Genomic DNA, 72,089 nt, shown 5'->3' with positions numbered 1-72,089 from the left:
ACTGTGGCGTGCGTTTCTGCGTTGCGTACCCTGCCTTTGTTTGAGACCACACCGGGGACAGAGGAGCCGGTAGACTGATGCTGTGCTGTTCATCTCAACAGGTCATCTGAACGTCCAGGCTGCAGGCAAGCAACAGCAAGTTTACCAGTCTGGAATCTAATAGTGTCCTTTTCTGCAGAGTCTTCCTATTTCTATTAGTTATAGATACATATTTAAAAAAATCTTATGTAGACTTGTAGTGATTTTATGTGAGTATTTTGAAACTATGTGGGTCGTGTAAAGATTTTTAACTAAAAATGTTCAAATGTGTGAATTCCTAAGGGACCAAACTGCTGAGGTCATCGGTCCCTAGACTTACACACTACTTGAACTAACTTATACTAAGAACAACACACACACACACACACACACACACACACACACACACACCCATGCCCGAGGCATGACTCGAACCTCCGGCGGGAGTGGCCACGCTATTAGAGACGTGGATCCTCTAACCACACGACCATTCCTTGCGACAATCTTAAGCTGTCCCAGGAGAAAGTTCCTGAAGAAATCTCTAAAATCCAAACCGAAGTAAAAGATGTTACCGTAATCATAAATTCTCTTGTGTCCAAATAGGAACTTGTTAAATCAGATTTTGTAGCAGTTATAGAAGAGAACACAATGTGTTAATGAACAAGTGCAACAAGCTGTGCAAAACGGTTAACTGGCTAATGTATCAGATTCCACAAGGATCCATGTTGATAGTGATGCAATAAGATAACAATTTGGTGAAGAGTGGAAAGAGAATATAACAAAATCGACTGAAGATTGTTCCAATTCAATAAAGGAAATAAGAGCGAGTGGTTCTGACACACATGTCATATTTTCCGACGAACAGAAGCAAAATATGATGAATTCGGCGTCAGTGATGAGTAGCCACACGCCTATGACAAAAAACGTACATGTGCTGACTGACCCTATTTATGGCAATATACCACCCAACAATGTATACGCCCAAATGTTAGTGTAGGAGAAGCTCCTAAAGCACCGGCAGTTCCGAGCCTTCTGTCCGGAGAACAAAACTGTTAACCCAGTCGTTTTCATTCGTGTGTTCAGAGGTGTTTCACCCCGTGCATGGGCTGACGCCCAAAAGATTTCTTTCGTCGCTGGCTACGTACAAGGGGAAGGTAGTATATGGTACATGGATATTATGGAAACGTGAGGCACCTAAGAGGATTCTGAGTGAGCTTTCTTGAGTAGGTATTGGTCTAAGGTAATTCAACAACGATTTAAAAAAGAGGTTTATAATCCAGAACCATTTTCAGTCAAGAGTGGGAACTTGGTTCGGTTCTTTGAGAAGTACTTGAGTAAAAGTAGGTATTGGGATACCCCAGTCACACAGATAGATATTTTGAAAATTATTAAGGCAAAGTTACCTGCCGAAATATGTGAAAAACTAATGCGTGTTCCCAACACAATGACGAAGACTTTCTCTCTGTCGTCGACACCATCGACCTATTAAACGAAGACATAAGAGCTACAGATCACGGGAATAGGTCGTCGACTAGTGTAAACGAGAACTTTGCATGTAACCCAGGACCGAGCAGCAATAATAATAGTAGAGCGCAGCAGAGCTCAGGCTTCCAAGCTCAGCATAAGAAACAACAGCTGAACGGCGGCCAACGATCGAATGCCAATGCGGTGCAGTTCCAACCTCGCTGGGCGAAAAATAAACCTAACGACCGAAGATTCAACACGATGCAAACCACGAATCGAAGTAACCACATACAACATAGGCAGAATAATCAGAAATTCCACGGGAATAATCCGAACTGGCAACCACAAAATATTAACCAGCAATCTCCGAATATAAATGACTGGAGAGAGCAAGAGAGTTGTTATGTTCCAATGCGATGACGGACAGAGACCAAAAAATGAACTTACGCATGACGTCCAGCATTGTACAGCCAAGCGTATGACCGTTCGTATACGGTGATATATGCAGACGTATGTGGCCATACCATTAAAGTAATTCTTGATACAGGTGCAAATGTGAATGCAATCTCTGCAGCACTGTTTGAGAGGTTGACACGACACCTGAAACTACCAGTCTTTCCTGGGAGTAACTGTGAAGTTATAGGTGCAATCGGTATCAGGGCACAGAAGGTAAAGATGCAGACTTTCGCTGAATTAAGAATAGAAAATGTAGCGACTTTATGCACGTTCCTAGTAATAAATAAATTAAAAGAGGCCTGTATTTTGGGTATTGAGAGTATCCGGGAGAAGGACGTAAAATTCGACTTCTCTGTGAGTTATGCCTCTTAAGATTGTGATGAGAATTGTGTGTGGACCTGATCAGAGAAGACTGTAGCCACGGAAGATATTGTCGGGGTTCAACAATTAAGCTTGTAAAGTGTTTCAAGAAGAGTTGGAGATCAGATGCAGAACAGGTTTATCAAGTATGCAGAACAGGTTTATCAAGTATGCACATTAACTGATGTTATATCTCAAAAGACGTCTGAATCTAACTGATTGGACGATCGGCAGCGTAAACAATTGGCAGAATTATTGCAGCAGAATATCAATGTCTTTAGTGAAAAACCGGGTATAGTGAAAGGCTATGTGTGTAATTTAGAAGTGTACCCACATAGTAAATATTGCCAAAGTTTTTATCCACTACCTTGTCGACTTCGACGATCTGTCGATGAATAATTGCAACGAATGCTGGTTAGGAAGTTGATTGAGCCATCGACAAGCCCATATTGCAGTCCTTTATTGATTGTACCTAAACCAGAGGGCAAAGTTTGACTAGTTTTGGACGCAAGACAGATAAATAAAGATTATAGTTCCTGTCCACAACTCATACAGAGAATACGGACGAGCTTATACAGGAGTTTCATAGCAAGAAATTCTTTACAACTTGTGACCTTAAAAGTTCTTACTGGCAGATAATGCTAAGTCCTGAATACACAGCATTTGTTTATGCAGGGAGAAACTATCATTTTAAGGTTCTAAATGTTAGCTCTGGTGTGTTTCTCCAGGCATTGGATGCTGTTTTAGGACCTGAATTGCATAGTCAACTTACGCTTTTTGTCGATGATATTCTCATTGCTATATCCTCTTGGGAAGGACACATTAACATTTGACCAGAGTCATAAATGCAATTAGTAAAGCAAGTGTGATAGTTAACCTGCAAAAATCTCATTTTTCACTCTAACGGATCAGTTTACTCGGGCGTACAATAGGCAATAAGGGAATAATGACGATTTCAGCAAAGGTGGGCGCCATCAAGAATTTTCCCACACCATCAAACAAGAAGTAGTTAAAATCTTTCACTGGAATGACGACCCTATATACGCGACTTTTAAACAAACAGGTGATGCATTCAGGGCCCTTACACCAGCTTGTACGAAAAAACGTACCGTGAAGGTGGACAAATGACTATGGTTGCATTCAAGCTTATAAAAAAACACTCTTGCGGATGCAAAATTGTTACTCCACCTGGATATGACTTTGGAGTTTGGTTTGGTGACAGATTCATCGAGCGTTGGTTTAAGTTGCTATTTGTTTCAAATCAAGGACATCAATAATCAGCCAACATTCTGAAACTTCCTGGCAGATTAAAACTGTGTGCCAGACCGACACTCAAACTCGGGGCCTTTGCCTTTCACGGGCAAGTGCTCTACCAACTGGCGGAAGTAAGGCTGTGAGGAGGGATCGTGAGTCGTGCTTGGGTAGCTCAGTTGGTAGAGCACTTCCCAGCGAAAGGCAAGGGTCTGAAGTTCGAGTCTCAGTCCGGCACACAGTTTTAATCTACCAGGAAGCTTAATATCAGTGCACACTCCGCTGCAGAGTGAAAATCTCATTCTGGAGCCAACGTTCTGTCCCATAGCTTACGCAGGTCGCGTGTTGTCGTGTTGTGAGAGCTCCGACACAACCACAGAATTCAAAGCTTTGGCGGTTGTGTGGACGTTTCGAAAATTCCACTTCACTTGTTTGGAGCACGCACTACCTTGTACTGCGATCATCAAGCTCTCACATTCTTGCAACAATGCAAACTACTTCACGCTCGTCTGTCGCGTGAAGACTTGGCTTTACAAGAATAGAATTTGGGAGTTGTGCACATAATGCCGGCCACTGTGACCGAGCGGTTCTAGGCGCTTAAGTCTGGAACCGCGCTGCTGCTGCTACTGTCGCATGTTAGAATCCTGCCTCGGGCATGGATGTATGTGATGTCCTTAGGTTAGTTACGAGGGCGGTTCAGAAAGTAACCTCCGATTGGTCACAGTGCGGGTTGTGGGGGGAGTAGCGACGCCATCTGTGCGTTCACGCACTCAACAGGTCAGTCGGCATCAAGCCGTGGTCGAGTGAACGTCGTACCTGCGCTAGTTTAGTTTTTGTGGCAGTTTGGAATGTGTGCTGCAATAGAAAACCCCGCCAAATGTGAAGTGCGTGCTGTCATAAGGTTTTTTACAGCCAAAGGATATTCTGCAGCAGCTATTCATCGTGAGCTTTGTGCCGTGTACGGACCAAGAGTTATGAGTGAAGGAGTTGTCTGTGAATGGGTACGTTTATTTAAAAGTGGACGAGAAAACGTTCATGATGAAGAGAGGAGTGGTAGACCATCATTGGTGACTGACGAACTCGTTCAGACAGTTGATGCAAAAGTTCGTGAAAATCGACGTTTCTCAATGTCGGAGTTGTCTACTGGTTTTCCACAGATTTCTAAGACTCTCTTGTACGAGATAGTGACAGCAAGATTGGGTTACCGTAAGTTCTGTGCACGATGGGTGCCCAAAATTCTTACCGACCACCACAAAACTCAAAGAATGGCCTCTGCATTAGACTTTCTGTCACGTTATGAGGACGAAGGAGAACCATTGTTAAACAGAATCGTGACCGGTGACGAAACCTGGATTAAGTACGTGAACCCTGAGACAAAAGAACAATCAAAGATGTGGGCACATTCAAATTCGCCTACCAAACCAAGAAAAGCCTCGCAAGATTTTTCTGCCAGAAAACTGATGCCAACTGTGTTTTGGGATGCCAAAGGGGTGTTGTTGGTTGAATTCATGGAACGTGGTACGACCATTAATCAAGACGTGTACTGTGAAACAATAAAAAAGTTACGACGGGCTATACAGAACAAACGCCGTGGTATGCTGACTTCCGGTATCGTATTTTTGCACGATGACGCCCGTCCTCACTCTGCTCGCAGAACAACGGCCCTTCTTGAGTCCTTCAAGTGGGACGTTATCAACCATCCACCTTATTGCCCAGACCTGGCGCCAAGTGATTATCACCTCTTCATGCATTTGAAGAAATGGCTCGGGTCACAGCGGTTTGATGACGACGAAGAGCTCAAAGATGCGGTCACAGGCTGGCTCCAGGCACAAGCGGGTGATTTTTATGCAGAAGGAATTTCAAAGCTTGTGAAGAGATACGATAAGTGCCTCAATCGCTATGGAGACTATGTAGAAAATAGTGCAAAGATGTAGTTGTAAGATGTATATATCAAAATATTTTTATTTACCTTTGTGTATTTTTTTAAATCAACCGGAGGTTACTTTCTGAACGGCCCTCGTAGGTTTAAGCAGTTGTAAGTCTAGGGGACTGATGACCTCAGATGTTAAGTCCCATAGTGCTTAAAGCCATTTGAACCATTTTTGGATACATAAAGGGATAAGATAACCAGATTCCAGATGCTTTATCTAGACTACCTGAAGGTCTGGAGAACACCACCACTGTGGAGGATGAGGAGAAGCAACATAGGATCCTGCTGATGGAAGATTTGGAATCCAGGAGATATTATTTACACATGTGTAGTAAACTGTCTGTCATGCAGCAACGAGATGATCATTCGTCTATAATTTTGAATAAACTGAGTCAGCCAGACCAGGGGCAGCTCCGAAGATTTTTCACAGCAGTTGGTAATGTTTTGTTCTACAGAAGGTCCGATACTTCAGATAAATGGTGTATATATATATATATATATATATATATATATATATATATATATATATATATATATATATATATATATATATATATACCAGAAGATTACGTGGGAAAGCTCATACTGCACACTCACTATGTTAGGGGACATTTTGGCGTACTTAAATATGCAAGCAAGACAGATAGCTACTGTTACTTTCAGAATATCAGGAGAAGCATTCAGCAGGTTTTGAAGAAACGCAAAGTTTGTCAGCTGACTAAGCCTTGTAACAAACGTACACAAGATGAGATGCACTCCATCATTCCACATAAGCTCTTACATCTAAACTCTGTGGACATCTGTGGGCCAGTTTCGAGGGAAAGAACAGGTAGTAAATACATAGTTCGATTTTTAGATACGTTTTCTAAGTATGTAATGTACCCAATTCGATCAGACACCAGCAAATCCGTTATCAAGAAATTGGTTTCTGATTTTGTTCCACCTGTTGGGAAGCAAAGAACAATTCTAACAGCAAACGGGTTAAATCGTTTCATGGGAACCCACAGCTCAACGAAGCAAACCAAGTGGATTGATCTGTTGCAAGGCTTTACTACAATCGTAAATAACCTGCTGCATACAACTACTGGTTATGCTCCGCTTCGGTGTTTAGGAGTAACTAAATACCGAAGAAAGTAATGAGCGGGTGCAAGCATTACCGAAGATACCCGAAATAGGATCTCATGGGAAGAAAAAGATTCGTGATGCTTACCTCAACATGAATGAGAAAGCTCTTATCAGAAAGGAGAGACACGAGGAGGGATTAAAGAGAAGACAATATTATAATGTTGGGGATTTGGTACTATTGACATCTCATTCACGATCTTCACTTCTGGAGAAGAGAACCAATAAGTGGCAAAGAATGTATCATGGACTGCCACATCCCGGTGCATACCTGTTGGCGTAACCACAGACATTGAAAATAAAGGGTGTGTACAATCATAAGGATTTAAAAATGTTCTATAAATAATTCTGTGCACTTTTTATGTATGTCATGATTTGTGTAACTATATGATCTGTAAATATTAGTTATTTAAGTTACGTAATTTGTTTCCTGTGATATGTGTTGATAATACGTCACCACTGTGTGTCATGTACTGGTGCCCTAAAATGAGTGAACTTTCAATTCAGATGTAGAGATATATCTATGTGATTTATTTTTGGATACTTACACCATGCTTGATTTTTTTGTCGGTTGTTAGTACTTGCAGGATAATCTGCATACTGTTTTTTTTCTGATTCTGTAGATTATTCCATTTTCTGCAAGTCTCTTATTTTGTACCTTAGCATTAAGTGGGTTTCGTGGATTCTTTCGTCTGAATAGGGTATCCTATCCCTTTTCCTGTTCTTTTGTCCTTTTTTAGTCTAATGCTCTAGTTTTTTTGAACCTTCAGACCGTTGGACAATTTTTTTCCGTGCTGCTCAGGTTATGAGCATATATACATGAAATAATTAGATCACAGACAGGAACATTGTTGCTGTTTGACTGCAAAGGTAAAACTTGAAAATATTGTTTTCTACATGTAATTGTGCTGTAACATTATGTGTTGTGTTTTGTTGCGATCACTGCGTATCATGCTAACTAGTGACTGTTCTAGACAGTATTCTTCGGAATTGTGTGAAATCGCCTTCAGCGATATACAGACAGTGAACTTTGTCCCTGTGAGTTGTTTTCGGCCTGTGTCCTATCTGACAATGAAACTTAAATGGAAGTGTTGTCGATTGACAGTGATAATGTTTTTGTGGGGTTAGGCAGAGTGCTGTTACTATGCAAAGACAGTGATCCATCGTGCTCAGTCGCTAGTACACATGTGAGTGTTTGCACCAATCTTCTCTGAACAGTTCTAGTGTCATTATTCAATGGAACTGTGGATACTTTGGACAGCGTATCTGGTGTTGCGAAGATATCTCAGTGTAGATTGTTTTCACTGTGCTGTGACTGACTTTATTGCTTGCTGGACACTCCGGAATGCATGCACAAACACGAACTGTTTACACACAGGAGCGAGTTGGGTTCAGTTGAACGCTAATCCGTTTTATTTCACATAGGCACTGTAGTTAGCCGTTTTATCCTTGCTCATTCTTTTATACCTTGTATGTCGCGAGAACGATCTTGGCGCTGTGAGGCTTAAGTAGTTCCCAGCCTCGAGTCCTTCACTGCTTCGCATCTGACCACCTGACCAACCATCACCCCGACCGCCATTCCAACCCGATGTCTTGCAGCTTCTCACCATCCTGCTGTACCATCGTCCTCACACCGTCGACATAGTAACATTATCACCGCGTCGTCGACATAATATCCAGAAGATGATTACAATGAAATGAATACCCCTGGCGCATACAGGTGTTAATATAAGTCAACGGGGACAGTTGAAAATGTGTGCTCCGACCGGGACTCGAACCCGGGATCTTCTGCTTACATGGAAGGCGCTCTATCCTTTTTTTAAATCTCATTTGTTCTATATTGTTCGTTGGATTTGTTCGTGGCCGATGTCCGATGACGCTCGTTCAGGTTGTTCGTTGATCCGTTCACTCAATGTTTTTATTACAGAGGGTAGCTAAACCCTCTGACTGAACACGCTGAGCTACCATGCCGGCAATCCATCTGAGCCACCGAGGACACACAGGAATAGTGCGACTGCAGGGACTCTTATCTGGAACGCCTCCCGTGAGACCCACATTCGCAACTTATTGTCCCGCACTATATTCGTAGTGCCCCTGCCCATTATACTCGTTACTCTCGGCTTTACTGCCGATTCCCGTAAGAGTTCTGGAACTGTTTGTGCATTCGCACAGAGGAAGATGGTCAAATGGTCGGTAATTATATTTATCAAAAACACCGGAACTTTGAATCAAACACGATGCTTTTCAGCAGGAATATTGAAAGAAAATGTTGCACAGTTTGTAAGGATCCAAAAAATTCAGAAAATCGTTTAAATGTTCACAGAACTGTTTAGATTCTTTGAAGACGAAGTTATTCACGCAATATAAGATTCTTTGTAACAGACAATCATGTTAATATATATATATATATATATATATAAATTTATTTATTTATTTATTACATGAAGATCGTACCTGTTGTTCGCCGCGATAACCCGGTGGGCCGACAAGGTTCAAATGCCAATCATTTCTCCAGTGCATACTGATGTACATTACCTGTGAATATAAACGGCCTATCTTGTCATTCTGGGTGTCGTTTTTTTTTTTTCTGAACATGAGCGCTTAGTCGACTGTAACGCCGACCCAAAAGTTCAAAGCAATCGGTGAAGAACTTTCGGAGAATTTCGATTTTAAATAAACATTTACGTTGGAAGCAGTAAGAGGAATTGCTTTCGCTCGAATTAAGAACAGCTAATTGGGAGTAGAATCTCAAAAGTATCTTCAGGATAAAGGGCTTATGATTTATTCTTGAGCAAGTCTGTGAGTTGCCGGCCACTGTGGCCGAGCGGTTCTAGGCGCTTTAGTGTGGACCCGCGCGATCGCTATGGTCGCAGGTTCGAATTCTGCCTCGGGCATGGATGTGTGTGATGTCCTTGGGCTAGTTATGTGTAAGTAGTTGTAAGTTCTAGGGGACTGATGGCCTCAGATGTTAAGTCCTATAGTGCTCAGAGCCATTTGAACCAGTTTTTCAAATCTGAGTTGACTATGTTCTGTATGTTACAAATTGTCTAGACGCATCGTATTTGCGTCGATTCAGATGAATGCCTTTTTCTTTCATGTAACGGATTCACGTAGGAATTAATACTTCTATAGATGTTAGCACGAATAAAATTGTTTATTTTGAGGAAGGAATAATACCACGCCCATACGCGTTAGATCGTAAATACGTAGTAGTAGTAACCAACCTTTTCTACCTGTTGCCTCCTTTGCATTCCACAATTTCCCATGCCCCTATGCTGTTTGTATTTATTAATTTTTTGTTTCTTTCGAAAAACTGATAATCTGTAATCCACAATTTTAGTAAAAATAAGGTTATCAAATGCAGAGTAAATCAAAACTCTAATATTTCAAAGGATTTGGTAGGCGGAGTAGGAATGTCTTTATTTCTTACTTTAATACCTAATGATGTTTACCCGTGAACAACATTTCGCATCTAACATTTCTTTATGCGATGATAGTCACAAGAACAATTCAGACTACCATCGAGACAGTTCAAATTGTATTTCTTCAACAGCCTCTGAATGTTTGATTTCAAATTAGTTAGAGTATATCTACGGTCACTCTTTCAGGCGACTGCAGTGTTTTGTTGTGAATTAGAACTGTACGAAGACTTCTTAAGGCTTCCGTTTACACTCCTGCATAAAGTGGAAGGGCACTGGCCCAAAATTCTTCCAACCCCATTTGTTGATACGGTTCTTTACACTCATATTTCAGTTCAAAAGTATCCTCTTGTTTTTCATCGGGAATGCCTGCACATCAATTGTGAAGGGTGATCTGGCGAATTTACACTGACAGTCTCCCGAAAACAAATTATGAAAATAGAATCTGATCTCTTCTTTCAGCCATTTCACTGGTCCACTGATAACTGTCCATTCATTGGCATCGCGTTGTTTTCTATACAGAAGTTCACTGAATCGAGGAAATGACGTTTCTAACGCAAACAGCCAACCGATGATTCCGTAGTTTCTTTTCCAAGAAGACCTCAGGGACATCACTGGCGTGCATTATCGTGGTGTTTCTACTTTGTTGTTTCAAACAGATTATTGAGGGTTTCAAACAAGTCTGATAGGTATTCTTCGAAAACTTTAAAGCTTAATTTTATCAACTACAATCATAGCCACTTCCAGTGCAGTATTCAGATTCTCAGGAAAAGTTCTAGAAGCTAGGGTATGTATGTGATCATTTTGTGAGTCAATAAGATGAGGATATCGTTTTCTCGGCAATACTTATGAAATCAGAACGTGAACGTAACATGGCTGGTGTTCCATCGGAACACATTCCTATAACTGTGCTCCAAAACAAACCATTATCAACCAAAATTTCATTAATAGCAGAAAATACATCAGAACTTTTTGATGTTTCCAAGTTTTTAGGAAGCAATTGTTCTTGCACTATTTTTATCTCGTCCACAAGTCGGTGGTACACTATTTGGTGACACTCATCAGCTGTTCAGTAGAATCTTCACATTGTAAAGCAAAGAAAAATGGATATTTTTCAATCTTAACTAGCTGTTCTTTCACATTCAGGGCTCTTTTTTCTATCATACATTTCACACTTGTTTGAAACATGTATCTTGTACATTTGTCTATGATTATCTTCTCCAAAAACAAATATGTTAGCCTTAAGAGTGGAAGGTTTGATTAACGCCTCACCAGTAATATGAGGTTTCTTTGGTTTTTGCTCTTAAGACAGATTTCATATGATGCTTCATTAACTTTCTCATTTTCCATGAAAGATTGCAGTAGAGTCCTGTTTCAGACGTTTTAATGAATTTCTTTTTACAACAAAAAAAGTCTGTTGGTTTATTTTTCGGCGCGGGGCTAGGTGCTGCTGGATGACGTTCCAGACACACAAACCGCAATGAGTCTTTAGTGAGAACATTGTGACACACAATGTACTGTGGCTGTTGGAAATTGGATGGATTCACATTTATTGAAAAAGAGTCACCTTGTAGCAGACAGTCTCACTTGACATACAAAACCAATAAAACTTATTTACTTCTACACAACTCACCAGGCGTAATACTGCGTTAAGTATGCAGAGCGCAGGCTGAAGAATGTGTTGTGTCGGTACAACTAAGACTCCTATAACATGAGCTGAACAGTCCGCCATGTTTTGCCGCAAAGTATAGGATATTCTTATTTGTTTACATACGAGTCACTATGCGAGTGGAGATTTCTAATTAAATGTATTGAATTCTTCGTAAATATGGCTGCTCAGCTGTGAACTGCACTAACTATTGCCAAAATGGTTCTTGCATGCTTAGATTTCCATAGGCTGCCGGAGAGACAATTAGAAACCACCCGGCGCCTACTTGTGTATTGTAAATTTGCGTTGATGAAAGTAGCTATAAACAGGAAACCAGTTGTATGAAACTGCGTTTCTTTCCAGTCGAAAGCTATACTGAAGCAGTTCGTCTCAAAATTTTTCGAGTCCTAAGATATTTCCGCAATTGGAAAAGTGGAGAGAATATTTTTGATGTATTTGTTCGTCTTATCATAAACATACATAAACAAATTGAATAATACTAAACCACATTTCTTATATAGGCACGGCAGAACGAGTAATGATTCAGACATTTTTATAGCCGATTGGTGATTGTGAGGAAACCTGCTTAAGTAACTTTACCTTTAAAGAATAAAATTTTTACCACAACTCAACAAGCAACAAACCTATCGTGAAGTACATAAAATGAATACTGTTAAATGATATGTGAAACTTATAATAAATATTCGTTTCACTGTAAGATGGAACTACACTTTCCCTTCACCTCTGTACAATAAAAATTCGGTATTTCTTGAAGTACCTCCTTTTGAATAAAAAATAAACACATTTACCTGTGGCTATATACAGGCGAAACTAACAAATAGCTATAGGCAGATTTGAAGACATGGGTAACGAGTTCTTAACTCACTACATTTACGATTTACAAATTATCACGCAAGTTTCGAGCCGTTTAATGTTACACTTCAATTTTTCTATTATACGAAATGGACATTCTAAATATCTCTATAAAATTAATTACTGTTTGGTTCACTTCATACAGGCAATATTAAATATGTTAAAAGCAATATTGTAAAATATTGAGCCACCCACGAGGAAAACACTACTGAATCCTCAGAGGTGAGGGAAACATGGTGGACTATCAGCGTGTTATATAGGAGCTCTAGAGATAAAGGTAACGCGCGAGGCGAAGGTGAGGCTACAACGCTACAAAAAATGCACCCACTAAGCAAGGATAAAATTTGTTGACTTGTCTGGCAGTGTATGTTGTCGTTTGAGCTGTCTGCGCTCTCCTGTAAATCTCTTACGCTCCCCCAGGGGGCACGCCCTGCCGGTTGGAAGCCACTAGACTATAGAAACAAAAGCAGTTTACGGTTTTCGTTGAATAAAGTTGTGTTTATAAACGTAAATACTTAAATTTTTAATTATAATTTACGCTACAAACCCAGTTCTCAATAATAAGCATATGAATAAATTAAGCATTTTGTGTGATATGAAGCATAAAATGAATTCGCTACAATTCTGTAGTACAGTGACTGGAATATACTCAAAGACCTTTGATTTTTCGTTGTATTTTGGGAACTCCGGCGCGTAATAGTGTCGGGTGCTAAAGAACGTCAGAGGTACCGAGTTCGAAAACGTTTTTACTGAGCACAACATGATATATTCATACATATTATAAAAACGTACGCGCGCGCGCGTGTGTGTGTGTGTGTGTGTGTGTGTGTGTGTGTGTGTGTGTGTGTGTGTGTCTCATCTCCTCTTAAATTACTGAACCGATTTCAATCTAACTTTGTACATACATCCCTACTGTCGGGCAACAATGTCTGTGGGTAGGTGCAGAAGCACCTACCCATTATAGTTCGAGATATGACGTCGAAATGAGATATATATGAATAACTGCTGCACTGTGCGGGATGTTTAAATTTATTACTTCTTTGCTACTATCTCTGTTCGCAATACATTTTGCAGACAGTATCCAGATATGCCGTTGGATGTACCTACATAAATACATTATTGTAAGACATGTATTTTAAGAGATATGAAGTCATAAACACTGAGATACGTGGAGAAGTACTACATCATGCATGAACCATTAATACATTTATTCTTCACTAATAAGGCACTCCTCCACTGATTCAGCTAATGTAATAGCTGACACATGGCGGCGGGTTTGGCAGCTTTCAGTTGTGAAGCGTAATCTATTACAGAAAAAAAAACCTGTGTATAGAGCTATGAAGAGCAGTTTAGAAAATAGCTTTATAGACGCGCGAAACAGCTGTGCCCAACGTACATAAACTGTCCGGGATATTCCCAAAAGAATACGGCTCTTTTTGTTTTCGTTTATAATAGAAAAGTGGTAAAGTGAATAGCCGAACAATGCCTGGTTTGTCAGCTAGTATTTCAATATACTTAAGATACGCTACGAAGTTTCAGACCGAACTGCTGAGTCAGAGTGTCCCACTCGTAGCTCTCGCTGGTCAGCGATATTATTGTTCCTACATATTCATCTCCATTAACAGGCACCATACGTTCGGTAGTAGTATTACTTTAGTTCTTGGATGGTGAATATTAGGAATGTCATGTCCTTGTTTCAAAGTGTGCAACTGGAAGATTACGGCTTGGTGATCTTATCGTCGGTGGGTCTGAAGGGCTGGAGTAAACTATGGTTGAGAAGCACTGAGGACCTACTCAGCAGTGACATTTTCAAAGGAACAGTACTGAATGTCTAAAAGCGACTTAAGGGAGATTCGGGTAACCTAAATTACCGGACGAGATTTGCACAGTCGTACTCCTGGATGAAAATCCGGGGACTTGCCACAGCGCTACCTCAGTCACTGCCTCCCACTGGAAATAAGTTGGCATACCTGAGAGTGCATGATGAAATTTCCACAAACCTGTAAAATTTCAACGAATTTGTGTGCAATAACTTTAAGTTACTCATTGAATTAGTCCACTGAATCACAGTAAATCATTTCCTATAGCGGTGAATATCGCTTGTCTAACGTAACTTCACTGGGTAGTGAGAGCGCTGCGTAGTAAGTGAAATAATGTGAGCCTGCTGGTGTACACTGTTCAGAAACGCTGACACGGGTTAAATGTTTGAACGTTCACAAGTATACTTGCGAATCACACGAATGAATTACTTACCCATAACTTTTATAGCTGCTGTTCCGGTCTTCAGTCCGGAGACTGCTCTAATGAAGCTCTCTAAGCTATTCTATCCTGTACAAGGCTCCGTCTCTTAACAAGTTGTTAAGCCTATCTCTCTTTGCACCTTTCTGTACTCATCCCATGCTCGACTTTTACAATCCTCCTCCTCCACACCAACCCACCCATCCACCCACCCCCACCCTACCTGACTGTTTTACTCTTTGGGATGTCCCGTGTTTTACCATTAGCTCCTTCAGAATTTCAAATATTGCATTCCAGTCGATATTGTGAAACGTCTTCGCTCCTAGTCTATAAATGCTATGACGTTTTTCAATGTATCTTCTAACATAAAACAAATTGTCAGTATTGCCTCTACTATTCGTTTAGTAGATCTGTTGTTCCATACGCTGTGTAAAAACTTGTGTGGGAAGAAACTCTCAAGCGGAAAATATATAGGAGGTTTTGGTCTTCTAACAAAGTGTTAAATAGACAAATTGTCACAATATTGAGGGCCTGCAAAAGGATGAAATCTTAGAGATTTGGAGAATATGAGGAAAGTTGACTGGGCTAGTTGGTGTCGCAAAATTTCTACTTATGAGAAGCCACAGCATGGGCTGTGACCTAAAGGTGATGCTTCATAGTGCAAGTGTTGGGTGAGTGATATCACGATAAACATTCTCTGTCTGCCTGGCACAGTCATGGAAACAAAGCCAATACATAGGGACCTTGCAGATACAAAATTACAGAGCAGATGTCTACATGGCCACACACAAAACCATAATGATAGTTTCAACACCTGCCTGTGGGTGGACAGTATTCAAAATAGGTGTGATGGGTGCTGTTACCTGTTTCAATGATGGTGCAATCGGTAGGACAAAAGTAGTAGACATATTTGGTACCCAACCAGGATACGATTGATTGCTCTGACTTCCACAGAACGTCAGCGAGTACTTTAAGATGAAAGGGCTGCGGGAGCCACTACTGAAGAGTTCAGAGTAAGGAAAAGACTCCTGTTAAACGTCTGCAGAGAACAAAGAAGAATCTGCCAGCAAGAATATGCTGCTGACATGTACGGTGAGTCAGAAGCACAGAAGGGTCTTATTTAGTCAGAACTACATTTTCAGAACATTAGGTACATACGTCTTCACAATGGTATGAGGTATGATCACCAGATTTCTCCGAAGTGAAGAATGGGATAGTCTCCGTATTACGCCCAATACATGGCAGAAATTTTCTATGTTTGTGATTATGCACTTAGTTTTAGCCGCTGTTCTTAAACAAAATAATTATGTGGTAAATAAGAGTTTCATGCTTCCTCAGACATACTACAAACTACAAAACGGGAGGCATAATGTGTTCCTACGAATGTTGATAGCACCCTCCCATAGTTTGAATGCTTTTGGACGGATTATTTACCCGAAAATGGTACCAGCATGGGAATGAGTATTATAAAATTCTTTATTAGGCAAAATGTTCTAATTCTTAAACTGTAACAGAGATAATTAAATAAATTTCCTTCTAGAGGTTTAGTTAATGCCATTCACTGTTGGTACATAATAGTGATTTCCTCCGCATTGTAAATCAAGATTAATGCGCACTGAGAGTGAGGTGTAAAAAATGCAGCCCGTTCACTTCCAGCTCCCATTTGTTCAGTGTATATTTTAATATAAATCGTAGGGTCATTACTGTCTGACGTGTTCCTTCAGAAGATGTTTTGTTCCATTAGCTGTATCAGTACAATTGTTACCACATCAGTAGATCTGTTTGATGGAAAAAGTTGTATATTACTATAGTTTTAAAAGGAATTTGTGCTATGTGTTGATTGTTCATTTATTCCACACAATCATGCTTTTGGCTTTATAGCTGTTCTCAAATGCATGCTGCACTGCATATTATTAAAGCGTGTATGTCCTACAGTGCAGGGCATAGGAACAAGATATTATATATTTGAAAACATTGCTTATATGTTACAATATATCTGACCCGCCTGCATGGCAGGGCATGGCGTGGCATGGCATGGCGGGTCGTCGTTTTTTTTTTTAAAAAAAAAAAGAAAAAAAAAAGAACATTTCTGGTCTGATGAACTAGTTGTCAATTACAAGGTATGACTGCATGCCACAGATACATATTACGCCTGACAGTTTGCACATTGAATAACCATTAACACACAGTTGGTTGGGTGGTTGATTCGGGGGAAGGGAACAAATTGCGGGGTCATCGGTCGTATCAGATTGGGGAAGCGTGGGGAAGGAAGGCGACTGTGCCCTTTCGAAGTAACATCCCGGCATTTGCAATCACGGAAAACCTAAATTAGGATGGCCGGACGCGGGTTTGAACCGTCGCCATTACACAGGGTTGAACACACAGTATGGAGCCTTTAACAGCAAATATGTTGCTGTGACCTGCATCCATGACACAGAGCATCAACTGACGTTAACGTTTGTCAAAAGAGCTGTAGAGAAAGTAACAAATCAGTAGCACTGCGAATCACTTCATCTTTGGATCACCAGAGGCATTACCAGGAAAGGGAAGATGGATATTTGACTAAGTGTTTAATATGTCCTTGTGAAACACGTTCATAACACCATCTTACAGAGATACAATCTAATACTCCAAACTCGGATATTAGATATAACCATTTCAGATATACAATAAAATTTAGATCAGAAAAATGGTAGAGTAGAGCTACGTTAACGTATTGTGACACCAATATCTTTTCTTAATTATTTTTATCATGATGTGAACACATTGGGGATACAAAGTAGTATTTTTTTTCCTTCTTTTACGTTACTATATTACAGTGACATGGTACGTTTCTGTTAGTTTATTAATCTAGTAATAAGCCAGAATGAGATTTTCACTTTGCAGCGGAGTGTGCGCTCATATGAAACTTCCCGAGTTCGAGTCCCGGCCCAGGACACAGTTTTAATCTGCCAGGAAGTTTCATATGAGTACACACTCAGCTGCAGAGTGAAAATATCATTCTGGAAACATCCCCCAGGCTGTGCCTAAGCCATGTCTCCGCAATATCCTTTCTTTCAGGAGTGCTAGTTCTGCAAGGTTCGCAGGAGAGCTTCTGTCAAGTTTGGAAGGTAGGAGACGAGGTACTGGCAGAAGTAAAGCTGTGAGGATGGGGCGTGAGTCGTGCTTGGGTAGCTCAGTTGTAGAGCACTTGCCCGTGAAAGGCATACGTCCCGAGTTCGAGTCTCGGCCTAGCACACAGTTTTAATCTGCCAGGAAGTTTCAATTTAGTAGTAAGACAAAACTATGCACCAGTTTTGTTATGTAACCAAGATGCTCGTTATTACTAACATGTCTTTTCTCTTGAGTAAGGCATTCCTTTTCATCTAACTATAATGCAATTGATGGCATTTAGGGCCAATGTAGTTACAAAATACAGGCTTCAGGTATTTTTTTATAAATGTACGAGCATCAGATGCTATTTTATAAAAGCAAAGTGCATAGCAGTGCTTGGTTGGTTGGTTGGTTGTTTTGGGGAAGGAGACCAGACAGCGAGGTCATCGGTCTCATCGGATTAGAGAAGGACGGGGAAGGAAGTCGGCCGTGCCCTTTGAAAGGAACCATCCCGGCATTTGCCTGGAGGGATTTAGGGAAATCACGGAAAACCTAAATCAGGATGGCCGGACGCGGGATTGAACCGTCGTCCTCCCGAATGCTAGTCCAGTGTCTAACCACGGCGCCACCTCGCTCGGTAGCAGTGCTTGCCACACACTAACATAGTAAGCGGGTGTGAAGTCTTAAGGTAAAAAGAAGGGGGCGGAGGAGGAGGAGGAGGAGGAGGAGAAAGTGAGCCATGTTGTAGCGGAAAAATAAGAAAATGATGGGAAGGACTGATTATTATTATACACTAGGCCATTTGAGTACAGCAAGTTTATTGCATGCATTTAAAAGCGACAGAATATATTTTTAAAGCTCATCGACATTTTTAAAGCTCATCGACATTTTTAAAGCTCATCGACATTTTTAAAGCTCATCGACATTTTTAAAGCTCATCGACATTTTTAAAGCTCATCGACATTTTTAAAGCTCATCGACATTTTTAAAGCTCATCGACATTTTTAAAGCTCATCGACATTTTTAAAGCTCATCGACATTTTTAAAGCTCATCGACATTTTTAAAGCTCATCGACATTTTTAAAGCTCATCGACATTTTTACAGTGCCTCTTTTTTGCACAACTGAGACACTGTACTTGTTTTAACGTTGTTAACGTGTAGAAGGAATATAAAATATTGCAAGTTTTAGTGAGTGTCACTAATTTCGCAGGTTTCAAAGGCGATTCCTCGTAGATTCTTGGTCAACAATTCAGCTGTGTGCGTCTTTTATACAACCTGGTGTGGCTGCTACCCATGTTCGCACTACAGGCTGCACTTTTCATGCGGCCAACGCCCTCGGGTCACCGCGTGGCGACGCCCCGGCCCGCCCCAGCGACGCTTGCAAGCGCGTCTCCTCCTCGCACTCTCAGTTCGGGAGAGTCCTGCTGAACGACGAGCAGCACCTTCCCCAAGTTCTCCCTCCTCCACAGCTGCGCCAGCGCCTCACCAACCTGGAATAATGTGCAGAAGATACAGGTAACGTTTCCACGTTCACATTAGCCGCTGTTGCGTGAAAACTCACCCTTTCGAAATCTAAAACGGAGTGAATACGAGGTCTTATGGTGCGCTCGGCCCGCAGCTGGAAGACGTGGTCGAGTATGGAGCGCACTTTCTTCTGGTTGTTTTCGAGATAGTGACCAACGTTTAGCCCTGATATTGCGTGATTCCTGCCGATTATGTCTGCAGATGGTATTCGTTTCGTATTCCACGTTGATCTTAGTCCCCATAAGGTAGTTTTCGGGTACTTCGCTGAGCTATTTGTACCTGGAACAATGTAAATAAATATTAGTTGCGAATTTATGTAAGTAACAGAGACCTTAGTGATTAATAATATATTCTCCTTACACTATTTACAACAGCCCGCCAACGCAGGGGTGATTTTTCGATTCCGCGACTGCAGAAAACATTTGGTTTTCAGGCTAAGAACTCATCGAGCCATGTTCGGAACGCATTTTCATCCGAAAAGGAAGTTCCCTGTACGTTGTTCGATAGAAAGCGGAAAATGTGAAATCTGAGGGCGGAAGATCAGTTGAACATGGTAAATGCAGAATGACTTCAGAACCCAACTCCTGTATAGTGCTTTTTGTCAGTCTAGCAGATTGAAGGCGGGCGTTATCGTGGAGTAGCATCACTTCACGCAGTCTCGCTTGGCGCTGCTCTTGAATTGTGTCTGCAAGACTCCTCAGTTGACTTACTGATCGATCGAGTGATTGATTGATTGATGGGGATTGTGGGACTACGGCGAGGTCATCAGTCTCGCAATTCGAAAGTTACTTGCATAAGATATAGGGTTCGCTAAAAGTGGGCGGATCCAGTCAGAGTGGTCAAACTATAAAGCGAAGAAGTTAAAACACACAGTAGAAGGCATAAAAGGGTAGGCCAAATAAAAAAAATAAAAAAACTGGGAAAACAGAGGGAATGGTCACGGGTCCCAGACCTATGAAACTGGAAGAGAGAACCCAACCACAATCACCCTGCTCCTGCACCAGGTGTAAAGTAAAATCTTATAACTGAAAATATAAACCAGTTTGATGCAGGAAACTGAGGACCACGTCAACCATCAGTAAATCGTCTGGAAGTATTAAAGAGAAGTAATCTGGAAGGTTATACTTAGTGCGAAGGGCCAAAAGAACGGGACATTTCCCCAATATACGGCATACCGCCATTCTGGCACACCAGCCACATTGTGGGGGGGTGGCTCGATCGGCAAGAAAAACCAATGGGTGAGCCTAGCATGACCGATGCTAAGCAGCGTAAGGCAGTGGACTCCTTCCAAGAGGAGTGGAAGGGGGAGCACCAAATTGCAGTGGTCTTCTTGATTGTAAGGAGTTTATTACTGAGAGCTGTAGCGCACCACATGTGATTCCACTTTTGGGCAAAGAGATTTGATGTGTATCCGCATATCTGCACCTGAAATCATGGAAGGGAATGGACACGAAGTATCTGTCTCTCAGCCAAATGGTCAGTCATTTCTTTCTCTGGGATACACACGTGATCTGAGAGACAGAGGAAGGCAACGGAGGAGACGACACGGCCAAGGGCAGAGAGATGATCATGGATAGCAGACATCAAAAAGTGACGAGGGCAGCATCAGTCTATAGCCTGCAGGCTACTCATTGAATCGGTACATATTAAAATACTGCAAAGGGAGACCTGATAAGACGTCTCAGTTGTTGACAGTAAATGTCAGCAGTGATGCTTTCCCCCTCGGGGAAGCAATTCGTAGTTGACCGCACCGTCGCTGTTCCAGCAGCTGCATAATTTTTTCTTTTGTGGACGCACGCAGTTCTTTGGAGGAGGAGTTGCTGCTTTGTTTGGGAGGAGGAGGAGGAGGAGGAGGAGATTAGCGTTTAACGTCCCGTCGACAACGAGGTCATTAGAGACGGAGCACAAGCTCGGATTAGGGAAGGATGGGGAAGGAAATCGGCCGTGCCCTTTCGAAGGAGCCATCCCGGCATTTGCCCGAAGTGATCTAGGGAAATCACGGAAAACCTAAATCAGGATGGCCGGACGCGGGATTGAACCGTCGTCCTCCCGAATGCGACTTTGTTTGGGCTCATGCGTTCCTTTCTTTTCCTAATTTTAGCATAAAGACACCATTTCTCGTAACTAGTAACGAAACGGGATACGACTGGTTGATTGTTTCCACGAGCCAATTTACAACGAGCAAGCAGAGGTGCACAAATGGCCTTCCACTAATTTTTGTAATTTTCGCTTAGAGCATGTGGTACACATACATGTGGTTTTTGAATCTTCTCCATTGCATGTAAATGTCGCATGACAGTGGAATGATCACAGTTCAGCACATTTACCAGTTCTTGATTACAATAACGCAGATCACTGCGGATTAATGCGTTTAAACGATCTACTTTAAGCCCCAAAAGTCTTCCTGAACGTGGAGCGTCACAAACTTCAAAACGATCCTCCTTAAAACGAGAGAAACGTTTTCCTGTCGTGCTCTGTCCAATGGCATTATTCCCATACACGGCGCAAATGCTTTTTCCGTCCGCTGCTGTCACCCCTCTTTTGAACTCTCAAGAATACGTCGGAAATGCCCGATATGTGCACTTGGCATTCCATTTTATAGCGACCACAGCTCCACTCACTATATCCAAACAACAATATGTTAAGTCAAATGACAATGACCTACAAATAAAAACTTACAGTCAATAAATTAACCTATACTATAAGTTAACCTATAGTATAAAAAGTAAAATACCACCATAACATGAGTTAAGTTACTCTCCTCTTGATAGAGATGGAGATATTCGCCGAAAGCCTTAGGTATCACTCGAAACCGACGTTGAAAGAAAATACACTCCTGGAAATGGAAAAAAGAACACATTGACACCGGTGTGTCAGACCCACCATACTTGCTCCGGACACTGCGAGAGGGCTGTACAAGCAATGATCACATGCACGGCACAGCGGACACACCAGGAACCGCGGTGTTGGCCGTCGAATGGCGCTAGCTGCGCAGCATTTGTGCACCGCCGCCGTCAGTGTCAGCCAGTTTGCCGTGGCATACGGAGCTCCATCGCAGTCTTTAACACTGGTAGCATGCCGCGACAGCGTGGACGTGAACCGTATGTGCAGTTGACGGACTTTGAGCGAGGGCGTATAGTGGGCATGCGGGAGGCCGGGTGGATGTACCGCCGAATTGCTCAACACGTGGGGCGTGAGGTCTCCACAGTACATCGATGTTGTCGCCAGTGGTCGGCGGAAGGTCCACGTGCCCGTCGACCTGGGACCGGACCGCAGCGACGCACGGATGCACGCCAAGACCGTAGGATCCTACGCAGTGCCGTAGGGGACCGCACCGCCACTTCCCAGCAAATTAGGGACACTGTTGCTCCTGGGGTATCGGCGAGGACCATTCGCAACCGTCTCCATTAAGCTGGGCTACGGTCCCGCACACCGTTAGGCCGTCTTCCGCTCACGCCCCAACATCGTGCAGCCCGCCTCCAGTGGTGTCGCGACAGGCGTGAATGGAGGGACGAATGGAGACGTGTCGTCTTCAGCGATGAGAGTCGCTTCTGCCTTGGTGCCAATGATGGTCGTATGCGTGTTTGGCGCCGTGCAGGTGAGCGCCACAATCAGGACTGCATACGACCGAGGCACACAGGGCCAACACCCGGCATCATGGTGTGGGGAGCGATCTCCTACACTGGCTGTACACCACTGGTGATCGTCGAGGGGACACTGAATAGTGCACGGTACATCCAAACCGTCATCGAACCCATCGTTCTACCATTCCTAGACCGGCAAGGGAACTTGCTGTTCCAACAGGACAATGCACGTCCGCATGTATCCCGTGCCACCCAACGTGCTCTAGAAGGTGTAAGTCAACTACCCTGGCCAGCAAGATCTCCGGATCTGTCCCCCGTTGAGCATGTTTGGGACTGGATGAAGCGTCGTCTCACGCGGTCTGCACGTCCAGCACGAACGCTGGTCCAACTGAGGCGCCAGGTGGAAATGGCATGGCAAGCCGTTCCACAGGACTACATCCAGCATCTCTACGATCGTCTCCATGGGAGAATAGCAGCCTGCATTGCTGCGAAAGGTGGATATACACTGTACTAGTGCCGACATTGTGCATGCTCTGTTGCCTCTGTCTATGTGCCTGTGGTTCTGTCAGTGTGATCATGTGATGTATCTGACCCCAGGAATGTGTCAATAAAGTTTCCCCTTCCTGGGACAATGAATTCACGGTGTTCTTATTTCAATTTCCAAGAGTGTATAAACATTGTCACATTATGGCTTCATTGGTCGTATGTCGATTAATGTAAAGTCATACTGGAAGAAATGCTTGTCAGGCTGATGCGCTATGGAGCAACAGCATGTATTCACCACGCAGCAACTCTCCTTCAGGACGTTGACAAAACGGAAGACGCCACCCAGCATTCCTAAAAGTCGAAGTTGCGGCATTTTACAGCTCTGGCGGAGCTTCTGGAAGAGATTCGAAACAGGAAAACCACAACAAGTACGTCTTCGTAGTTCGGTGGCAATGCCCAGTCACTCCAGCCTGCTATGGTCTATGGGGGCGGGAATATTGCTGTTGGAGAAACACTTGTCGATAACGCACTACTTTACGTCAACTATCTGCTTCTGCACTGAAACCAACGCACCCCACCCGCAACATGCGCCGCCAGATCTGGCGGATTACCGCTGATGCTGGTACGCTCCAGCGACCTTTGTTGACGTAACTGAGGGCACCAACCAGATTACCATCGACAATCACTGCTCTGCAACTGTCATAATTAGTTCGCCAATCAGTTCCAGCCCACCACCACTACCACCACCACCACCACCACCACCACCACCACCACCACCACCACCAATACGTCCAGGTGAGGGAAATGGTACTCCATCCCGATATACCAGCAACGAATGAACAACCACGACACAGGTCACGTATGTACTTCTACAACCCAACTTTTATCTACATCCAAGATTTATTGCAGGTTCCATGATTCGGTTGTTTCGGCCTGGAGAACGTTTACCACACTAGTACATACATTTCAGTCAGACCAACAAGAATAACACTTACTCTGGAATGAATTTGTAGACTAACTATAGAAGCAGGGTGTGATGTTGTGTCTCCCTACGTTTCTAGATCTGACTTTCTATCTTTAACAATCAGATCCTACAGGAATGGAAAGACAATGTGGCAGTGCTCCCACTAACCACTACATTTGCAGTCCCATATCCCTAGGAAGCCATGGTTTTCTCAGACGAATAGAAACGTATACATCTACAATAACTATCAGGTTGGGATACCGATTTTACCCGCCACGTCTGTGCGGAATGAAAATATCTCCAAACTCTGGAGCTCAGCCAGATGAACTTTTACGCCCGAGTGGTGAGGTAATGGAATGCTAAGCATTAGAAAGACAGCTGAACGAACTTTACACAGCATTAATCAAAGCAGGAATACAAACCACAAGTAGTGTACTGCAAGAATACTCTGCTAGTTACTCCGAGAGGACTAAATCATCCTGGCTCCGTTCTTGGAAAAACGGATACCAAACTCTAAACGAGATATAAGAACACTAAGATCACTACCAAAGGTTGTACCTTACTCTTCTGCAGTTTGAACCAGATATGATCGTCATTACGTAAGTCGTTTCAGCTTCACGTTACTGAAGGATTTACGCTGTTTGAACTTTAATAATTCTAATAAAAATAATAAGAACTATGAATTTTTAAGTCACACAGATGGTCAAGACATCACTGATGTTTTACTGTTATTATTGAAAACGTCCTCCATCGGCAGCAATAGTGTGTGCAACGCTGCGGAACAGATCGACGCAACACACACGTGTTATGATTGCCACTGCAATAGATTCACAGGCAATCATAGTCGCCTCTGCTCTTTCATCCAGCGTACGTGGCTTTCCGGAGTAGACTGTGTTCTTCGGAGTTCCCCATGGAAAGAAATCTAATCGCGTTACATCGGAAGATCTGCTTGGAAACTCTACACTTCCTCGTCGGCCTGTCAGCCTCTCGAAAAATATTTCATCCGGGGATTGCCACACGTCAAGACGATAATGTGACGGTGCACTGTCTTCTTCGGAAAAAATATGTTCTCGTTACAGCCGGTACAATCCGTTCCTGCATCATGGTGAAGTACCTTCACCAGTCACTATTCTTCCATAAAAAAAAGAGAAAGGTCGATAAGTCCTCTGACATACATGCCGCGCCACACTGACAACCCTTGAAGATTATTAACAGTTTGTTATTCCGTAACATGGGCATAATCTCTTGCCAGTACACACAGTGATCTATGGTTCCATTCCATTTAAACGTCGCCTCATCACACCAAAGAATGATGTAATTCAGCTTTTCAACATCGCAAATTCATTCACGGAATTCGAAGCGCCTCTCTGGATAATCGTCGTATGGAACAACCTGGGAGTGTACGGTTTACACATTGCTCTTCTTAAAATGCGGTGAACACTATGTGCTGACACGTGACACGCGCGCAACTCGCCCTATGGACTTCTCTGCGGATGTTGTGAGAATTTTTACCATTCCGTGCACCGCTCTTTCGTCCGCTGATTTCTTCCTGCCCTACAGTTCTTTCTTCTTATCACGTAATTTTGTTATTGTTACACGTGACGGTGGCGCAGTACCAAACTCCGCCATGCATTGTCTCTGCACTTTCACGTTTGCGTATTTCCAATAAAACATTGAAATCCACTACATTTGCTCGGAAGACAAGGTTCTAGCCATCTTATTTAGTATAGTTACTGGCAATTGAACACGAAAAACAAATAAATGGCTACTCACACCAGTCAACAGGTCACCATGTAGTCACAACGTAATCACAATTTCTGGATCAGATTATCATTAATACTTCTTCAGTTATTAAATTTCAGCCAGTGCAAGTCCCCTCCTGTGACACCCTGTATATCTGGCTTGGTTAAGAAATTATTTACTAACAGACAGTGTCTATATTATTGTAACATGCCGTTGTAAAACACATCCACCAAGTGAACAATGGCTAAATAAACATCGTCACTGCTAAACAGAGTCATGCAACGCTCAAGTAATGCCAGAAATCTGCTACACAATAGCAATACCTTATTAGAGCTCCAGGACCAAAATGAACGTATATTTTATCCACAACGTTTGACAGGACGTAACTATATTTAGAAGGTGGAATGAAAGGTATATAATACTCCCTGGTTCTACTGGATTTCCTAGCGCCAAGACTGGCTCTTTGTAATTTCGTGGACATCACGTTTTTAAACAATAAGAGTCACAAATCTACCATCTACTAGAGGCAATAGTCCTATTTTTATTTTAACAGCTTAATTTTCTTAAGCAGAGTACACTCACCAATGGTAACCAACCTTCCACACGGTTTAAGCAGACTTAAACACTTCGTAATATCTGCTCCACCGGCGCTGTTTATCACTAGGTCTACTCCATCTGGGTACGCTTCCATAATGTTGCTTACATAATCTTGTTCGTGGCGAAATACACGCTTCACGCCAAGATATCTCAGATTGACATGTTTCGAAAATGACGCCGTCCCCAAAATTGTGACTTGGGGAACTGTTCGTGCAAGCTGAATTACAGCTGTACCAACGCCACCTGCAAATGAAGGTCAGTAAGCTTGTTGTTACACCACACAAAATGTAAAGAACGTCATTTTTAAAGTTAGTTTTAATGAGATAGTTGTAACATTGACTAATTGAATAGCTCATTGTATATTGCTTAATTCTAAGAAAAGCAGCCGCGGTGAAGAAGTACTTTTAATTTATGGATGTTTATTGAAAGAATACAAGGCTGCACGGCATGTGTTAGTTGGTTGGTTGGTTGGTGAAAGAGACCAGACAGCATGGTCATCGGTCTCATCGAATTAGGGGAGGACGGGGAAGGAAGTCGGCCGTGCCCTTTCAGAGGAACCATCCCGGCATTTGCCTGGAGCGATTTAGGGAAATCACGGAAAACCTAAATCAGGATGGCCGGACGCGGGATTGAACCGTCGTCCTCCCGAATGCGAGTCCAGTGTCTAACCACTGCGCCACCTCGCTCGGTCATGTGTTAGTATACGATGTAATGAACACAGTACAATAAGCAACACTAACCCATCCACATTTGCTGCACAGTTAAGACAGCAACCACAAAATACCTAATATAGAAGGATCAGTTCAAATATTACATAAGTTACAGAAAGGAAAAAAATCAAGGATGTTACGGAAGAAATTTATATCCGTCTAAAAGATCAGTAAGAGTTTTAAATGAGCAAAAAGTCCTGCAAAATGGGAAATCCCTAGACAGCTTTCTATCAGTTCCACGGCGAAGCATTACGGAAGCATAGCATGTAAAACTATGGCTACACTCATTAATAAATAAGACTGTACTGCGAAACATCACGCAACCGTAAAGCAGTTTTTACTCGACACTCTTAGTTGTCACTACTGTTGTATTAGAATACTGTGATGGATTTCATATACAAGATCTTTGTACCAACTATTCAAAAATGACGTGCTCCCACAATAACTGAACAAATATTTACAAGTTATTTTTAAGAAATTACGTAGTCATATTTACACCAGCGATGAACGGTAATTAACTATAACTGAGAACAAAAGCATATGCAGGTTAAGTAGAAAAATTTCTGTAAAGTAACTATAATCTTCCTAGTGTTAAGTGCGTTAAACATAAGAGATCTGCGACAACTGCTCAAAATTAATGTGCTCCTAAAATAGCGTGAACATCTATGATTTATTTTATAAGAATAACATGTCATAGGAGCAACGACGCATATGACTTAAGCTACTACTAAAAAATAATCCATAAAGTAAGTTATAATGTACCTATTATATCTACAGATATGAGTTGTCCCAATATCAAAGTCACAAGCGTCACTAAGGTATCCTATGTATGATACTTCCAATTTAGATATTTGAAAATGGCCTAAGTCCGAAAGTGTACAATCGTACACGAAATAAAATTGCACCTGAAGGCTTTAAGAAACCTTTCAAAAAATTCATCGCTATTGCGGACCCTATCGCATTGAAAATCGAGATTTGATTTTTGACATCCTTAGAACCACAAGAGATCTATATCGTACAAGAATTTCATCCACTTTATACGTAACATGTGAGATACTTTGAACTGATTTTCTATCGCCCTGGAGAGCAGTGAGCTTAGGTGTCTCCCTTCAGATTGTAATCCTACTTGTAGCGACAACACTTTAACATCAGGCTGTAAATGTCCGCTGCCAACTAATTTTTAGTCTGACTACAGACATGCGCCAACTGGATCAAAGGGTAACTAGAAATAAATACAGCCCTAACTGTTAACAGGCTGCCACATTTTCTCTTATTGGATAACACTTCAGATAGCCCTTAAGCCATTGTTACGAAAGTTATTTGCTATGCAGACCAGTCCATGTGTACCTACACCAATTTCATTATAGCATACAGGAATTGCATTGGTGAGCAGTACGCCACACTCCACACATCATACCCTTGTGCAGTGAAGCTTAGCGGTGACTATTAGTATTCGTGGCTAATGTTATTTACAATAATTTATTTACAAATGTGTATTCCCTTCCCTTCACCCTGATATGTACGCTATGATTATACTCTGACGAAAAAAAATAGCAACACCAAAAGATAGGTAGAGTAATGAAATTTCGGGAATACATTTACTTAGCTAACATATGTAAGTGATTAACATTCCAAGATCATAGGTTAAACTAAGCGCGAGATAAGCCACTCCAAACGTGAAATGCTGTCACATGAATAACATATTAACAATCAGAATGTTGCATGAAAGCATGCAACAGCGTCGAACAGGCGCCGGATGTCGGTTAGTGGGATGGCGTTCCATGCCTGGCCACCTGGCCAGTCAATGCAGGGACGGATAACTTTTGTGGATTACGCTGGAACTGTCCGATGATGTCTCACACTTGCTCGATTGGAGACAGATCTAGTGATCGAGCAGGCCAGGCCATGTCGAGACGCTGTATATGTTGTGTCAGAAGAGCAGTATGTGGGCTAGGTTTATGTTGTTGGGAAACACCACCTACAACACTGTTAACGAATGCCAGTACCAGAGGTCAAATCTCTAGACTGACGTACAATTTTGCAGTCAGGCTGTGTGGGATGACAAAGAGAGTAATCCTGCAGTCATACGAAATCGAACGCCGGACTGTAACTGTTAGGTTTAAGTCCAGTGTTTCTAGCAGACAGGTTGGATGCGGGTCAATTGGCCGCCTCTTAACTAACACATGGCCATCAATTGCAATGAGGCAGAACCGACTTCCATCAGAAAAGGCAACAGACCTCCACCCTTCTCTCCAATGAACTTTCGCTTGTCACCACTTAATACGCAAATGGTGATGGTTTGTAGTTGTAGTGGGACTTTGAATTTCGCCGCGTTACACTCGTTCCCTCAGATATAAATTATACCGTCGCAGCTGTATGAGCGCGCGACGGCAGAGAAAATACAGGGTGATTCAAAAAGAATACCACAACTTTAGGAATTTAAAACTCTGCAACGACAAAAGGCAGAGCTAAGCACTATCTGTCGGCGAATTAAGGGAGCTATAAAGTTTAATTTAGTTGTACATTTGTTCGCTTGAGGCGCTGTTGACTAGGCGTCAGCGTCAGTTGATGCTAAGATGGCGACCACTCAACAGAAAGCTTTTTGTGTTATTGAGTACGGCAGAAATGAATCGACGACAGTTGTTCAGCGTGCATTTCGAACGAAGTATGGTGTTAAACCTCCTGATAGGTGGTGTATTAAACGTTGGTATAAACGGTTTACAGAGAATGGGTGTTTGTGCAAAGGGAAAAGTTCTGGACGGCTGAGAACGAGTGATGAAAATGTAGCACGCATCCAGCAAGCATTTGTTCACAGCCCAGGAAAATCATCTCGCAGAGCTATTCAATTACAATTACAATTCATATTTCAGCAGGATGGAGTGCCACCACATTGGCACATATCTGTCCGTAACTACCTGAACGTCAACTACCCGAGCCGATGGATCGGCCGCCAGGCAGCCCGTGACAGAGCACTTCATCACTGGCCTCCAAGAAGCCCTGATCTTACCCCCTGCGATTTTTTCTTATCGGGGTATGTTAAGGATATGGTGTTTCGGCCACCTCTCCCAGCCACCATTGATGATTTGAAACGAGTAATAACAGCAGCTATCCAAACTGCTACGCCTGATATGCTACAGAGTGTGTGGAACGAGTTGGAGTATCGGGTTGCTATTGCTCGAGTGTCTGGAGGGGGCCATATTGAACATCTCTGAACTTGTTTTTGAGTGAAAAAAAACCTTTTTAAATACTCTTTGTAATGATGTATAACAGAAGGTTGTATTATGTTTCTTTCATTAAATACACATTTTTAAAGTTGTGGTATTCTTTTTGAATCACCCTGTATATAAGAAAAGTACTAAAAATGTAACTTTTTTGTTTTCTATCCGTCTTTTGTCTCTCGAGAGCGGAAGCTTAATGCAGACGTAAAAACTTATTAGCTAGTCTTGGTCTGATTAAGAGGAAAAACAACTTATTGATGTGCAGACGTATTGTGCAAAATTTCTATGAAATTCAGAGGATGGAAGCAGCAACATAAAATACATTGCATTTAATCTCAAGACGATTTTGATTTGTCTAAAGTAGTGATTGCTGGACGATTGCAAGATTTCGGAGCAGCTACTACTTTTCACGTAGAAACGAAGTAGGAGATTTTTGAAGACCTGGACGCCGCACGAAAGAAGACATGTTAACATGGTAAAGCATGAACTCTTATCTACGCCATTTCCCCTTTTAATCACATTTTGTTATTCTCTGTTCTCTGTCAAATAATTATTGTGGTGGAAATTGGTTTGACTTTTGCTCAGAAACGCCACAAGGACCACCCCAACAATAGCTTTTCCGAATCACGAAGTCCGATAACCTTTCTGTAATACGAAATCCGATTTGCGTTTCATTCTTTCCCTTTTTCACGGTCATTAATGATTTTAGAAGCCCCTTTTTATTCACCATTTCTTCCCACGTTTTCAATCTCTTTTCGTCTCTTCTCTTTTCTTTTTTATTAAACTCTACATAGTCAGTGGAATGCACGCTACAGGACTCCTGGCTGCGAGTTGTCCTTTAAGCGTGTGACTTGTAACACTACGTTGTGTCACTTTGGTGGGAACTGCTGCTCAGACTGCTGCTGCCGTTGCAGTAAGATGCGCCACAGCTCCACTCTGAACACAATGGCCAGCCCTCTCCGCAGTGCCGCGTGGCCGTCGGGAGCCGTGTCTTCTTGCGACCGCACATTCTCGCGACAACCGCTGCCAACTATCACGTACAATGGCTCGATTTCTGCCAAGGGTTTCTGCAGTATTGTAGAAGGAACATCTGGCTTCTCGTAGCCCTATTACACGACCTTGTTTCAACACAGTGAGGTGTTAAAAAATGGCGTCTTTGTCGACTTAAACGTATTCTTGACTAACATCAACTCACTATGTCCAACTTCAAAGGTAACCAACGCTCACGACAATTACAACGAGTGTTAAAGGCAAACCTGATATGCAACCGTACAGTGGCGCTACTTAGGCGCCCGTCGCAAAATCTGAGTAGACATCACCTCTCAGATGCCGAAATACGCCTTCCAACTTTCGCTTATGTCGCACAACTCCTTGGTGTTGCGATTTTTTTTTTCCGTCAGTGTAGGTTGAACGTCACCTACATAATGGTTGAAAATAGAAAATGAAATGTACGAGTTCTACGAACAATCTTACTGAAAGTAGTACAACTTTTTGTGATTGGCTCATTACGCTATTTATAAAATAAGACAATGGTATGAAGGTGTTTTAGTAGCTATGTCTACTTCATTATTTTCCACGTAAATTATACTAGGAACTTATCAGGAAGCTTCGGTTTTGATTGATAACTATTTGTTCTCCTGCTTGTCGCGTTGGTACCATTAGTTCCAGGAACGAACTTACGTTGAGTAATGACTCATCTAAGATTTACAGCTTATGGTCGCCCGTCTTCAGTTCGCCATCCTATACACCTACATCATAACAGGAAGGCTTCCATATAACCAGTCTTCCTACTTGACACATTTGCTTAAAGTCTTTCTTTTCTTCTCCCTCAAGCATTAGACCAGTTGGTATGCTGCGACTGCTTGTTACACTAATCTCTTGCGTCTACCAATTTAGGTATGTACTGTAGCAGCTGTTTTGGACTAACAAGGGGAGGCCGCCAATTGTGAAATTCAGATTCGATTCATACTGCGCATAATAAAAGCTCATGGCCAGAGGTGTAATGTGGCAAAGCACCAAGATGCACTTCTCAGCCGTTGTCGAGAAAATCGACAGTTAAAAGAAACCGTTGCGGTGAAATACTCTCTACGATTTATTATTTCCTACAGTGTTGTGGCGTAGCGGTAAGCGCTCGGGTTCGTAAACCGAAGGTCGCCGGATCGAATCTCGCGCCATGCAATTTTTTTTTATTATTAGTTTTTTGTAATTCAAACATTAATGAATTGCTTATGCATGTGGGTGAAGGCGTATCGCTCTACAATTGTACCGCCTCCATTTTTCAGTTTGTTTTACGGGGTGTACCAAAGCTCTCACGTCCGCACTGATTTTCGACGTGTTATAAGTTGCGCTAGGGACCGCATCTACCTTCTTTCGAAGTTAGCAGGCAACTACGCTGTTATGCGGCCGCTCGTTTCGGCCCATTCAACATCTGTCCTTGAAGTGTAACGAGCGAGTAACGGAGTTTATATTTCATACCTGCCACAGCAAATTTGTGTTCGTGGGGTGTCTATTCTAATTCGAATGCTTGACTTACGCCATACGTATTCGTTTCGGAATGTCGTTTCTATGTCTTCCGTTAACTATACGTGGTTAACATTATGAAGACAATAACATTTGTGAAATACAACTTTGCGGAAAACATAATGATGTTCGAAGTCGCCAGTTTTTCCACGACAAACGACTTTCAACAACCTATTATATGCATAATTGTTGCAACTGATTGCCGGGAATTATATATATATAATCAGTGCGGACGTGAGAGCTTTATATATATATATATATATATATAGTTACAAAAAACTAATAATAAAAAAATTGCATGGCGCCAGATTCGATCCGGCGACTATCGGATTACTAATCCGAGCGCTTACTGCTGCGCCACGACGCTGTAGAAAATTGTTATTCGTAGAGAATATTTCACCGCAACGGTTTCTTTTGACTGTTGATTTTCTCGACAACGGCTGAGAAGTGCATCTTGGTGCTTTGCCACATTACACCTCTGGCCATGAGCTTTTATTATGCGCAGTATGAATCGAATCTGAATTTCACAATTGGCGGCCTCCCCTTGTAAGTCCATCGCACTTTTTATACCTTCCTTTCATTCACTCCTGTATTAACTTTTCCATCCAAGTGGCATATCCCTATATTCTTCCGGATGGTCTCATATTTTAATGTGTTCCTACCTGGACCGTTCTCATGAATCTCGGCTACTTGGACTACTGTGTGTTCTGAAGTTAACTGTAGTTTTCACTTCCATAGTCCACATTAAACTGCTGCAAATTTCTAAAATTTTAGCGTTTTTTACTTTCCCTTTTCAATCTGTTCTTCAACAGTCACTTCACCGACGTATCATGTCACAGCCCAAGAATCTGAAGGTGTTAACTAGTTCAATAGTTTTATTTTCCAATATGTATTTGAGTCTAAAGGGTTTTGAGCCATGAAACGCTATGATCTTCGCTGTATTTCTCAATATGCTTAAATTATGTTGCTTTCTTATTTAATAAACTTCATATGGTGCTCTGTGCAAGTTTTCTTTGTTATCCGCAACTAAGCAAGCGTAAGATTTTGGATAAAATGTCTCCCTTTGAAGCTGTTCTGTATACTAAATATCATAATTCGTTGTCTTCATTCCCTCACAACGTCATCTAAATACAAATTAAAATTATTGGTGAAATACGTCGCCCTTACATCTTTGGGTGGGTTTAGTGACACCTCTGACTAATCAAAGAGACTGTCTGTGATACAACATCCAGAGTTGACGTCTATCTTCAGGAGTTCTGGGAACCGGGGTGAGGCAAAACTTTTTTAATGTATTATGTCTCAGTGTGTCTTGCAGTTTGTTAGTGGTGGAGAGTTTGCCTGTGAAAGTAATGCAAGCAGTGAGTGTTTTCTATATGAAAGTTCGCTAAATGGTTTATATTAAATACTCTTCACTTCTTTCCTTGTCGTTCCAGCCACTGGGTTTCCTTAAAAACATTTGGCCGAGATACTTTTGAATTTACTTACTTCAGAGTAAGTAGGTGAGCAACGGACACAAGTTTGTTCCCGATAAAGGGATAGTAGCTTCTCACTGTATTTTTACTAACACATGAACATTAGAACATTGGTACCAGCCTTGGTTGGTTTGCTTAATTCTCATCACGGTTCTACTACGTAGCAGACTAACTTCTTGCAATCACTATGTAATACAAACATGATAATATTAAACATTGTGTACGTACCTCCTATGGATTGCATGAAAATGACATGTTTAGTCTTGAGGCGTCCAAATTCGAACAAACACAAGTGTGCTATCAAGTAGTTAAGTCCGAGACCCACAGCGGTTTTGGGACTAATATATTCCGGCAGCAGGTAACAGTTTCTTCGTGGAACTTGGATGGTGTGACGGAAAAGACCACCTTGCATCTGCAAACAAAGAACTTTTTGTCCCACCTGGGACAAATCCATGGTGAAAAACTTGTCACGATACTGTTAGGCGAGGTGCATCAATAAAAATTATTTTAGTCTAATAACTGAACGAGGTAAATGGAGCACTACTGAGTTGTTCATAGTCTGTATTTAGATTAGAGATTAGATTAGTTTCTCGTTCCATAGATCCTTGCTGAGGAGATCCTCGTGGATGTGGAACATGTAAATTTTTTTTTTAAGCTGAAATAATACTAATAGTATGAATATATACAATACATCATTTGTTTCTATTAAAAAATTCGTCAATGGAGTAGGAGAAGTTGGCCACTAGTAAGTCTTTCGGGCTCCTTTTAAACTGATCTTTATTTGTAACTAAATTTTTTATGTTTGCTGTATGTCATAGCTGCTCGAGAGAAAGGACGTGGGTCTCTAAGAAAATCATGGAATTCCGTTGTCTGCCTTTTGACTGACCTGCGACCAAACAGTTCCACAGATATCGAACTACAGTAAAGTTTAAGTTACACTGCGTTCCAGTGGCAGGCGTACCTGCTCTACTGAACAGTGTGTGTGTGTGTGTGTGTGTGTGTGTGTGTGTGTGTGTGTGTGTGTGTGTGTGTGTGTGTGTGTGTGTACGTTGAGACGAGTTATAAGAATTAGAGGCTGCTGCCTTCGTAGAAGCTCTCAGATTGGCGGGAAGTTTCGCCAGCGACACGAATTTTATTATATTGACAGTGTAGAAAACAACCTACATCACAAATTACGGTCCTTCCCAACAAAGTGTTATGAGGGATTCTGCGCAATTTTCAGTGAGTGTAGTAAATCAGTTGCATTATTTAAAGTAATTTAAGTTATTGCAGACATTTTATTTACCGTAAGGTAACAATTTTTCACCCAGTTATGCAGAGCATATATATTATGTGTCGCGACTTTGTGTGTGCAGACCAGCTGCTCGTATAAAAGCGAACACTACAGCGAACTGGAAATTTCCCCACTCGTCATGGGACGAAAGCTCTTCTGTCACCGTTGCATGTTGGGCGTCAAATCGTGTAGCAATGATCCATTATATTGGGAATTACCTCAGTTACTAAATCTGACAGAGTAAGTCGTACTGGATGAATACATCCAAACCACTACACAAATATCAAATAGTATGGTGAAATCCTTGAACATTCGACACCAGAATATTCCACCACTTTTCACAGAGGTCATGTTGCTTTAATAAAACGATCTCTGTTCTCAAATTCTTTGTGCTTTATAAGGCCAGTGATGTAAGAGTGAATTGAGCGCTGCTACACTGTCGAAAGTCTATCTTAGCTGGCACGACTGGTACAAATTGTACACAGATGGTTCCAGGGTGTGTGTCTCTGCAGGGGTCACATTTATATGACCAAATAGGATGAGAGCAGAGGGACAAAGTTCGTTTTAGTGAAATCTACATTGTTGCCAAATTTATTCAAGATTGTGGCTGTCCTTGAGTGGACGCCCACCTCCTCTCTGTGGTGATGTGTGTGGCAAGATCGCAGTGTTGATATCACCACCTGCGAAGACATTGCTTTCTCTGAAAGTCGATAATATTTTCTTTCTTTTGTGCATTACCTTGTCATAGCAAGTATGTATCCTTTATTTCAACTATTCTTTATTTGTTAATACGTCATACTGTTTCATCATTCATTTTGCTACTGTTTTATATTTTATATTGTACGAATATGAATGTTTTGGTTTTATATGCTTTGTAAATCTTTGGTTAGGCTAGGAGAAGTACTGTGTCATCGAGAGAGCGAACGAACGACTATCGATAGAGCGCGTGCGAGTTGTTGTTGTTGTTGTTGTTGTACGCGGCCGGTAAAAAAAAACACGTGAAAAAGTTCGGTGTTAAAGACGGTGATACGCGGAGGAACAATTAATTACAATGCGTCCGCTGTGCTAATGGGAGATCGTGCATTATTAAGTGAACAGTAAAACCTGAAAAGTATATCGAATGTGTGCGGTGACGATTTTACAAACTGTGTGAACTTGTGACAATTAGCCATGAATCAGACACTGTGGTCGTGCGGAGACACTGTTAGAACTGCGTGAAAGTGGAACAAACCATAAAGTAAAAGAACAGTGCTGTGATTTGATCGAGAAACATTTATTATATCGTCCAAACTGTCTTAAAGACGACGACGTAAATTGAACTGATGTTTAATGGACTGTTAGAGCGATAAACACATGTGACTGTTTTCCTGTAGCAACACGGTGAAAGAACTGTGCGAAGTACTGGCATTAACTGGATATATATGCTAAATACTAAAGACATTGCATAATTCCGACCTACCGGCACCGCGTGAATAATAAACTTTTAATAATAAAACGTCGCGCGCGTAACGACAACGCACACACTGGAACTATTATTATCGAGCCAGTGCTGCCAGCTGATTCGACTACAACGGAGACGTGGACCACCGCCGTAACTGGAATATTAATGAAACAGGAGGACCTATCATTATCTTCACGTCACGAACCAGGGTTCACTTCACACATCGTCCGCGCGGACCACCGCTGACGTCATCGCAATGCCTGCAGCAACAGTTAAGACATTAAAAGAAAATTATTACGCTTTCTCTCATTTCAAAATTAAAAGACAATTGCAGTTAAATTAACTATTTTAAAAATACTGTCACAATATCTCAATTTCGTTTAGTCCCAATAAATATTCTTTCCATTATTTCGTCTTGTTGACAGTGTTGAAAACCCGCCAAATTAAAGTTATATTAATAATTTTCTTTCAAAATTCTTCTCAGACATTTGGTTGCTTAATTTTGTTTTGATGTTTGTAACTTCTTTTGGAGGGAGTACATATTTTTTGTGTTGTAAAATTAGCTACCACAAAATAACATATATTACCAGCTGATGCTGTCCGCCATCACTGCTTGAAAACCACCTATTTTCTCATTAGCTGTCAACTTCAAAACAAAATTACGTATTTCGTGGGCATCTAGCAGATGCGCGATGTCTATGTAGGCTCCTACAATAATTTGTTTTTACTTTTTACTGGAATTCTAGTGACTAAGTGTCCATTTGGCCCCCGTTAAAGTGATTTAATGTGTCGCATCTATATAATAATTGTACTGAATTACCTGATTCATTTTTTTTCGTTCATGACTAAAAGGGGTAATCAGATTCCTTGTATAGGTCATGTTTTATTGTTTAAAATGTTTTTTTTTTAAGTAGTAGAGAACCAGTTTCCTTACACACTCCACTCCTCCCCTCTCCCCTCCCCCACATGTGAATTCGCGGAAAAAGGCTAAGTCCGTGCTGAGCTGCTGGAGAGGAAGGACATAAGATATTGCCTTTATTTATTCAATTTATTTTTGAGAGTGTTAACATGCTGCTGGGTTGTCCACATTCCGCCACTCCCAAGCCCACACTTTTTTGATTGTGTATGTATATGTTAGGCTTGAAGTTTACTCCAGTAAACAATACTCCACCAGAGGCTGCTCAAAACCGACCTACAGCCACCCCACTCACAGCCCCACTTGCCACCTCCCCCCACATCCATTCTGTTGCTGGTTGTGTTTATGTGTATATGTTCACCGTGTTGTGTGCCGCAATACCACTCTGAAGTGTTGGGAAACTGTGCTTTAGCCATTGCCAGAAGACTTATCTCCTACTGTTCTACAAGCGTACAGCCGCTGAGGAAGTTTACGCAGGTATGTGGTATGAAGGGATAGGGCAGTGAAGTATCACTGAGGTGTAGGAAAACTGGCCTCCTACGGCTCTACAAATGTATACTTGCTGAGGAACTTTTACACAGATACATGGTAAGGAGAGAGAGAGAGTAACAAGCAGTGACAGCAGTGTAGGAAGACCAACACACACCACCGCAAATGATGTAAAATGCCTCATTGCTCTAATTACGCATCAAAATTGTCATGAAAAAAGCTCATAAACAACACATGACACTGCAGCATACGCACTGGGAATTTAGAATAATTATTGTAATAACAACTGTCTGCAAAAGATCTCGCCAGGAGAAAGTGGCGACAGCTGTACATGTCTTAACATCGATGTGTGGCTACAGAGTAAGCAGCTTAGGGCCAATCTTTCCTCCCCTCCTCCTAATCTCTCCTCCTTTGCATAGAGAGAGATACTGGTTTTCCATGTCTGTTCTAGCCTGTCGCTGATGGTACACAAAGAGGTCCATCCACTGTAGGTGCTACGCTTTGGTTGGTGCTGGGTTGACAACGATATACTGTTTGAGGTCTCCAGATATCAAATGCATTTCAAGGATGTGCCGACACCAAGTTATAATTTGCATTCCCTCCCTCTGCGTTGTTTCCTAACAACCAACTCAGTAAAACTACGAATTATCTCTACGGTACTGTTGTCGATGACGAATGAGCAAACTGTCGACGTCGGGGCTCTGTCACTATCATTTGTTGTATTTTCCTCACTTTTACGTATTCTCCATTGATTCTCGCAGTTTTACCACGTCTTCCATAATTTTAACGCATTTTAACCAACTACTAGAGTTCCGCACTAGTGCTCTCGGTGACATGTCAACAGAACTTCTCAATTGTGTGTATCTCGTGATGCTAATGATATTGCAGCCTGGTTCTCAATTTCTGTTTCATTGTTAAACCACCCCCTCCCCTACTTTGCGAGTGCTGTATGAATGTGAACATATCGTGAGGCCTGCTACACCGCCTGCATGACGTGACACAAATACTGTTTCATAGTGTGGAAAATGCCAGCAGCAGAGGGTGGGGGAGGGTGCCAACAATAAGTTTCTTAGTCAAAACTCTATAAATTTGGTTAGATATTGTTATTGGCCTATTTTCTTATGTGGTTGGGAGTCACGAAGTATTCTCGTATTTGTAGGATAAAATTGGAGACAAAGATCTCACCAACACCTTTTACGATTACCATCTCAAAAAATGAATCATATCGACATCAGCACTCTGCCCTCTACCTCGAAACGAGCTGCTCCTTCGTTGAACCTACCGAAAACGATCTTGAGAAAAACTCTAGATGGTCCCTCTACGCTTCTTTTAACTGTTCCCCTGTCTTTAACCAGCCCTCTCTGTAAAAGTGTCTTCACTTTAATTTTGAACTGACCAGAAGTAGGAGGGCACTAGACTCTGTACATTCGACGTCTCTTGAAGCAAGGAAATTAGCCGAGTTCTACGTAATCAATCACTTTTGATTTTTTTTCCAGAAAGAGCGTAACACTTGTTGCTAACTTGCAGAACTAACCAGCGTTGGTGATACGGACTAGTATTCTCATTTCAATACCATAACTTCTGTTCTGCGAACACTGTTCCATACCAGGCTTATTCATCATCTCTCAAGGTGCATGCTTGCTGAGGAGGTTAGCACTAGTTACTGATGTGTAGTACATATGAGCCTGTAACTTTTGAGTGTGTTGTTGTGATGTAACAGACAGTTAAGAAAATGAAATGTATGGTTTATGCATCATAGAGCTACAGGTGGAAGGAGTTTGAAAAATTTTACCTTAGTCACTTTTGGTACCAGTTCTGGAGTGTTACTCTTGCGTTTGGAGTTTTGGAGTTTATACCAAGAAGGTACTGGAAAGAGAGAAATAATAGAACATAAACATCCACTCTTAAGGCTACAAAATTCTTGACTTAAACATGCTATAACGTCAGAGCAGTGTGATTAGTCGTGAATACGACGCTGTTAATACTCCTGTGTAGGAAATATATTTCCAACACCTGACATACGAGTATATTCATCGTGCAAGTCTTCTGTCACCCTCACTATGGCGACAAATTTCTATATGACAAATCTACACTACACTACACTACAACACACACACACACACACACACACACACACACACACACACACACACACACACACTTCCACACTTCCACTAAAACTCTTGTCATACTCCTCAGTTTATTTTAATTAATCACATCCAGTTAGTTTTTGTCAGTATTCCAAAACCTATTAATCACTTTTCATCATAGCAACACTGTCTTCTACAAACAGCACTTCATTCCTTAACTGGTTAGTTGATGTATACTAGTTAGTTTCCTGCTAAACCACATCAGCTGTCATTTACTTCACAGATCCACAACATACTATTTACCAACACAATAACACCCTGTTCTTCCATAAGTCACATCCTTTCACAATCAATTTCCTTGTTCCATTCCTTTCATTCACATGTCACCTCTAGTGATCTTTACCTTACTTTATTTCCTTATTAATTACTTTATGCGGTAGTCATGGACCTCATTATTACTCTTCGAAATTCCTGAATACTTTTCTTTATTTTGAATTTCTTCTCATTTGCAATCATTAATTTCAGTATAATACCCCTTGATACCTCAACTTGTTTCCCAATAGTGAAGAAGATAAAGGATGATAGAAATAGTTCAGGAAGTCAGAAGAAGAAGACTGACAATATGAAAAGAAAATTAAATAATATCAGTAACTCTGATACTTGATCGTCAGTCACCTGGTACTGCAAAGAGTGCAACACTGAGGTCTTTATCCTCAGCTCGTATACAATTCATGCAAATTCTCTACCTCTAGTTCTATTTTTTCTGGACTGTTTCTAATTATTCTGTATCCACCCCCACTTCATCACTGTACTCGTTACATCTTATTTCTCTCTTTTTGGCTAGGTTATAGGAATACTGTCTCTTTCCTCATCTATCAGGTTCTTTTTCCGAGGAAATGGTATACAAGCTACTCTCCTATTTACGCCCAAAATCACAGAATCATTGAAATCCAAATTTCCTTTTTATTTATTAAAGAAATCTACTCCACTCAGTATGTCAATGCTCAAACCGGAAATTATCAGAAAGTTGTGACACAACTTGATGCCATTTATGTTAATAGGTAACAACTTAATATTTAACACGCTTCTTCACTTTTCTAGCCGCTACAATTATTTGGATATCTGACGTGCATTACTATCAATTATTCCTTAATAGGTAAAGCATGTAACAATTTCTGACTAACAGCACAAAGTTCATTGGCACTGTCAGCTAAACATTGCATTACTTCGCCTTGTATCCTCAAACTAATTACAGGTTGTCCTGTCTTTTCCCCAGTATTACTGACTTCAACTTCCTCCAGAAAATCGTGTACAGCTTCCTTCTACCAAAACCACCTCTTTGGAGATTACACACACACATTTGCAGGATTGCACACACTATCCATCTTTTCAATATTATTTTGTCAATCTGTCAGCTAATGACAAATCAAAACACGTCTCATTCACCTCTTCTCTTTTTACCGCAATTAATTTTCTCACAAGCTCCTCGTATTCACTATCATCTTCAACCACCCATAAATTCCCATCAACTGACTAACGACCATCGTGGTCATCACCTGATTGCACTTCTATTTGTACACATAAATCTTCATTAATTGCTTGTAATATTTCCTCCACACTTTTCTCTTACAGCTCCTGCAATTCCTAAGTATCTATGGTCTTCCCTTCATGAGAAGATTCCTCATCAGTTTCTCTGTACACACTTTTCTGTATAACAGATTATTTGTCATTTTCTTTTAAATTATTACCATATTCTCTGTACTGTTGTGTTCACTTCGTTCCTTCCTATTAAGAAACTCTTCCAAGCAACCGTTGAATACGGGTATTCCAATTTCATTAGTTTCATTAGCTTCAGCTGTATTACTCCTGTCATTTCTAATTTCCAATACCTTGTTCCCATTATATGCAAAGCGAATGGTTAATGGATTCAAATTGCTAGTACCCATTCCGCAAATGCTAGCCACTTCACAGAAGGGATCTAATTTTTCCATAATCTGTGTTTCTAGTTCATTTCCTACTCTTATCCCTAAGTGTTGTCTGTTTTGAAAATCTTCACTGCCACGTCTCTGAGAGCGCGACCCATACATAGATCCATGCCATCTATTGCCTGATATACGAGGTACTTGCCGTTGTATGGCGCCAGCTCCCGGCTTCTTTCCTGTTATTGTTACGAAACATGCTCATTCTGTTCTCATAACGGTGTGACGTGTTTCTAGGTTTCCCTGAGGCCTAAAGTTCATGTTCACGTGCTGCCCTTCCTGTAATAGTTTTTCTACCTCTTTCAAGTAGTTAATTAACTTTTATATATCGTATACGGAAGCAGAAATAATCAATTCATAGGCAGCTTCCAATCTAAACCCATAATAATCTGCTGACGCTCTAATTCATTCGTCAAATACGACAGATTAGTAAACCACTGTAATGCTACACTTTAAACTTCCTGGCAGATTAAAACTGTGCCGGACCAAGACTCGATATCGGGACCTTTGCATTTGGAGGGAAAGTGCCTGCAGGAGAGTTTCTGTGAAGTTTGGAAGGTAGGAGACGAGGTACTGGCGGAATTAAGGCTGTGAGGACGGGCTGTGTGTCGTTCTTGGGTTGCTCAGATGGTATGCCGGTACGGTAGCTCAGCGTGTTCAGTCAGAGACCTGACTTGTCTGTGTCACAAAAAAAAACAAAACAAAAAACAAAACAAAAAGAGTGAAGGCATCACCAACTGTCATGTGATGTCCGCTACGACCAAATACAACGAACATTAACGAACAAAATGGAAAAAAAAGAATGGTAGGGCACATGCCCGTGAAAGGCAAAGGTCCCGAGTTAGAGTCTCGGTCCGGCACACAGTTTTAATCTGCCAGGAAGTTTTGTATCAGTGCACACTCCACTGCGGAGTGAAAAGCTCGTTTTGGATTTTTACACTTTCTTTTCTAGAATTGAACGTTTCCCTAGCCCAGAAACTATTTTGTAACTACATACACTTCTACGTACCCCAATATTCTCTGAAAAGCGCTTCTTTTAACTTTTCTAATGTGTCACACTGCCCAGTGCCACTGCAACTGAATACCCTATGTCCTAGCTCCCTCCATGAAATTCGGCGTAAGGAACCAACCTTTCCTCTACCAGGCCACAAAGTGGGCAAAACATTTTCAAAGTCTTTCCATAAAACTTTTGGATGCACATTTCCAGACGGGTGAAGCGCAAAAACTATTTTTAATATAAACAACTTGAGATGATTCTGTCACCAAACTATGATGAGTTCTAATGTTATGTTTTTCTGTAGATAATCTATTGTTATGCTCTTACAGTTTAGTTTGTACTGTACTTTATTATTCAACTGATCATTAGATTCAACCACTTCTATACTATCAGACGCATCCTCATAGATTTTAAACAATTTGCACTTTCGGCATTAATTTTAATGTCTAAAGCTTCGTGGTCGTTTTCCACACAAACTCTACAGCAGCAATTCTTTGCTTACTGTTACGTACATCCTCCTTAACGTGATCTACATTTTGCTTGCTTACAATAGCAACCTCCTGACTGACTTAAGATTTTGTGACTACGTCTTACAATCTTTCTCAACCTGAGAAATTTTTTCGTCAACCTTGCTATCTAACGGTTGTAAATCTTTTTCCACATTTTACTTTACTCAGCAACCTGGTTTTACAGTTTCACATTAACTTCAGATTTAAACTGATTAAGCTTACCAGCCATCCTGTAACACTACTAGACTGCTGTTTAAGCTCGTTAGACAAAATCTTCTGTGCTTCTGTCTGTTGTTTAGGCTCAATAGACTGTTCTATTTTCTTATCCATGTTGCTCGTCTCGTCTGTTATATATTTTTATTTATGTCGGTAAAATTTTTGTTGACCTCAGTAAAATAGTTATTTACCACAATTAAATGGTTTTCATAGTGCCAATCAGTGCAACAAGCGTTTCCTGCATACTTTCAACTCTGCTTTCTTCAGACGCTATTCTTTTTTCTACTTTAGACAGGCAGCAGACCCAGATGGGCATCTGTTTCCACACTCTGTTGTTCCTTTACGTTACAAGGACCAACATCAAAAGCTTATTTTACCCTCAAAATTTGAACTGTCACCCAAAGCTGCATTTGTTAAAATATTTTCTTCGATTTCTACCGGCACAGTGGGTACACACACACACACACACACACACACACACACACACACACACACACACACACACACACACTAAACTGATTCTTATTAGTTTCTCTCATAATGACAGAACTGTCACACACTTCCATCATTACAGGTCTTAATACAAGCACACAGTTGTGTGCTTAGTCGCGACTTGTTTTGTGTACTTTTATGATCTCGTTTCTCAGCAATACCAGTTTCACGCACTGTATAATTTTTGTCACCTCCTCACTACGCTGCACCGCCCACTTCCAAAACTTTCCGACCGACGTTACGAACTTCTACAGCTTTTAATTTCCAGACGCGGTGAACCACATGCAACGGTGCGGTTCAAAATGGCTCTGAGCACTATGGGACTTAACATCTGAGGTCATCAGTCCCCTAGAACTTAGAACTACTTAAACCTAACTAACCTAAGGACACCACACACATCCATGCCCGAGGCAGGATTCGAACCTGCGACCGTAGGAGTCCCGCGGTTCCGGACTGAGCGCCTAGAACCGCTCGGCCACCGCGGCCGGCACGGCGCGGTTAACTGCATGTCGCTCTACAGAAATAATATCCACTCACCTTGCGGTGGTTTCTTCTTCTGCAGTACGATCCACGCTCTTTGTCTGTTAGAAACGAATATCTCTTCTACTGGGAAGTTGTAGTAGAACAAGTAGCATTACACGAGTCGAACGGGCAGAACAAATGTTTTTCGGGATCAGATTAGTTGAGCCATTAACTATAAGGTAGTTTGAGAGTGAAAACTTCAATGTATTGCCATATTTTGACACAAAACACTGCCAGGACCGTGATAATACAAAGTTATAGTTTCGACATTTACATACTATCACATTTATTCGCTGTAGTGGCTACCAAAAGGATTAACTAAAGGATTATCTGTGATAATGTTCGTTCAAATATTCTACAGAGTGACCGCTAAGAATGTTCAGTTTGCGGTCACGTTTTAACACTCGGTTTTTGTTTATTCAAAATCCACAGTTTATTTACTGGATTCGGTATTTCATGTGTTCGTCTTTCACACGTTCGCATCGACCTTGTAGCACTTCACGGTAAAGTTTAAACAATTATTCCGAAAACTTTCACTTTTATTCAAAGCTCCTTATATCCACGTGGGAACGCGATCACAGTTGAGATTCTAACTGAACTTAATCTTCGCAAAGCAGTTCTCATACCCCACAAAATACGCGCGAATGCACTCTTCTGATTGGCTGATATACATCGTCACCAATCAAACATTAGTATTAAACTACCCAATTTCGCAGCTTTTACTTTTGGCTAATTGAAACTTAATAGCATTTATGAAAACGCTATCACACGAACAAATTTATAAAACACACTATCAGAATACTACCTCCTTTAAATAACAAATTTACCGTAAAATATATCTTGTTTTTTCGGTCCCATAAACTGGCTAGTTGCCAGTATGATTCACACTCTCAGCTCACAATTCTCAAGCTAACGCATACTCAGTTAACAGACATAACAATATTCATTTATTTAATACTTCGCCCTCACACAATCATTCACATTAATAATTAAATTACCAATAATTAATGAAAATCACGTAATAGCTATAAACACAGTTTTGTTTCTCAAACAAATTAAGTAGTTCAATTTCGTAGTCCATAAGATGCTGACACCTTTCGGCCACTTGCAGCCATCTCATCTTGGACGTAAGTAGAGTCTTCAGTTTCATAACTGCAGTTTTTTATTTTTTTTTTTTTTTGTGGTTTTAGGGCGCACAACTTCAATGGTCATTAGCGCCCTGACTACGTTAAGAATGCACCGCGAGGCACAAGTTTAAAACAACAACTAAAAGGGAAAACACGATAAAAGACAGACTGACAGGCATAGGATTAAAAAACAGCATCATCAAATGTCCTTAGAGAGGTTTGTCAAATTGATAACACGAAGAACACGAGCAGCTGCTCGTGGGTCATCCGCTAAAATGGCATCTAAAGTACATGGCAGGTTAAGATCTAGACGTAGTGTGTTAAAATCCGGACAGGACAGTAAAATGTGGCGGACCGTCAGCAATTGCCCACATGGGCAGAACGGCGCCGGCGCAGCCGTCAGCAGATGGCGATGGCTGAACCGGCAGTGTACAATGCGTAACCGGGCCAAAACGACCTCCTCCCGCCGAGAAGGGCGGGAGGAGGACGTCCAAGCCGCGGGAAGAGGTTTCAAGGCCCGAAGCTTGTTGTCTGTAAGTGCAGCCCAATCGGCATGCCACAGCGATAAAATGCGCCGACAAATGACCCTGCTACAATCTGACGAAGGGACACAACAAGAAGCTGTCCGAGGCTGGAGGACCGCAGCCTTGGCCGCGGCATCTGCAGCTTCGTTCCCAGGGATACCGACATGGCCAGGGACCCACATAAAGCTAACCGGAGAACCGACGTCCACCAGCTGCTGAAGAGAGCGTTGGATCCGGTGCACGAAAGGGTGAACCGGATACGGATCACTGAGGCTCTGGATGGCGCTCAGGGAATCGGAGCAGATGACATAAGCAGAATGTCGGTGGCGGCAGATGTAAAGAACAGCCTGGTAGACGGCAAAGAGCTCAGCTGTGAAGACCGAACAATGGCCATGGAGCCGGTATTTGAAACTTTGTGCCCCGACAATAAAAGAACACCCGACCCCGTCATTGGTCTTTGAGCCATCTGTATAAATGAAGGTCATATTGATGAACTTTGAACGAAGTTCAACAAAACGGGAGTGGTAGACCGAACTGGGGTAACCTCTTTTGGGAGCGAGCTGAGGTCAAGGTGAACGCGGACCTGAGCCTGGAGCCAAGGTGGTGTGTGGCTCTCGCCCACTCGAAAGGTTGCAGGGAGTGAAAAATTAGGGTGTTGAAGGAGGCGACGAAAGCGAACTCCAGGGGGTAGCAGTGCAGAGACATACAACCCGTATTGACGGTCGAGAGAGTCGTCAAAAAAGGAACGATAAGACGGGTGGTCGGGCATTGACAGTAGCTGACAGGCATACCGACAAAGCAGTATATCGCGCCGGTAGGTGAGTGGCAATTCGCCAGCGTCAGCATGAAGACTCTCTACGGGACTAGTATAAAACGCTCCGATCGCAAGTCGTAAACCCCGATGTTGTATGGAGTTGAGGCGGCGTAAGATGGATGGCCGTGCAGAGGAGTATACAAAGCTCCCATAATCCAGCTTGGAGCGGACGATCGACCGATATAGACGAAGCAGGATGGTTCGATCCGCTCCCCACGACATACCACTGAGAACACAGAGGACATTTAAAGAACAGGTACAACGGGCAGCCAAATATGACACATGTAGAGACCAGCTAAGTTTCCTGTCAAATATAAGACCTAAAAATTTTGTTGTCTCCACGATTGGGAGAGCAACGGGACCGAGTCGTAAGGACGGTGGGAGAAACTCTTTATAGCGCCAGAAGTTAATACAGACCGTCTTCTCGGCAGAAAAACGGAAGCCATTGGCGACACTCCAGGAGTAAAGACGGTCAAGAGAACGCTGAAGACAGCGCTCCAGGACACGTGTACACTGCGCGCTGCAATAGATGGCAAAATCGTCCACGAAAAGGGAGCCTGATACATCAGCTGGGAGGCAATCCATTATTGGATTGATCGCGATGGCGAAGAGAGCGACGCTCAAAACTGAGCCCTGTGGCACCCCATTCTCCTGGCGAATGGTGTCTGACAGGACAGAACCCACACGTACCCTCAAGTGTCGATCCATTAAAAAAGAACGAATAAAAAGAGGGAGGCGACCGCGAAGGCCCCATGTATGCATGGTGCGGAGAATGCCCGCCCTCCAACAGGTGTCGTAAGCCTTCTCCAAATCAAAGAATACAGCCGCGGTCGGGCGCTTCCGCAAGAAGTTAATCATAATGAAGGTCGACAAGGTAACCAGATGGTCAACAGCAGAGCGGCGCCTACGAAATCCACATTGTACATTGGTAAGTAGGCGCCGAGACTCGAGCAGCCAAACCAATCGAGAGTTAACCATTCGCTCCATCACTTTACAGACACAGCTGGTAAGCGAGATGGGTCGATAACTGGAAGGCAAGTGCTTGTCCTTCCCCGGCTTAGGAATCTAGACAACAATAGACTCGCGCCAGCATGCGGGAACATGTCCCTCAATCCAGATGCGATTGTAAGTACGAAGAAGAAAACCTTTACCCGCAGGAGAAAGGTTCTTCAGCATCTGAATGTGAATAGAATCAGGCCCTGGAGCAGAGGACCGTGATCGGCCAAGTGCGTTTTCGAGTTCCCGCATGGTGAATGGGGCATTATAACTTTCACGATTCGAGGAGCGGAAGTTAGGTGGCCTAGCCTCCTCTGCCTGTTTGCGGGGGAGGAAGGCAGGGTGGTAATGAGCGGAGCTCGAAACCTCGGCGAAAAAGCGGCCGAAGGCATTGGAGACATCCTCAGGGGCCACAAGGACGTCATTCGCGACCGTCAAGCCAGAAACTGGTGAGTGGACCTTAGTGCCAGATAGCCGGCGCAGGCTACCCCAGACAACAGAAGGAGTAAAACTGGTGAAGGTGCTTGTGAAAGCAGCCCAGCTGGCTTTCTTGCTTTCTTTAATAATACGACGACACTGAGCACGTAATCGTTTATAATTGATACAATTCGCCACTGTAGGGTGGCGTTTAAAGGTGCGTAAAGCACGTCGACGAGCACGTAAAGCGTCTCTACATGCTGCAGTCCACCAGGGGACCGGTACGTGACGTGGAGAAGAAGTAGGCTGAGGGATGGAATATTCAGCAGCAGCGAGAATGACTTCCGTGAGGTGTGCGACCTGACGATCGTAGCTTGTGAAGGTTTGATCCTGAAAGGTCGCCCTGGAAGAGAAGAGCCCCCAGTCTGCCTTGGAGATGGTCCAACTAGAGGAGCACGGAGAGGGGGTACGCTGCAGGAGATGGATAACACACGGGAAGTGGTCGCTCGAATATGTATCAGAAAGTGCATACCACTCAAACCGGCGTGCAAGTTGGGGAGTACATATAGAGAGGTGTGAGATGTGTCCGAAAGAAAAGTAGGGGCGCCAGTATTGAGGCAGACAAGATTGAGCTGGTTGAAAAGGTCTGCTAACAGGGAGCCCCTCGGGCAGGATGCTGGAGAGCCCCAAAGGGGATGGTGGACATTGAAGTCTACAGTGAACAAAAATGGTGCAGGTAGCTGACCAATAAGTTGCATCATGTCTGCCCTGGTAACGGCAGATGACGATGGAGTGTAAACGGTACAAATGGAAAATGTAAAAGTGGGGAGAGTAATGCGGATGGCAACTGCCTGCAGGCCGGTGTGCAATGTGATGGGATCGTAGTAAATATCATCCCGGACCAGCAACATAACCCCTCCATGAGCTGGGATACCTACCACAGGGGGTAGGTCAAAACGCACAGAGGTGTAGTGTGCCAAGGCAATTTGATCGCATGGGCGTAGCTTCGTTTCCTGGAGGGCTACGATGAGCGGACGGTGCAAGCGGAGCAGCAACTTCAAGTCCTCTCGGTTGGAGCGAATGCTGCGAATATTCCAGTGAATAAGTGCCTTCGTAAGAAGAAAAGGAAGATGAAAGAAGGGGTCACCTGGAAGGCCGCTGAGGGCCTGGCTTCGAGCGAGCACTGCCGCTGCTATCAGTAGGCGGACAGTCATCGTCCATTGGGTCTATAGGTTCATCGGCCATCTTGGGAAGATGCCTGGGAGGGGGAGCTTCCTCCGCCAGTGAACGGCCAGATGTTCGGCTACCAGCGGTGCGGCCAGGCGAAACGGATGACGGCCTGGGGTGGCAACCGCTGGGTGGCGCAGGAGAAGAAATGCGCCGTGGCGGAGAAGGAGAACTGTGCTTCCTATGAGCCTTCTTGGAAGGACGTTTGGTGGAAGTACCGGTCGAAGGCTGGGAGGTCGAGGTACGTAGGAAGTCTGCACGGGACGGTTCCTTCTTGAAGGCCCGTGCGTCTGACTTCTGGGTCTTCGTCTTGGCAGAAGCTGATGAAGGTGCTTGTGTCTGAGGGGTGACGGGAGGAAGAGGAGACGTCGACCGCGCGATCTTAGCACTGGCCGAACGGACGACCGTGGTGCTGAAGGTCAGATCGCATGTCTGGGTTGCCACATCCCTGGTAGTCCGAGGAGAGGCGAGGACAGTACTGTATTTCCCCGCTGGGAGCAGCGTGGGCTTCCTACTAGCCAATAGCTTGCGAGCAGCCTAGGTGGACACTTTCTCTTTGACCCGAATTTCTTGGATACAGCGTTCATCCTTATAGACAGGACAGTCGCGGGAGGATGCTGCATGGTCACCCTGACAGTTCACACAATGAGGAGACGGAGGTGGACAGTCACCCTCGTGGGCATCCCTGCCACAAGTGAAACATTTAGCCGCATTGGAACAAGACTGTCGAGTGTGATTCAAACGCTGACACTGGTAGCAGCGCGTAGGTGTCGGGACATAGGGGCGAACAGAAATAACCTCGTAGCCCGCCTTGATGCGCGATGGCAGCTTAACACTATCGAAGGTCAAGAAAAGTGTCCGGGTCGGTACAAGGTCATTGTTGACCTTTTTCATGACCCTATGGAAAGCCGTCACGCCCTGCTCAGCGAGGAATGATTGAATCTCCTCGTCAGTCAATCCATCGAGGGAGCTAGTGTAGACCACACCACGAGACGAATTCAAAGTTCGGTGAGCCTCCACCCACACAGGGAATGTGTACAGAAGTGTGGCCCGAAGCAGTTTTTGTGCCTGAAAGGCGCTCTCAGTTTCTAGTAATAAGGTACCGTTACGCAACCTGGTACAAGATTTGACAGATCCGGCTATGGCATCTACACCCTTCTGGATAACGAAAGGGTTGACAGAGGAAAAATCCTTTCCGTCCTCAGATCGAGAAACGACGAGGAACTGTGGGGCAGGCGGTAGTACTTTTGTCACTGGTGGCTGGTCACGTTTCCGTTTTTGGGCAGAAGTCGAGACAGATGGAGCGAAATCCATTGCGGAGGAATCCCCCATGATTGCCAGCGTCTCCGATGGTGCGCTCCTTCCTTGTGGGGACCCTCTCAGAGGGCACTCCCGCCTTAGGTGAATGTTTACACCTCAGGTCACATCTCCCAAGAAACAGACGGAGGGACCAATCGGCATGGTCAGAAGGTATCAGCTCAGGCAATCACCCCTCCCCGGGCCTGGCCTTTACCAGGGGGTACGCGCGTGCCTTACATGTCTACCCAGGGCGGGGGATTACGCTTTACCCCGTCACCGGCTACGCGTGCGAACGCGTGGGTCGGCCTTCAGGCATGCACAGGGAGGAAGGAAGAAGAGGAAAAAGAAGAGAGAGAGGGAGAGAGAGAGGACAGACTGTCTCAAACGCCGAGGCGGAGACCAGAGAAGGCAAGGAGAAGAAGGTAATGAGAAGGCAAGGAGAAGAAGGCAATGAGAAGGCAAGGAGAAGAAGGCAATGAGAAGGCAAGGAGAAGAAGGCAATGAGAAGGCAAGGAGAAGAAGGCAATGAGAAGGCAAGGAGAAGAAGGCAATGAGAAGGCAAGGAGAAGAAGACAAGGGAAAGAGTAAGGAAGACAGTGAAGTGGAAAAGAGCAAAGAAAGGAACCAACCAAAGGAAGGAAGAAACGAGAAATGAAAAAGCAAAATGACCGCAAATAGAGGTCGTGGAACCGTCTGCCTCCGGACGCAGGCGCTAACGACCCCCTTGAGGGGGTGGGACTCCTTTTAGTCACCTCTTACGACAGGCAGGAATACCTCGGGCCTATTCTAATCCCCGGACCCGCAGGGGGGATAACTGCAGTGACTAAGTCACTGGCAAAAGTTTGAGTGGCACTGCAGTCCCTGTGTATGAATTTCCTTGACAGTTGTCATGTGTGGAAGAGACTTCTGTTCATGGAGTTAGTGCAGCATGATATGTAATTTCACATGTCAAACACTGTTGCCATGCGTTTGTCTATTTCCTCGTAAGATTTTTCATGCATTCTCCGTTGCTGACGATCATTTTATAGGACTGATGCGAGCATAGTATAATTTCCATGCCATAATCGGACGTGAACAGTTGGTGCTGTACGCCTGTGAAAACCTCCATAGTGCATGTACCACAAAGAACCTTTCCTTCGGTGTACAAGGCAGTAGTTTCATCATTTTTAAGTTTGTCACCACAGTGAGTGCGATAGAAAATTTGCAGAGTGATATGTGTTGGAGACATACTTCCTGCATTGGAGCATTAACAGCGATGCATTCCATGACTAACCACATTGCTTTGACATTATAGCATGTTCAAGTGAAAAGCCATGTAGCCTTAGAAGCGTTTTTTATGTTCTATGATCATTTCTCTTTACAATATCTTCATTGTATGGACTCTAAATGCTAGAACAATATGCCAGAACTGGTACTACAACTGATTTATGCAAAACGTTTCAAAGTACTCCTACCTACAGATCCATCGCACATAAACCACATGTTTCTTCTTCTTCTTCTTCTTCTTCTTCTTAACCATCTGATGTATCAGAACACACTCAAATGTTTCAGGATTTTATCTACTATACAGCAGTTACTAGTCCTAACCACCTCAGTATGCATACACCTACAGAGATGATGATTAAGACTCGTACGTTCGCAGAATGGAATTTATGGTATTAAATGAAAACACTGGTCTATAGAACAAATTTCGGTCAGTTGCACATTTTCGGAACAAGTGTTATGCTCTTGCCGGAACAAAAATATGAATTGTTTTTATTACATGGAACTCGGCTCGTTCTGTTCCTTCATGAGGAATCTAATGTGGAGGGTATAGTGCCTTCTTACTTCTGGTGAATTCAAAATTAAAGTGGAGACAGTTTAAGCCAGTATTATAGGGAGGGTTGGTTAAAGATAGAGGAACATAAGGAAAAATATGTAGGGAGACTATCTGGAGTTTTTTTCAGGATCCTTAGTCAATAGTTTCAGCAAAGAGGCAGCTCGTTTCGAGATAGAGCGCAGAGTGTTGGTATGGATGTGATTCGTTTGTTGTGGTAGTAATCGTAAAATGTGTTGAGATCAGAAAGATCTCCGACTGTCTTACATATGCGAGAATACTTTGTGACTTACATCAACAAAAGGAGATATGGCCGATCATAACAACATCTCACCAAATTTATAAAATGTTTCAGCTAAGGAACGTAGTGCCTGCACCTCCTCTCTGCTGCTGGCTATTTCCCACGATATTAAATAGTATTTGTGTCACGTGATGTATGCAGTGTAACAGGGATCATAATATGTCAACATACATAGTGCACTCGCAAAGTAATGGAGGGGTTGGTTAGCAAAGAAATTGAGAACCACGCTGCAATGCGATGAGAAGTTTTGTTGACGTGACAAGTCGCCGGAAGTAGTGGCTTGGAACTCGAGTAGTTGGGTAAAATGCATTGAAGCTACAGAAAACGTGGTAAAATTGCGAAAATCGATGGAAAATAGTTACAACTGAGGAAAATACAACAAAAAATTATTTTTACGGAGCTCTGACCCCAATCGTTTGCTCGTCCGTCATCGACAACAGTATCGTAGACTGAGTTCATAGTTCTATTCGGTTGGATGTTGCGAAATAACTAAGAGGGAGGGGATGTGAATTATAACGTGTTGTTGGGTGTAAAAATGATTTTTTTTTCGACAAATGAATTATTATAGTGTGTAAGCCGCTGTTCTGAACTGATAATTGTCATCTGAAATGTATTAATACCCACATGTACAACACTTTATTTAGAAAATATCCACAGACACTAATTTCGAGTGCTTAGAGGTTAGGAGAGAGCGCTTGTTTTGGGAGCTTCTGGAAGCAGCCAGTGTACTGAATGGCAATCGCCTGCTGTGACCTCAACGGGCGCAGGTCACAGCGTCCTCCCCTCTGTTCAGTGCAACACGTGAAGCTGACTCCGTCCACCACAATACGTGCCCGAGAGTCGTAGCATGCTGGTGGCTGCTGTTCTCCCAGGTAGTTGCCTTTGCCCCCATCCGTGACGTTTAATCACGTAAATCGCTATTACTCAAAGATTTGGCATTTCCTTAAAATACGTTGGATTCTTGCAGACCTGAAACAATAGATGTCTGTCAAACCAACAGGTTGGAACAGGCCTGCAAAACCAATATCTCTACGTAAGAGCGGGAGGGGGAGGAGAGGTATCTATGAGGGGAGGTGAGACTGGTTCTAAGCTACTTAGTCTGTAACCACACATCGAGGTGAAGACACAGACACTGTTCTACTGGAACTTTTTCTTTGTTCAGTTGTTGTATGACATTACAATGCTCCATCTTCCCATAGAATCAATCGCAGGACGCATTCTTAGTGTGACGGAATGGTTGCTGTTGCGCTTTTTTTAATAGTTGCCTGCTTATAAGATGATTACATCTGTCTCTTCGTAAGACACACTGGTACCATTCACAAGAAAATCGTTTATCCATCCCAGAATGTTCACTCTATCCGTTCTCATACTGTTGTTTGGTCCTACCAGAATTATGTCATTCTGAACTCTTCTACACAACATAGTGTGTGGAACTTCATAGCTGAATGTATGTTGGACTGATGTATGGCGTTAATGCTTAATTTGTAGTACATTGAATGCAATATTCGGTGTTTTCGGTTCAATATTCATTGTATCAGGCGTAAGATCATACCACAAGAACGAGTTTACACTTATTTAGCTGAAGATTTCATTGATTTTGCTACAACATCAGCTGTTTGCACTGTTGCTATCACAGTATTAACTTTGAAAGTTTGAGTAGTTGCGTACAGGACAGCGCCTTACACACTATAATAGCTAATCATTTGTCGGGAAAATGATCATTTTTACAGCCAACAGCACGTTATAATTCACATCCCTTCCCTCTTTGTTATTTCGCAACATCCAATTGAATAGAACTATGAACTCCGTCTACGATACTGTTGTCGATGACGGACGAGCAAACTGTCGAGGTCAGAGCTCTATAACAATCATTTTTGTCTTACTTTCCTTGTTTTACCTATTTTCCATCGTTTTCCGTAGCTTCAATGCATTTTACCCAACTACTCATTTTACTTGACGTGGGGTGAAGTCTGTTGGTGCAATATTCGTTACAGCAAGCATTAGAACCGCATCTGGTTAATACTCGATGGTAATATTTCATGCAGCGAGTGAGTATCCATGTCTATTTAATCACTTTTTTTGAACGAAAGAGGTGATATTACAGCAGTCAATCTGTCTTTAGGCAGACACGCAGTGTGTTACTCCAGAAGGAGGACGTGACCTGTGTAAAATTCCTCCACCGTCTGTTCCTCTGGCATCTGTACAACAGACATCGCATCCTTCCACAGTTTATAAGGAAGCAGGCTTGTGCCTATGCACGCACGTGCGCAGTTCTGTTATTCGATACAGTGGAGCGTCTGAAACCTCTACCAGACATCCTTCAGACAGTTTACCTGAAGAAGTAGGATAAACGAGAGCGACGATAGTTGCATGCAGTGGTGGAGACAAGTGGCTGCAGGCTCTGCTGCTCTCCACCTGTTGGGGGGTAGAGCAGGAGAATTGGCAAACAGTGAGATGAACAGCGTAAGGACTCATGTGTATTTAATTTATGCAGCACACATGATATTAATGTTTTTCCTACTTCATACTGATCTTACCTAGCCGAAGATCACTTTCAGACAGTTCCAGCACGTCCAGAACGTTTGGAAGCATGCCACTGTTGACCAGTGCTTCATCTACGACTGACTGTTGGGAATTTCGCTATCGTTCCAGGGGGCCAGTCTTTCCGAGAAATACGTAAAACAACTCACAGGAAGCGCCCAGGTCTTAAGTGTGTGTGTGTGTGTGTGTGTGTGTGTGTGTGTGTGTGTGTCACTATAATCCATTGTTTATGAGCGGATGTATAATTAGGGCAGTGAAGCACTGTCTGTCAGTTAACCCGCCAGGGTAGCCAAGAGCGCTAATGCGCTGTTTCGTGGTAGGCACACTGGCTCCAGATCGAATCTGCCCGGCGGATTAACAACGAGGGCCAGTATGCTGGCCAGCCTGGGTGTGGTTTTTAGGCGGTTCTCTACATCCCGCTAGGTGAATATCGGGCTGCTCCCTAAGTTCCGCCACAGTTACACGAATCACAGACATTTGAAAACGTTCGTACTATTCCATGGCTTACACTAGATTCAGACAGCTGGGATACACTAATTCCATCCTGGGGGGCTCTGGGTGGCGGCAGGAAGGGCGTGTGGCCACCTTCTGCAACTAACACTGCCAAATCAATAGTAACATGGCCGACCATGGGTTGAAGTGGGACAATGGCCCAAAGACAGATTGAAAGCATTTTTCGTCAGTTGTGATAGCGTGTTTGGCCACCCTACACTTCAGTGATAGTTTGCTGCCATATCTCTCCTTGCCATGTATCTGTGTACAAGTTCCTCAGCTGCTATTTCATCTGTAGATCAGTAGGAGGTAATTATTCTGACATCGGCTGTCAGATATATTCCCACCCATTTCAAATGGTATTTTGGACTAGGACACACAGCAAGGTGAACACATCGACACACATGCGATCGGAAAAGTGGGCAACGACGCAGACTTCGCTGAAACGAACTTTGTGTCACCAGCAACAGCGTAGACACACTTTATACTATTCATCAGTCTATTTCGTACATAGTCAGCACGCAAGTCGACTAAGTGCTAGTTTCTAATGACTCAGTAAGTGCCCTACAGATTCTCGCAAGAGCAGCCAAAGGAGAAACTACAAATCCCTTGTGACGTATTATACTGCAAAGAGTCGCAACAGAACTGATTCGGCTGATTCATCTGCAATGAATTCTGGACCTTGTTAGGAAAAGTAATCCGCAGACCAAGTGGCGAAAAGGGTGCAGCATCGGCTGAGATTCCCCTCCCGTGCTTATCAGAGTGTAAGGAGTGATCTAGAGAGAAAGTTCTATACATCGTAACAATCAACGGGGTAAAACTTACAGTTTTGGGATAACGTAGTCAGATATCTAGGGATGTCTATGTAGCGTCGTCAACTTTCCCTAAAAATTTCAAAGGTGTGCCCTCAACAGGCAAAATGACACTCACCGTCTTTTTCGACGTCTGAGGTCTAATTCTTATCGAATTCCTGGAACACAGGAAAACCATTAAGGGTGACATGTAGTGTGAGACACACTGAGAAGTCTACTGGAGTCCGTCAAGAGCAAACGGCCTGGGCTGATCAAGGGGGGAGTGATTCTGCTCCATGGTAGTGCATGTCCACATGTCTTCGAGAGGTCAGACCAAGTGTAATGGCCAAGTTCAAATGGGAGCTGCTTGAGAATCCGCCCTACAGCGGAGACATGTAGTCCTGCAAATTAGACTTGTTTGATCCGCTTTTATGGCTGCACTTTTTTTTTTTTACCGTGGTGCAGTCATTATAATGTACATTGAAGACCAATTTAAGAAAGAAAACGTCAAACGTTCTAAGCGATATTCTTTCGCAAAACACTTTTTACTTGCTATTGCCTTCTCATTTCGATGTGTGTAGAGTTTTTCCTAGTGAAATATCACGGAGATAATGTGTCAAACATTCATCACTAGATGGTGCGTGGCATTTGTGCCGAGCAGTGCTTCCCTCTAACTCCAAATGCTATGTTTCAAATTCTTTGTTCAGCACGTTTTACACAAGACTTCTGAACCTGCTAAATCTATGAATGCATTCTATATAATTGCAGTGCATACATCTGACTCATTTGATTTTATACATGCTGTTGAAACACATGTCTACTGTGGGCATGTAACATCTCCAAATGTAGTACAGTGATAGCTGTTTGAGGAGGATTACTGCGAGAAACTATTAAGTTCTTATTCTGAAACAGAAGAATGCCAAGATGGTAATTTAGTCGAAAGAGAAGAGACAATGGCTAATTTATGCTACACCATACTTCATATGAAAGACCACCCATGTTTGTAAGATACAAAACATTAAGACATACGATATAGCAGTGCTTGTGTTGTTCGGAAGTACAACAGAATGTACCTTCGGACATTCATGCATGCAGTGTAATGGAATGACAAAAATGATAATTTATACCGGACCGGGACTCTAATCCGAGTTCTCCGCTTATTACCAGTGGTCGCCTTACAGTTAGGCTATCCAAGAACGTTTCAGCCAAACCCAAGCTTCCATACGTCGTCAAATCATGTGGCACAACCCGCACTTTTACGTTCATTGTATATGTTCCCGTGTAGGGGAGACTAAACTTAAAGTCACTTGCTGGAGGTAGACGGCAGTGCAATAACGTTATTTAGCCGTCTACACAGGGCAAGCGACTTTCAATTAAAATGTCTCGCCCTTAAAGCAATATATGTAATGGATGTACGAGTGCAGGCTGTGACACGTGTTTGACCACATATGGAAGTTTGGATCTGGCTGTGAAACGTGGTCGGATATGCAGGAAATCCGGGTTCGAGCATAAATTCTCACTGTCATGGTTGTCCATATTCATAACTGCGAAACATTTCACACATTAAGGACATGTTTACGATGACAATTCTTCCTGAACAGCACAGGGAGCTCCACAGTAAACTCTGCATCATCTGATCCCAAGAATGGAGCTATGTGCAAAAAGGACAGAAGTCAGTACTGAGATTTTTTCGTTAGTCTCTCGTAAAAAAATTCAAAAGACATTGTAAATGGGTTTTATTGACTACAGTTCTTCTAGTTAAAACGTTACTGTTGTCTTTCTGAACTTGTGATATCATAGAGCTTAGTGCCTCAAGGTTACTGGCACTTTATTCGAAACTTTCTTACTGGCAATTAGAAACAGTTCACTGGTATGACATCCAGAAAGTTTCTAATCAAATATTTTTTTAAAAATTTGTCTCATTTTGCAGCGATGAGATGAACAGCATAATTCTGTGATAACCAAATACCTTCACGATTTTTTGCACTCAAATTATTTATGAACAGGAGATACACTGTGTTTTGAGTCTCTTGACAAATGTGAGATTTGGCAAGTAGAACGTTCGACATTTGAACTTATTTATCTCGCACAGTTGTGTTTCCAATTTTGTAATAAATTTAGAAATGGTCCTGTTTCTATCATCATAAGACGTAGTTGTATCTGGTGAATTACACTTTGCCGGAAACAAAATAAATTACTGCTTGTGGTAGTGACAGCTGCCACGTGACTAGGTACAGTCAAGTTTCAGTTGAAAGCAGTCAAGTTTCAGTTGAAAGCAGTCAAGTTTCAGTTGAAAGCAGTCAAGTTTCAGTTGAAAGCAGTCAAGTTTCAGTTGAAAGCAGTCAAGTTTCAGTTGAAAGCAGTCAAGTTTCAGTTGAAAGCAGTCAAGTTTCAGTTGAAAGCAGTCAAGTTTCAGTTGAAAGCAGTCAAGTTTCAGTTGAAAGCAGTCAAGTTTCAGTTGAAAGCAGTCAAGTTTCAGTTGAAAGCAGTCAAGTTTCAGTTGAAAGCAGTCAAGTTTCAGTTGAAAGCAGTCAAGTTTCAGTTGAAAGCAGTCTGAGGTGATACCTCGCAGTTCAAGCACAAAATTTATTGCGGAAAATGCCTTCGTGAGCAAGCAGTCTCTGACGCTTGCTGTTGGCTTCCATAAATTTATTGCCAGTGTAAATTGAGGATAGGAATGACCTTATGATGGAAAATGTGAAGATGAAATTTGAGGGAGTCGATGGTGCGTAAATCACGGAGAGGAAACGGCACTGAGCAATGTTGGAGTCTAGTATAAGAAGCAGACTGCTGACAAACAACTGACGATGTGGGTTAATGCGTCATCAGGGCAGAAATTTCTTCAGCATTATGAGAAATGCAAGGAAATACCAATTTTGTGAAAACACCATAGTTTGTCGAACATAAAGAGGCTTCAGAGCTAGCAAGAGCACTCTAAGAAAACTATCCTGCCTATGGAAACTTGACACCTGAATAAACCAGACGTCTTTATTGCGAAAGAGACCATATAGTTTGGATATAGGTACATTACATTAAATTTTTACGTGAAAATTTGTGAGAATAATAGAGGCCAGCAGTTCATTTAAACGGAACGCCATTTAAAACTGGTTACAGTGTAAAGGAATATTGACGAAGAGTGAGAGGAGTATTGTCAAACAATGGTCTGTCAGTGTTCCTTGTTGTGCTTTGCAAGGCATTGGCGTATAGAGAAGTAGAATGTGACAATGCTTGTCTTAAGAATACCGGAATAACGCTGTTAGCACATTCCCTCCCCGTTTCTCTGGTGTAAACACAACGGTGTTGTCACCCTGGCCAGGTCTTCAGTTAGTTTTGCTGGGCAGTAGTAATGTGTGGTTGTCATTCCATTTCTTCATTCTAAAGATTTTGTTAAAGGTGTCTAAGTTAGTCAGTACTATGCAAGTATTTTCTTACCTACTGGACGTTGTAAGTATTGGTACCCACATCCACAGGAACTGCTAAATGTATTCAAGCCTTAATAATCCTACACTATTTTTGATCGCCTTCTCCCTTACTTTCAACCACAACCAAGCTGACTTCTGGTTCATGCCTAAGAATGTGTCTTATCAACCTATTCTTTCTTTTAATAGAGGTGAACCTGAAACATTCCCTTAGAAAAATTAATAAATGACAGTGCTGGTAAACCTCTTACGTCGTTTGATTTTCAAACAGCTGAGCAAAACTGAACATTCCCAGACATTTCGCTCTTTACTTATTCTGATCAACACTAAACTGACATAATATTTTTAGTACAACGCAATCTGACTTTCAATAATCCCTACAAAAGAATGGCCTTGACTAACAATAACCTATACTTTTTATGAATCACTTGCCTCACAAAAATCTTCGTTACTCTAACTACTGCAATACAGCGAGCGCCAATACTGCCAGCTAAATAAAAGATTCTAACTACTGATAGGCACAGTTAGCAAATGAAAGATTTTGGTAGAGAACAAACAATATATTTACCTTAATAGTGCTCAAAACTCATATATATGACATCCGGTCTAACAAATTTCCTTTTTTCTGATGGACACACGTCCAGATCATACGCTCTCAAAACGCTGCCATCTCCCCACATCCACCACTGCTGGCGGCTCACCTCCAACTGCACAACGCTACGCGCTGTTCACATCCAACTGCCCAACACTACAACAGCGAATATTCCAACAATGCCAACGAGCCACAGACTGCACACAGCACAGTCAGTGATTTTCATACGAGCGCTACATGGCGTTACCAACATAAAAACCTAAGCAGCCTACTTACAAACCATAAAGCTGTTTCTCTCCATTTCGATGCAGCACCGATTTAATCATCATTCATTCTATTCATCTGATCTTCAGCAATTACTTTAACACCACATTTCAGAAGCTTCTGTCATCTTGTGTCTAATGCTCACGTCCACTTTTCACTTCCGAGAATGGCTACACTCCTAGTAAATACCTTCAGGAAAGGAATCCTATCGTTTAAATTTACATCTGATATTAACAAATATTCTCTTTAGATAAGCTTTTCTAGCTAAACCCAATCTTCTTTTATATCCATTTTACTTCAGCCATCGTCAGTTATTTCGCTACTCAAATAGGAAAGTCATAACCATTTCTTCTAAACTAATTACCCCATTATCATTGATTTAATTCGACTACATTACATTAATCATTTTTTTTGTTGCTCTTTCAGTTTCTTTTCAAGATACTATTCATTCAGTTTAACTCATCAGCGAAGTCCATTAAGTCCTGAAGTTACACTACTTTCCTTAAAATTGCTACATCACGAAAATGACTTGCTACAGACGCGAAATTTAACCGACAGGAAAAAGATGATTTGAGATGCAAATGATTAGCTTCTCAGATCATTCACACAAGGTTGGCGCCGGTGGCGACATCTACAATGTGCTGACATGAGGAAAGTTTCCAACCTATTTCTCTTATACAAACAGCAGTTGACCGGCGTTGCCTGGTGAAACGTCGTTGCGATGCCTCGTGTGAGAAGGAGAAATGCGTACCATCACGATTCCGACTTTTATCAAAGTCGGATTGTAGCCTATCGCGATTGCGGTTTATCGTATCGCGACCTTGCTGTTCGCGTTGTTCGAGATTCAATGACTGTTAGCAGAATATGAACTCTGTGGGTTCAGGACGGTAATACAGAACGCCGTGCTGGATCCCAACAGCCTCGTATCACTAGCAGTCGAGATGACAGACATCTTATCAGCATGGCTGTAACGGATCGTGCAGCTGCGTCTCGATCCCTGAGTCAACAAATGGGGACCTTTGCAAAACAACCACCATCTGCACGAACAGTTCGACGACGTTTGCAGCAGCATGGACTATCAGCTCTGACACAATGGCTGCGGTTACCTTTGACGCTGCATCACAGACAAGAGCGCCTGCGATGGTGTACTCAACGACGAACCTGGGTGGACGAATGGAAAAACGTAATTTTTTCGGATGAATCCAGGTTCTGTTTACAGCATCATGATGGTCCCATCCGTGTATGGCGACATCGCGATGAACGTACATTGGAAGCATGTATTCGACATCGCCATACTGGCGTATCAACCGGCGTGATGGTATGGGGTGCCATTGGTTACACGTCTCGGTCACCTCTTGTTCGCATTGACGGCACTTTGAACAGTGGACGTTACATTTCAGATGTGTTACGACTCGTGGCTCTACCCTTCATTCGATCCCTGCGAAACCCTACATTTCAGCAGGATAATGCACGACCGCATGTTGCAGGTCCTGTACAGGCCTTTCTGGATACAGAAAATGTTCGACTGCTGCCCTGGCCAGCACATTCTCCAGATCTCTCACCAATTGAAAACGTCTGGCCAATGGTGGCCGAACTACTGGCTCGTCACTATAAGCCAGTCACTACTCTTGATGAACTGTGGTATCGTGTTGAAGCTGCATGGGCAGCTGTACCTGTACACGCCATCCAAGCTCTGTTTGACTCAATGTCCAAGCGTATCGAGGCTATTATTACGGCCAGGGGTGGTTGTTCTGGGTACTGATTTCTCAGGATCTGTGCACCCAAATTGCGTGAAAATGTAATCACATGTCAGTTATAGTATATTATATTTGTCCAATGAATACCCGTTTATCATCTGCATTTCTTCTTGGTGTAGCAATTTTAATGGCCAGTAGTGTATTAAAAAATTCTCTTGACTCATTCTGTAAGACACGAAAACCTGTTCTGGTATTTCTTCGATTGAATTGTAGCCTGTGGAATTTTTAATTTAGTAATCTATCACACAAATGATTATTCTCTCTATCCTCTTTTTTATTCTGTACTCTATCCTCTTTTTTATTCTGTATAGAGGTGCGTGCTTCTTTGATCTGTCAGGTTTTACCAGGACGATTGATGAAGAGTTGTGGAACTGTTCGTTTCTTGTCTTACGCACAACATATCTACGACCGACCCAGTCGTCGTCGTCGTCGTCGTCGTCGTCGTCGTCGTCGTCGTCTCTGCCTTCAGATTCCGCAAGCCATGATATGTAGACGAATCCTAGACTGCAGATACATCCGCCTTTCTGTGCACATGCACCCCATTACCTCCCATCTTAGATATAAGCACCTATCATGTCAATACTATTGAATGAAAGTTTCACTTCTCATGTACCCTAGTTATAACCACCTGTAAAAGAATACATTTCACCAACTCTTCCTCCGTCCAACTGTGCAACAACCTAACATCCACTCTGCACCCAATTAAATACCTTGTTGGTCTTTAGAAGCAACTAAAACAATTTCTTCTGTCACGTCCGTGATGTTTCCCCAAAATTAATCTAAGGCCATATTTCCATCCGTGAAACAATTCAGCTATTGCTCTAACTTCACCCAGTTATTCTTGCAGCTTTTTTTCGTTTCTTAATCAGTCATGCCCCTGTCTTCGTTTTATTTTATTACGGTTCGATTTAAAACCTGTCGCCATTACCGATAGTTTAAAATCAGCTTGCCCGTAATTTTATATGCTTTTTATAAATGAATATAAGCTTGTGATTTTTCTTTTACTTTTCACTGTAATAATTTCCAAATCTTATGTAATATTGTACCTTACATAATGTTAACTTAAAATATGCTTATCCTAATGATCCTAACGCAAAGCATCTAGAATGCCTAGTTAGAGAGCGTAGTCAAATGGAAACCGAACATCGGCCACGACGGAGGCATGGAATGGTTCCATTCGAAAGTAATCAAAAAATGGTTCAAATGGCTAAGCACTATGGGACTTAACATCTGAGGTCATCAGTTCCCTAGACTTAGAACTACTCAAACCTAACTAACCTAAGGACATCACACATATCCATGCTCGAGGCAGGATTCGAACCTGCGACCGTAGCAGCACCGTGATTCCAGACTGAAGCTCCTAGAACCGCTTGGCCACTGCGGCCGGCTGAAAGTAATCATCACACACCTTAAGACATTTATCCCACTGGGAGACGAGACGGTCAATTCTTGTTTCGTAGAACGCGCTCGTTTACTGACGGATCCTCGACTGCCCACACTCTTGCACTCCCTCGTTCAACGAACTGACATCTAGCACGTCTTCCTTCAGGTCGTGAAAGGTGTGAAAATCACACGGTGAAAGGTATGGACTGTACGGAGGATGTTGCAGTGTTTCGCTGAATTGTAGCCTTTGTCCAATCCAATTGGCAGAGTGAGGACAGGCGTCACCGTGCCACATGATGAATCCGTCCCAAAGCGTCCCTGGGCGTTTTGACTATGGTCACAATTTCTACAAAGTGTCTTCATAGCGCTGGGCACTGCTTGCGGTACCACACTTTAGGATCTCTAGAAGCAGAGAGCCCCTCCAAGAATGAGGCGGTCATCACAACCTTACCAGAGCTTGGGTGAACATCATTGCATTTCTTGGACAGGGGAGATGCGGGTGTTATCCACTGTTAGCTTCCCTGTCAGACGGAATCATTCTCTTCCATGATAAAGCCCTCTCCCACGCTGCCAATCGGACGGATGCCACGCTTCAGCGATTTGGTTGGGAAACACCGCAACACCCTCTGTATAGCCTCGATCTTTCACCAACTGATCACATATTTGGCGACCTGAAGGAAGACATGCATAGACGTCCCTTTCAATCAGACCAAGAGTGGGTGCACATATTAATCCGCCATCAACAGACAGTGTTGTACAAAAGAGGAACTGAGCATCTCGTCTAACAGTGGGACAAATGTCTTAGCACGTCAGGTGATTACTTCCAAATGTAATCATTCCATGGTCCCGTTGTGGTGTGTGTTCGGTTTTCATTTGATGTCCCTCGTACATATAATAGGGGAGCCCTGTGAGCCATAAATTTGTCAGGTTGCATAGATTAGTTACTAAACAACAAATGAGCTCACAGTATCCAAAGGAGAGGACTGGTACGGTATCTAAATATCATGCATAAACATGAAATCAGCAGCTACAGTAGGAATACGAAAGTATAACATTAACAGAGTTTTGTGTTGATCGTCTGGTGCAACACAGCTAGAGTAGGGCGCACTTATGCTTACTTCTATTTGGGAATCTCTGCGACAAGTGACTGTATGCCGACTCTTCCGAGCAGAGCTGCATAATGAGACCCTTCGCTTTCGAACTGAATCGACAGATCGAGTAAAGACGTCCGTCATGCCCATTCCCACTGTCTGCACGCTTTACCTGGACGTCGTTGACCCGTCTTCCGACGCGTGTGACGGTCCCGGAAGACTCGCTGCCCATGAGAACGTGAAAGTCCAGGTTGAGGATGATGCCCAGGCGCAGGTAGTTGTCGGTGAAGTTGAGGCCACAGTGGGAGACGCGCACCTCCACGTGATCCTCTGGCAGCTCCACCGGCAGCGGAGCGTCCTCAACCTACAGTTACAGACCGGGGAGAGAGGTGTTACACCGTGCTACTGGCGCCAGCTGCCTTACCTGCAGAGCTAGGGATATCCTGTAAACTGCAGTAAGTGAAATTACGCCCAGAAAAGATAGAGGAAATTTCCACTAAGATTCAACAGCCCCTACGTAATGACAACATAAAAGGAGAGCCTTTAATTTATAATCAAAACGTCCTGGGTCCTAGATTCGAATCCAGCCACTGCTTAAATTTTTAATGAAAGCCATCAGCGTAAGGAGTAGCCCACGCTCCGCCAGAGGCATTGCTAGAGACGGCGGAGGAGTGGATTTCCTTAGGATGGGAAAATGCTCCTAAAAGGCGGAAGATTCAGCAACGATCAAGTGAATAAACATGCAGAAGGAAATGGAAATCACTGTGTAGCGTTTCTCAAATATAATAATAATAATAATAATAATAATAATAATAACAAATCAACAACTCAACCAGTTACTAAAGATAACAGAAGTATTCTGCAATGATATAAATATGGCTTTTGGAATAGACAAATGTAAGAAAAATAGCATAGTCAAGGGAAAACAAACTAAACAAGAAAATTACATATTGGATAACCACAGCGACTGCATAGAAGCGATGGAAAAAACAGATGCCTATAAATGTCCAGGATACAGACAAAAAATAGGAATAGATAATACAAATATTAAAGAAGAACCGAAAGAAAAATATAGTCAAAGACTAACAAAAATACTGAAAACAGAATTGACAGCAAGAAACAAGACAAAAGCTATAAATATTTATGCTATACCAATATAGACCTACTCATCTGGAGTAGTGAAATGGAGTAACACAGACCTAGAAGCACTCAATACACTTACACGATCACAATGCCACAAATATAGAATACATCACATACATTCAGCAACTGAAAGATTCACATTAAGCAGAAAGGAAGGAGGAAGGGGATTTATCGACATAAAAAACCTACATTATGGACAGGTAGACAATTTAAGAAAATTATTTATAGAACGAGCAGAAACTAGCAAAATACACAAAGGAATCACCATATAAATACATCGGGTACACCATTGCAATTTCATAAACACTTCTACAACCCTTTAGATCACATAACATCAACAGATACGAAGAAAGTAAATTGGAAAAAGTAAACACTACGTGGCAAGCACCCGTATCATCTAACACAGCATCCAACACATGGCTAAGAAAAGGCAATATATACAGTGAGACGGAAGGATTCATGATTGCAATACAGGATCAAACAAACACCAGATATTACAGCAAGCATATTATTAAAGATCCCAATACCACAACAGATAAATGCAGACTTTGCAAACAACAAATAGAAACAGTAGATCACATCACAAGTGGATGTACAATACTAGCAAATACAAAATACCCCAGAAGACATGACAATGTAGCAAAAATAATACATCAACAACTTGCCTTACAACATAAACTTATAAAACAACATGTTCCCACATACAAGTATGCACCACAAAATGTATTGGAGAACGATGAATACAAATTATACTGGAACAGAACCATTATAACAGATAAAACAACACCACATAACAAACCTGACATCATACTCACCAATAAAAAGAAGAAATTAACACAACTTGGCATCAGGAAAAAGTTGACATTATACCAATTATACTATCAACTACAGGAGTCATACCACACAATATCCACCAGTACATCAATGCAATACAGCTACATCCAAACTTATATATACAACTACAGAAATCTGTAATTATTGACACTTGTTGAATTACCCGAAAGTTCCTAAATGCAATGTAACATATACCGTACAGTTAAAAGGAAGTCACGCTTGATCAAGGTCCGCGTCACCTTCCATTTTTAAACAGACATAACGTCTGAGACAAGAAATAAATAATAATGTATTTTATATCATTATTTCTTAGATTGGATAAGAATTAACTAAGATGGAATGTTAATAGACTATTTCTGCTAGTAAAAATGACGTAAGAAAGATTTGACATTTGTAAGTACTGGTTGAGAAAACTACTGAAAGTTTCTTGCTTTGCTGTAGACAATACTATTGACATGGTGAAATATGTGACAGCGAAATTTTACTCCGTTTTCTAATTAAGCTGAACTCGGCCATCGTTACATTTGACAGGCGAGTGCGTTGGTAGACGAGTATGTTTGGAGGCCAATGACCAATATGAATATTACGCGGTTTGCGTAATAGCACTGGCCGGGTTTTGAGAGAGAAAGAGTGGTAAGAACGATCTCAAGGACGTATTAATTATAATCTGATGAATTAAATGGTGAATGAATTCTAACAAATGCGCTATCAACTCCTCTTCGAAGCACCCTGAAATTGGACTTAAAAGGTGCATAATAGGAGCACATAACAAGAGTAGCAAAGAAACGGATCTTCAAATGTAACACTGCAGCTTAACATCAAATTAACACAATTAGTCAACAAAAGCTTATAAATTATAGAAGTGACACACAGCTTATCTCCGTCGCAGAGAGAAAGAGAGAGAGAGACAGAGACAGTTACAGCGAACAGTTCAATGATAGGTTCGTTCTCAGAGTCTACGATAAATTTACGCCAACAACAATAGCTCAGGTACACGTGCCGTAGTTCCAAGTAAAAGTTGAGGCGACAGATAATGTATCAAATTACTAAACGAGTAATTCAGTATGCAAAACTAGATGATAACCGAATAATGTTGGGAGGCCCGCTCGGCTAGCTCTGCCGTCTATGCACCGCTTCCCGAGCGTAAAAGCGTGCCGGCGGATTAGTGTCGAGGTCCAGTGTGCCGGCCAGCCTGTGGATGGTTTATAAGGTGGTTTTCCATCTGCCTCGGCGAATGCGGGCTGGCTCCCCTTTTTCCGCCTCAGTTACACTATGTCGGCGATTGCTGCGCAAACACCATAATTACACTAGCATGCAAATATTGGGGTTACACTCGTCTGGTGAGACCTTCCGGGGGGCGGGGGGGGGGGGGGGGGGGTACCACTGGGGGCTGAAACGCACAATAACCCTGGGTTCATTGTGTGGGCGGCGGTGGGGTGAAGTTGACTGCTTTGTCTGTTGTGGGGTAGTGTACCACTGAGGGCTACGGCAGGGACGACGCCTCTCCGACGTAATATATATATATTTTTTTTATTTAACTGAAACTTTTCTTTAAAGGAAATGGAAGGAAATCGTTCGTTCAATTAAATAGTTCTTTTGTTAAAAATATAGCTTTGAAATCAAAATTATTATTGGGGCGATTATTGCACAAATTAGTTACAGTTAATTTACATTATTAGCTGAGCGCATTTAAAAATAATATACCCCATCCTGAATCTTGACCAGAGTGCCATGTCGACGCCCGCCGACTCCTCACACACAACTGTACTCGACTACTACTGCGGACCGACTACATCACACAACTGCACTGGGCTGCTACTACCGACATACTGCTCTGCCCTACTGCTACTGACAGACAGCCCACTGACTACTGCTCGCAACTGTACTGCACGACGACTACTCACAGAGTACCGCTCGCAACTCTCGCGCGGTCAAGCGCAGACTAGCCACGATAAATGGCTCTCTGGTCAGAGACTCTGCAATGCCTCGCCATCGCCGCCACACAACATACGTGTTTCAGTATGTATGTATGTAAGTGTGTGATTGAACTGGGGGACACAGTACAGTTGCGAGCAGTAGTCAGTGGGCTGTCTGTCAGTAGCAGTAGGGCAGAGCAGTATGTCGGTAGTAGCAGCCCAGTGCAGTTGTGTGATGTAGTCGGTCCGCAGTAGCAGCCCAGTGCAGTTGTGTGTGAGGAGTCGGCGGGCGTCGACATGGCACTCTGGTCAAGATTCAGGATGGGGTATATTATTTTTAAATGCGCTCAGCTAATAATGTAAATTAACTGTAACTAATTTGTGCAATAATCGCCCCAATAATAATTTTGATTTCAAAGCAATATTTTTAACAAAAGAACTATTTAATTGAACGAACGATTTCCTTCCATTTCCTTTAAAGAAAAGTTTCAGTTAAATAAAAAAAAAATATATGACTTGCGATGCAGTTCCTCGAAGCCGTGGGCAACAATAAGAGCAGAAATTTGACATGCAGTTTCAATGAGGTAAGAAATTAATTATGATTTTTTGCACAGGGCCAAAGACCGATATTTCGGTTCCATTGAGTTTACATTGTCACTGAAGTCTCATTAGCATTGAATTGTTTTTCATTATTTTCGTGATAGCTTACACCTTGAGTCAGATTGCGATTCTCATTTTTATTGTCATTAAATTTAATTGCTAGGGAGGTTACGCTTGGCTCCATTTCTATTAAATATTGTCTTTTAAATTTTTTGTGGGGAGGTTACAATACATACATACATACATGCATGTAGGGAGACGGGAAGGAACAGAAGGAAGTTACGGAACATTATGGTTGATTGGTAGTGGGAACGAGAACGGAGAAAAACCTAATGAGTTCTGCAGTACATTTCAGTTAGTAAAACCGAGTACACTATTCAAAAATCACAAGAGGCGCAGGTATATTTGGAAAAGGCGTCGCAAGTGGGAAGATTGCCACTGGATTACATTATAGATAGAGATTTTGAGATCCGATATTGGATTGTAAGACGCACCCAGCAGTAGATATAGACCTTTGTCCCTAATCACTAATGATGAAGAGTACACTGATGTTAAAAAAATTCGTCTGGGGGATCAGTGTACTAAGAAATGGGATACTGACGTACTGAGGAATGATGAGACGCGATTGAAGTTTTACAAGGCTGTAAATAATGTGCTTAAAGAAAGTAACTACGAAAGATCCTTGCGTAAAGGAAGAAAACTTTGAACGCTGGACGAAAGAAACAAGGTCAACAATGTTCGAGAAGTGACAGGAATATGAAAATGTAAAACACTCAGGAATGAAGTAAATATAAGTGCATGGAAGCAAAGGTGAAATGCCCAAAGGAAAAACACGAAGTAATCGAAAACTAAATGGTCGTTCAAGGACCGAAACAGTATACAGAAAATTCAAAAAACTTCAGTGAAATTTAAAGCTACGTTGATGTTGTTTGGTTTGTGGGGCGCTCAACTGCGCGGTCATCAGCGACCGTACGAAGTCCCAATTTTGACACAGCCCTTTTTTTTTTTTTTACACACACAGTGATGATGAAATGATGAGGAAAACACAAACACACAGTCTCCGGACAGAGAAAGTCCCCAACCCGGCCGGGAATCTTACCCGAGACCCCGTGATCCAGAGGCAGTAACGC

At 42.4% G+C, this 72,089-nt stretch overlaps 1 protein-coding gene across 1 annotated transcript; it reads right to left on the bottom strand.

Annotated features, from left to right (window-relative positions):
• Positions 1-19,213: 19,213 nt before the first annotated feature.
• On the bottom strand, positions 19,214-71,209 carry LOC124613655 (synaptic vesicle membrane protein VAT-1 homolog). Its single transcript, XM_047142370.1, has 6 exons — positions 71,204-71,209; positions 66,639-66,830; positions 64,384-64,516; positions 26,757-27,014; positions 19,435-19,676; positions 19,214-19,363 (listed from the first exon to the last, which is right to left on the bottom strand). Exons 1-6 carry the CDS (start codon positions 71,207-71,209, stop codon positions 19,214-19,216), a joined length of 981 nt encoding a protein of 326 aa, XP_046998326.1.
• Positions 71,210-72,089: the final 880 nt, after the last annotated feature.

This window comes from Schistocerca americana, chromosome 4, assembly GCF_021461395.2.
Source record: "Schistocerca americana isolate TAMUIC-IGC-003095 chromosome 4, iqSchAmer2.1, whole genome shotgun sequence".
Taxonomy (NCBI): domain Eukaryota; kingdom Metazoa; phylum Arthropoda; class Insecta; order Orthoptera; family Acrididae; genus Schistocerca; species Schistocerca americana.
The sequence above is the reverse complement of the archived record's forward strand: the minus strand, read 5'-3'. Positions and strand labels throughout refer to the sequence as shown.

Coding starts and splice junctions, on each gene's coding strand:
- LOC124613655 (XM_047142370.1), bottom strand. Junction 27,015..64,383: donor CGGTCGTAGATATGTTGTGC/GTAAGACAAGAA, acceptor CTTCATTTGCAG/GTGGCGTTGGTACAGCTGTA. Junction 19,364..19,434: donor CCGTTTTAGATTTCGAAAGG/GTGAGTTTTCAC, acceptor ACATTATTCCAG/GTTGGTGAGGCGCTGGCGCA.